We start from the raw sequence: 68318 nt of genomic DNA on the forward strand, positions 1-68318 counted from the left end.
CAGTATCTGGAGTATGGAATACGATGTCTGAAGAAATGGGGTATTGATAAATTTTTCATAGAGAGTAAAACCAGGAAAGAGCTATACTCCAGAGTGTGTAAGACCTTCTACAGTGTACAGCCTGTACTTAGAAACTGTCCAACTACCATCTTGCAGGACAGTCTGCGGCTTCTCAATGGTCCACGGCTCCCCCCTAAGTTCTGGGATATCTCCTGGCTGTCATTGCAGGGGAAGCTCTTTGTTAGGGGAAACCTGAAATTCCTCAGTGTGTCAGATCGCATGTGTCCCTTGGGTTGTCAGCAGGAGGAGACTATGGATCATTTCATTTCAGAGTGTTGGGGTGGGCGGAAAATCTGGCATGACATATCCACCAAGCTAAAGATCCCCACATTACAGTCCCTGAAATACCCAGAAATCATCTATGGGGTCACATCTAATGGGTATAATATCAACCGGGGGACCCTGTATCTGATCATCTCTGTGATAAAGTACTATCACTGGCACACAAGAACAAGAGTCTCCATACATAGTGAGCCATTCAATCATGCCAAAGCCATATCCCTCATCATGTCAGAGCTCAGGTGGATCCAGGCACTAGAGGTCCGAAAAAAAGGGGAGAACATCAGATTATGGAGGAACGTCCATCTGTAGTAATGTATTGTTTTGTTTATTGTAACGGAGGCTATTATTTATTTATTTACTACTTTTTATTTCCTTTAGTTAAAATGGATTTAAGTTACAATTAGTGTAATTTTATTTTATTATGCACAAGTATAAGTTATACTGTTTATGATTATTTATTTTTTCTGATGGAAAAGTATTTTTGTATTTATGTTTGTTTTATATCAATAAAAATTGCCTCCTATATACAAGAATATAACTACTATAATACTGCCCTTATATACAAGAATATAACTACTATAATACTGCTCCTATATACAAGAATATAACTACTATAATACTGCCCCCTACAAACAAGAATATAACTACTATAATGCGGTTCAGGGAAGAAAAAGAGTGCTGCACCTCACACCTATGGCTGATACTAGTGCCCATAGGCTAAATAAAAAACACATCAGAATTTTGTGTATGAATTGATCAAGCCATACTGCCCCATGTACCTCGTGCCGGTATCTGATACACATGGGTCCCTACACTAAGTCCACACCGTGCCAGTCAGTGGCCACCAACCCCGCAGGCGTGCACAGTCAGGGAACGGGGGCCATGGGACGGCCCTGCGACACCCATGCCACAGGACCAGACCCAAAAACACCACACCAGAACCCGGCCAGCACCGCCGGCGGAGAAGGTCGCCCCCAAACAGCACAAGTCTGGATGAGGTTCTGGGTTCTGGTGTGGTGTTTTTGGGTCTGGTCCTGTGGCATGGTGGTCGCAGGGCCGTCCCATGGCCCCCGTTCCCTGACTGTGCGTGCCTGCGGGGTTGGTGGCCACTGACTGGCACGGTGTGGACTTAGTGTAGGGACCCATGTGTATCAGATACCGGCACGAGGTACATGGGGCAGTATGGCTTGATTAATTCATACACAAAATTCTGATGTGTTTTTTATTTAGCCTAGGGGCATTAGTATCAGCCATAGGTGTGAGGTGCAGCACTCTTTTTCTTCCCTGAACCGCATAACTACTATAATACTGCCCCCATATACAAGAATATATCTACTATAATACTGCTCTTATAAACAAGAATATAACTACTATAATACTGTTCCTATATACAAGAATATAACTACTAAAGTGCACGCTTTGCGGGGTTGGCAGTCGCTGACCTACAAAGTGTGGAGTTAGCATAGGGACCCATGTGAACTAGGAGATCTGCACGTGGTACACGGGGCAGTATGGTTTGATCAAATTATATACCAACATCGTGGCGCTGGTTTTTAAAAATAGCCGAGCGGCATTAGTGTCATCCATAGGTGTGATGTGCAGTAGCTCCCTTTTCCCCATGTCGCATAACTACTATGATACTGCTCCTACTGTATATACAAGAATATAACTACTATAATACTGCTCTTATATACAAGAATATAACTACTATAATACTGCTCCTATATACAAGACTATAACTACTATAATACTGCTCCTATATACAAAAATATAACTACTATAATACTGTCTCTATTTACAAAAATATAACTACTATAATACTGCTGCTATATACAAGAATATAACTACTATAATACTGTCTCTATATACAAGAATATAACTACTATAATACTGCCTCAGATATACAAGAACTACTATAATACTGCCTCCTATGTACAAGAATATAACTACTATAATACTGCTCCTATATACAAGAATATAACCACTATAATACTGCTCCTATATACAAGAAAATAACTACTATAATACTGCTCCTATATACAAGAATATAACTAATATAATACTGCTCCTATATACAAGAATATAACTACTATAATACTGCTCCTATATACAAGACTATAACTACTATAATACTGCTCCTATATACAAGAATATAACTACTATAATACTGCTCCTATATACAGGAATATAACTACTATAATACTGCTCCCTATATACAAGAATATAACTACTTGTCTGTCCCATTCTATCTTTGATAGCTATGGTGAGTGCAATACCTTATCCAGACTTGTGCTGTTTGGGGGCAGCTTCCTCCGCCGGTGGTGCTGGCTGGGTTTTGGTGTGGCATTTTTGGGTCTGGTCCTGTGGCATGGGGGTTGCAGGGCCGTTCCATGGCCTCCCTTCCCTGACTGTGCACGCCTGCGGGGGTGGTGGTCGCTGACCGGCACAGTGTGGACTTAGTGTAGGGACCCATGTGTATCAGATACCTGCACGCGGTACATGGGGCAGTGTGGCTTGATCAATTCACATACAGAATTCTGATGTTGTTAATGCAGCCGAGAGGTACAAGTATCAGCCATAGGTGTGAGGTGCAGCACTCTTTTTCTTCCCTGAACCGTATTTTGTTTCTCTCTTTTCTCCGTGTTTTGCACTCCTCCTGGTGAGACCCACATGACCGCAATTAGCAGGAGACACCTGAGTGCTCATGGTTTTAATCCCTCCTGTCTGTCCCATTCTATCTTTGATAGCTATGGTGAGTGCAATACCTTATCCAGACTTGTGCTGTTTGGGGGCAGCTTCCTCCGCCGGTGGTGCTGGCTGGGTTTTGGTGTGGCATTTTTGGGTCTGGTCCTGTGGCATGGGGGTTGCAGGGCCGTTCCATGGCCTCCCTTCCCTGACTGTGCACGCCTGCGGGGGTGGTGGTCGCTGACCGGCACAGTGTGGACTTAGTGTAGGGACCCATGTGTATCAGATACCTGCACGCGGTACATGGGGCAGTGTGGCTTGATCAATTCACATACAGAATTCTGATGTTGTTAATGCAGCCGAGAGGTACAAGTATCAGCCATAGGTGTGAGGTGCAGCACTCTTTTTCTTCCCTGAACCGTATTTTGTTTCTCTCTTTTCTCCGTGTTTTGCACTCCTCCTGGTGAGACCCACATGACCGCAATTAGCAGGAGACACCTGAGTGCTCATGGTTTTAATCCCTCCTGTCTGTCCCATTCTATCTTTGATAGCTATGGTGAGTGCAATACCTTATCCAGACTTGTGCTGTTTGGGGGCAGCTTCCTCCGCCGGTGGTGCTGGCTGGGTTTTGGTGTGGCATTTTTGGGTCTGGTCCTGTGGCATGGGGGTTGCAGGGCCGTTCCATGGCCTCCCTTCCCTGACTGTGCACGCCTGCGGGGGTGGTGGTCGCTGACCGGCACAGTGTGGACTTAGTGTAGGGACCCATGTGTATCAGATACCTGCACGCGGTACATGGGGCAGTGTGGCTTGATCAATTCACATACAGAATTCTGATGTTGTTAATGCAGCCGAGAGGTACAAGTATCAGCCATAGGTGTGAGGTGCAGCACTCTTTTTCTTCCCTGAACCGTATTTTGTTTCTCTCTTTTCTCCGTGTTTTGCACTCCTCCTGGTGAGACCCACATGACCGCAATTAGCAGGAGACACCTGAGTGCTCATGGTTTTAATCCCTCCTGTCTGTCCCATTCTATCTTTGATAGCTATGGTGAGTGCAATACCTTATCCAGACTTGTGCTGTTTGGGGGCAGCTTCCTCCGCCGGTGGTGCTGGCTGGGTTTTGGTGTGGCATTTTTGGGTCTGGTCCTGTGGCATGGGGGTTGCAGGGCCGTTCCATGGCCTCCCTTCCCTGACTGTGCACGCCTGCGGGGGTGGTGGTCGCTGACCGGCACAGTGTGGACTTAGTGTAGGGACCCATGTGTATCAGATACCTGCACGCGGTACATGGGGCAGTGTGGCTTGATCAATTCACATACAGAATTCTGATGTTGTTAATGCAGCCGAGAGGTACAAGTATCAGCCATAGGTGTGAGGTGCAGCACTCTTTTTCTTCCCTGAACCGTATTTTGTTTCTCTCTTTTCTCCGTGTTTTGCACTCCTCCTGGTGAGACCCACATGACCGCAATTAGCAGGAGACACCTGAGTGCTCATGGTTTTATCCCTCCTGTCTGTCCCATTCTATCTTTGATAGCTATGGTGAGTGCAATACCTTATCCAGACTTGTGCTGTTTGGGGGCAGCTTCCTCCGCCGGTGGTGCTGGCTGGGTTTTGGTGTGGCATTTTTGGGTCTGGTCCTGTGGCATGGGGGTTGCAGGGCCGTTCCATGGCCTCCCTTCCCTGACTGTGCACGCCTGCGGGGGTGGTGGTCGCTGACCGGCACAGTGTGGACTTAGTGTAGGGACCCATGTGTATCAGATACCTGCACGCGGTACATGGGGCAGTGTGGCTTGATCAATTCACATACAGAATTCTGATGTTGTTAATGCAGCCGAGAGGTACAAGTATCAGCCATAGGTGTGAGGTGCAGCACTCTTTTTCTTCCCTGAACCGTATTTTGTTTCTCTCTTTTCTCCGTGTTTTGCACTCCTCCTGGTGAGACCCACATGACCGCAATTAGCAGGAGACACCTGAGTGCTCATGGTTTTAATCCCTCCTGTCTGTCCCATTCTATCTTTGATAGCTATGGTGAGTGCAATACCTTATCCAGACTTGTGCTGTTTGGGGGCAGCTTCCTCCGCCGGTGGTGCTGGCTGGGTTTTGGTGTGGCATTTTTGGGTCTGGTCCTGTGGCATGGGGGTTGCAGGGCCGTTCCATGGCCTCCCTTCCCTGACTGTGCACGCCTGCGGGGGTGGTGGTCGCTGACCGGCACAGTGTGGACTTAGTGTAGGGACCCATGTGTATCAGATACCTGCACGCGGTACATGGGGCAGTGTGGCTTGATCAATTCACATACAGAATTCTGATGTTGTTAATGCAGCCGAGAGGTACAAGTATCAGCCATAGGTGTGAGGTGCAGCACTCTTTTTCTTCCCTGAACCGTATTTTGTTTCTCTCTTTTCTCCGTGTTTTGCACTCCTCCTGGTGAGACCCACATGACCGCAATTAGCAGGAGACACCTGAGTGCTCATGGTTTTATCCCTCCTGTCTGTCCCATTCTATCTTTGATAGCTATGGTGAGTGCAATACCTTATCCAGACTTGTGCTGTTTGGGGGCAGCTTCCTCCGCCGGTGGTGCTGGCTGGGTTTTGGTGTGGCATTTTTGGGTCTGGTCCTGTGGCATGGGGGTTGCAGGGCCGTTCCATGGCCTCCCTTCCCTGACTGTGCACGCCTGCGGGGGTGGTGGTCGCTGACCGGCACAGTGTGGACTTAGTGTAGGGACCCATGTGTATCAGATACCTGCACGCGGTACATGGGGCAGTGTGGCTTGATCAATTCACATACAGAATTCTGATGTTGTTAATGCAGCCGAGAGGTACAAGTATCAGCCATAGGTGTGAGGTGCAGCACTCTTTTTCTTCCCTGAACCGTATTTTGTTTCTCTCTTTTCTCCGTGTTTTGCACTCCTCCTGGTGAGACCCACATGACCGCAATTAGCAGGAGACACCTGAGTGCTCATGGTTTTAATCCCTCCTGTCTGTCCCATTCTATCTTTGATAGCTATGGTGAGTGCAATACCTTATCCAGACTTGTGCTGTTTGGGGGCAGCTTCCTCCGCCGGTGGTGCTGGCTGGGTTTTGGTGTGGCATTTTTGGGTCTGGTCCTGTGGCATGGGGGTTGCAGGGCCGTTCCATGGCCTCCCTTCCCTGACTGTGCACGCCTGCGGGGGTGGTGGTCGCTGACCGGCACAGTGTGGACTTAGTGTAGGGACCCATGTGTATCAGATACCTGCACGCGGTACATGGGGCAGTGTGGCTTGATCAATTCACATACAGAATTCTGATGTTGTTAATGCAGCCGAGAGGTACAAGTATCAGCCATAGGTGTGAGGTGCAGCACTCTTTTTCTTCCCTGAACCGTATTTTGTTTCTCTCTTTTCTCCGTGTTTTGCACTCCTCCTGGTGAGACCCACATGACCGCAATTAGCAGGAGACACCTGAGTGCTCATGGTTTTAATCCCTCCTGTCTGTCCCATTCTATCTTTGATAGCTATGGTGAGTGCAATACCTTATCCAGACTTGTGCTGTTTGGGGGCAGCTTCCTCCGCCGGTGGTGCTGGCTGGGTTTTGGTGTGGCATTTTTGGGTCTGGTCCTGTGGCATGGGGGTTGCAGGGCCGTTCCATGGCCTCCCTTCCCTGACTGTGCACGCCTGCGGGGGTGGTGGTCGCTGACCGGCACAGTGTGGACTTAGTGTAGGGACCCATGTGTATCAGATACCTGCACGCGGTACATGGGGCAGTGTGGCTTGATCAATTCACATACAGAATTCTGATGTTGTTAATGCAGCCGAGAGGTACAAGTATCAGCCATAGGTGTGAGGTGCAGCACTCTTTTTCTTCCCTGAACCGTATTTTGTTTCTCTCTTTTCTCCGTGTTTTGCACTCCTCCTGGTGAGACCCACATGACCGCAATTAGCAGGAGACACCTGAGTGCTCATGGTTTTAATCCCTCCTGTCTGTCCCATTCTATCTTTGATAGCTATGGTGAGTGCAATACCTTATCCAGACTTGTGCTGTTTGGGGGCAGCTTCCTCCGCCGGTGGTGCTGGCTGGGTTTTGGTGTGGCATTTTTGGGTCTGGTCCTGTGGCATGGGGGTTGCAGGGCCGTTCCATGGCCTCCCTTCCCTGACTGTGCACGCCTGCGGGGGTGGTGGTCGCTGACCGGCACAGTGTGGACTTAGTGTAGGGACCCATGTGTATCAGATACCTGCACGCGGTACATGGGGCAGTGTGGCTTGATCAATTCACATACAGAATTCTGATGTTGTTAATGCAGCCGAGAGGTACAAGTATCAGCCATAGGTGTGAGGTGCAGCACTCTTTTTCTTCCCTGAACCATAACTACTATAATACTGCTCCCTATATACAAGAATATAACTTCTATAATACTGCCCCTATATACAAGTATATAACTACTATAATACTGCTCCTATATACAGGAATATAACTACTATAATACTGCTCCTAATATACAGGAATATAACTACTATAATACTGCTCCCTATATACAAGAATATAACTACTATAATACTGCCCCTATATACAAGAATATAACTACTATAATACTGCTCCTAAATACAAGAATATAACTACTATAATACTGCTCCTATATACAGGAATATAACTACTATAATACTGCTCCTAATATACAAGAATATAACTACTATAATACTGCTCCCTATATACAAGAATATAACTACTATAATACTGCCCCTATATACAAGAATATAACTACTATAATACTGCTCCTAAATACAAGAATATAACTACTATAATACTGCTCCTATATACAGGAATATAACTACTATAATACTGCCCCTATATACAAGAATATAACTTCTATAATACTGCTCCTAAATACAAGAATATAACTACTATAATACTGCCCCTATATACAAGAATATAACTACTATAATACTGCTCCTAAACACAAGAATATAACTACTATAATACTGCTCCTATATACAGGAATATAACTACTATAATACTGCCCCTATATACAAGAATATAGCTACTATAATACTGCTCCTATATACAAGAATATAACTACTATAATACTGCTCCTATATACAGGAATATAACTACTATAATACTGCTCCTAATATACAAGAATATAACTACTATAATACTGCTCCCTATATACAATATAACTACTATAATACTGCCCCTATATACAAGAATATAACTACTATAATACTGCTCCTAAATACAAGAATATAACTAGTATAATACTGACATTCCCTGATCCCTCATGCTGTACTTATCTCTCTCTCTCTATCTGTATATAGATGCCTGTGGTTTGCATAGTTTGTCTCAGTTATTAAGAGCAGGAAATGCAGCATTGGGAGGACATGGATCTTGTGCTGTGATGTCAGAGGTCATGTGATGTAATAGAGGATAACTGGGGCCGATGGGATAATCACATGGAGGAATCTACATAATTGTTCCCCTCCGTCCGGCGGTTATTATAGATGGCGGTGGCTGCGGATACTCTCACTTATACATCTCCATCCAGATACGGGAGAACTTGGCAGCAGATCCTAAAAAGGCCATCAATCCTCTGGACGACTTTCTCCCTCCATCCCTATATTACCCAGCATGCATCGCGGCTATATCCACAGTCTGTGTACTGATCAGCGTGCGCTTTCAATGCTTACATGTATTATTTATGTGCTTAGTATGTACTCAGATGTGTATGGGTTCCTTTTTTATCTTTAAATACCAACCTGTAGAATTTGTATCCCCATAAAACTGCTTGTGTATGCAAATGTGTATAAGCCCCGCCCCTTTGTTCCTCATTGTGTAGTACAGCCCCCGAGGAGCTGATTATTGGCAAGTATAGTGGTATACATTCCTGTTTATAGTATCTGACACAGCCATGGTATGTGACCACTTTACTATTGAGATATCAAGTCTTATGTTTTGCAGCAACAGTAAAGCGTGTTTCATCACAGTCATGGTAGAATGCAGACAACCATAATTTGTTTAGGCTACAGATCCCTTATGGTGTCACATGTAGTCCCTATTGTTCCATATTACACCCCATCTGCTGATATACGATACAATATACTTTAAGCGGACTGGGCTGTCCTGAGGGATGTGCAAGCTATATAGGGGACATCAGTCAACCCTACGGTAAATGGCACCACAAATGGCCTGGCACATAAGGCTAGTGACTAACACATATCTTAATATTCACTGTATATTAGTATTAATTAGCCAAGGTACAGTATTAGATAGCAGTATTTATGGGGCAGTTATTTAGTTACTGTGCAGTAGTATTATTTGAGCTCTGGGTAGCACTGCTACTTAGGTTTTATGCAGTATATTATAGTATGGTGGTGGCAGCATTGTATATTATTATATGGCGGTGGCAGCATTGTATATTATTATATGGTGGTGGTAGCATTGTATATTATGTGGTGGTGGTAGCATTGTATATTATTATATGGTGGTGGTAGCATTGTATATTATGTGGTGGTGGCAGCATTGTATATTATTATATGGTGGTGGTAGCATTGTATATTATGTGGTGGTGGTAGCATTGTATATTATTATATGGTGGTGGCAGCATTGTATATTATTATGTGGTGGTGGCAGCATTGTATATTATTATATGGCGGTGGCAGCATTGTATATTATTATATAGTGGTGGTAGCATTGTATATTATATGGTGGTGGTAGCATTGTATATTATTATATGGTGGTGGCAGCATTGTATATTATGTGGTGGTGGTAGCATTGTATATTATTATATGGTGGTGGTAGCATTGTATATTATATGGTGGTGGTAGCATTGTATATTATGTGGTGGTGGTAGCATTGTATATTATGTGGTGGTGGTAGCATTGTATATTATTATATGGTGGTGGTAGCATTGTATATTATTATATGGTGGTGGCAGCATTGTATATTATTATATGGTGGTGTATTGACAGTATCCTATATTATGAGAGGGACAGGCCAGTAGAGGATATCCCACAGGACACCATACATAGTACGGTCAGCATAATAGTGGAGAATACATCTATAGACCCCTGCATCTTATGGAGGTGAAGACCATCCATCCCCACAGCCGGATGTGTTATGGCTCCGGACGACTTGTATGGAGTCATATCATGGCTGTGTACTGTATATCAGTATGGTGCCAGGTCCATTGTATATATCTCAGCTGATTTACTCCTCGCTGGTAATTGCGGAGTCGCTGAGTGATGAGATTGTTTATAAACACGGTCGTTAATTATAGCAACAAGTTATAACGCTCCATTATAGCCTCCCATTGTGACGGGTTCATTACTGCAGTGACTGGGCAGCACACTCACACTCATTCACTTTGCATTGTCTCCTGGGGGGCAGATACCTTAGTGGCCCTGATGGGGTGTGTTACTGTAACACCTTCATTCACCTGTCAGAGATTCCCAGCAATAAGGGCGTCATTCTAGCTGTTTCCACACAATTGTGATTTAATTGCATAAATGCATCAGCAGCACAAATCTCTCCACTGCTCTGATGGTTTGCTACAATGTATCAGCCCAGGGTCCGGACTGGTTTAAAGAGGGCTGTAACCGATCCCTATGGGGGTCAGGTGTAGAGCAGCAGAAATTGTGTGTGTAACTTGAACATTATTGATAATTTCTTCTTCCCTGCTGATTTTTAGTTGTTTCAGCAAACTTTGTATAGATCAATACTACAAGTGAATATAAGAAACTTTGTAATATATCTTATCAGACAAACATGCTTTCTTCTAATGTTAATAAGCATGTTCCTTCTTCCCCCTTTGCTAAACTGTTATCCCCTCTGAAGAGACAACTCTGTAAGTAAGAGATCTCACCCCTCGGTTTTAGACACAGTTCTCACAGTGTAGTGCTCACTATACTTATAGCTTATAGCTTCCATGATGCTGCTGCTTCTCAGGCTGTTCACAAAGTCAGCGCAGGATCTCCTCCTCTGTGTGTACAGACACCAAAGACAGAGCAGACATCCAATGAAAAATGCCTTTTATAAGATATATGATGGGCAGATGTAGTGCTAATCCTCATGTTCACACAGGGCAGCTTATCCTGAAAAATCTTTTGGAAAAAAAACATGGCCGCCTTCTTTTAGAAGCATCATGACTCTTGTCTCCAACTTAGGTGTGATATTGCAGCTCAGTTCTATTGAAGTGAATGGGGCTGATATGTAATACCACACACAGCCTGGTGACAGGGGTTGCGCTGTTTTTACAAAAAGTAGCTGTGTTTTTTCTAATTTTGGATAACCCCTTTAAGTTATAGACTGTCCCTGGTGTGATGTTAGAATAGTGCTATAGGTAGGCACCTTGCTGCTCCTCTTCCTCCCCTCTCATACCATAACTGCAGGAAAGATACTGCAGCTGCATCCCCCTCCTCCCCCTTCTTCATTACTTCAGAATGATTATGTGGAGACTGAGTTGGTTTCTAAACAGTTACAGAAAGGGAAACTACAAATTACTACAGCAACTTTCCCCTAATGATAAGTGTCACCTAACCCCATGTACTGCTTTAGGCCAGCTATACACACCGCACGCAATACCGTATACAGCACTATACAGCAGACCGCTATGAGTTTGGTCAAAGGCAATGAAGGGGTTAATTTGTTCTTCTCCTGAACAATGGGGATACAGTGGCAGGTTTGCTCCTGCCCTCCCTGCAGCATGACACCCTTCATACATTTCATAACATATGAAACAATGGAAGTTGCCCTCGGCTGGTTATACTATATTTACAGTCAACATTCGCTCTCCGCCCCTGGGTCACTACAGGGGGACTGGTTGGGACTTTGGAAGGTTCTAGTGGAGCACCGAACGTTACTAAGAAATGTAACTATAAAAATTCCTTATTAGGGTGCAGTGACATCATGTAGATAGTGATGTCATGGTCTGTGGTCATGTGACATGTGTAGAGTGATGTAATCATGTCTTACAAGCAGGGCCGATTATATCTGAATAGATTTACATATACACTGGCTGCACAGAGTGTATCACAAGTGACAGGCTTGGATACATCAGCTCAGCAGGCAGTATCCCTCATGAGATGCTTAGATACAGTGGCTCATACATGCAGATAGGATGCAGCAATTCAGCAGACAGTATCATGCAAGATAAGCTTAGATACGCCGGATAAACTAACGTTATCACACATGGTAAGCTTAGATACGCCAGCTCTGCAGTACTATAATATAAGATATACCATATCAGATAACAGTATCACACATGGTAGGCTTAGATACGACAGCTCTGCAGTACTATAATATAAAATATACCATATCAGATAACAGTATCACACATGGTAGGCTTAGATACGCCAGCTCTTCAGTACTATAATACAAGATAAGATACACCATATCAGATAACAGTATCACACATGATAGGATTAGATTCATCGAGCTCACCAGGCAATATTATATGGGAGAGGCTTAGATGCAGTGGTTCAGGAGACAGTATCAAACATGATAGGCTTAGATACAGTGGCTTAGCATACGGTATCCTGCATGACAGGCTTAGATACAGCAGTTGGTCATATATGATAGGCTTAGATAAAGTGGTTCAGCAGCCGGTATCAAACAATAGGCTTAGATACAATTGCTTTGAATACAGTATCTCACATAACAGGTTTAGATACAGCTGCCTTATAGATGGTATTATACACAATAGGCTTAGCGCAGATAACAGGCTGTATCACATATGATGGTGTTAGATACACCAGCTCAGCAGACAGTATCACACATAATAGACTTAGATACAATGGCTCAGCAGACAGTATCACACATGATAGGCTTAGATACAATGGCTCAGCAGACAGTATCACACATGATAGGCTTAGATACAATGGCTCAGCAGACAGTATGACACATGATAGGCTTAGATACAGCACTAGCAGTCCATTTTACACAGATAAGCTTAGATACAGCAGATGGTACACAGTCCCTGACTATGAGGTAGACAATGACCGCCATGTTAGGGATGTGGAAATCTGAGCTGTCGGCTATGATATTTTTAGGATAAGAGATGCAATCGGGACAATGGAGGCGTCTGCTGGGCCTGTAGTCTTACTATACGGAAATGTCTGTCAGCGGACGCCATCATGAAGTCATTGAGGGGGATCTGTCCTAATTCATCTGACTGCAATGATGGAAGAGACGGGAAGTCATCAGATGGAGAGGAGGAGGGGCGACCATTCACTCTACATAGTCCAGAATGAGGTACCACAGTGAGTGTCACTTATAGAAGTGATGGCCGCCCATAGGAACCAGCTGTAGGAGACACATCTCAGATCTGGGGCTGGGGTGAGGGGAGGGGGGGGGGGTTAAGGTGGAGAATTATAAGTGGTCTGCAACAGATTTTACATTGGGACCCATGGGCTGGGATCAGTCATCAGCAGGGATCTCCCCTCTTTACAATATGGTTCTTCTTCAGGTGTATGGGATCAGTCATCAGCAGTAATATTGCCTCTTTACAATATGGCAGATCCCATGTTCCTAATCTCAGGATCCTGGTTCTTCTTCAGGTGCCTGGGATCAGTCATCAGCAGTGATCTCGCCTCTTTACCATGTGTTGAATTCCATGTTCCTGATCGCAGGATCCCGGTTCTTCTTCAGGTGCCTGGGATCAGTCAGCAGCAGGGATCTCAGTCATTACAATGTGTCGAATCCCATGTTCCTGATCTCAGGATCCTGGTCCTTCTTCAGGTGTCTGGGATCAGTCATCAGCAGTGATCTCGCCTCAATACCATGTGTTGAATTCCATGTTCCTGATCGCAGGATCCCGGTTCTTCTTCAGGTTTCTGGGATCAGTCATCAGCAGTGATCCCGTCTTTTTACAATGGGTCGGATCCCATGTTCCTGATCTCAGGATCCTGGTCCTTCTTCAGGTGTCTGGGATCAGTCATCAGCAGTGATCTCGCCTCTTTACAATATGGCAGATTCCATGTTCCTGATCGCAGGATCCCGGTTCTTCTTCAGGTGCCTGGGATCAGTCATCAGCAGGGATCTCACTCTTTACAATATGGCAGATCCCATGTTCCTGATCTCAGGATCCTGGTCCTTCTTCAGGTGTTTGGGATCAGTCATCAGCAGGGATCTCACTCTTTACAATGTGTCAGATCCAATGTTCCCGACCTTGGGCCGGGGTTGTCTATCAGGTTTGACAAGTTATGAAATACAATTAGAAGAAATGATTTTTATGAGACGCTGCCCGAGTGCCGAGCGCCTTGGGCCCCACACACATGAGCTGATGGGAAACTTTGTTATTAACCCATTGAGGACAATTGTTATTTTCAGGTCTTCCCTCTACAGACTCATATGAGGGCTTGTTTTTTGTGGGACCAATTGCATTTTGTAATCGCACCTCTCATTTTATCCAATATTAAAGTTCGGACAATCCCACACATAACAGCACCATATATGTTTTCTGCTTTAAAAATTGGGGGGCCCTAGGGGGGGCTTTCATAAGCAATCATTATGTGGATGTAATGTTATTGCATTGATCAGTTACATTGGTGCTCTGCTCTGTCAGTAGGCAGGCTGTATTAGCATGGTTAATATGGTGGGCACAGAGGCCTTCAGTTGCCATAGTAACTGATTGGCACCTGGCAACTGGGGTGCTGATTGGAGACCCAGCTGGTTTCAGAAATCTATATAGATTTGTAATTTACTTCTATTTAAAAGTCTTCAAGTTCCAGTACTTATCAGCTGATGTATGTCCTGCAGGAAGTGGTGTATTCTTAACAGTCTGGCACAGTGCTCTCTGCTGCCGCCTCTGTCCATGTCAGGAACTGTCAAGAGCAGGAGAGGTTTTCTATGGGGATTTTCTGCTGCTCTGGACAGTTCCTGACATGGACAGAGGTGGCAGCAGAAAGCAATGTGTCACACTGGAAAGAATACACCACTTCCTGCAGGACATACAGCAGCTGACTGGAGATTTTTAAATAATAGTAAATCAGAAATCTGTATAACTTTCTGACACCAGATGATTTGAAAGAAAAAAAAAAATCACCAGAGTACCCCTTTAAGCTGCTGCAGAACTTCTTGTACAGTAAACACGGCTATCTACTCTTAGGATTGCTAACCTAGAATTCATAAACCTTGCTTTCATGTTGTGTTTTTTCAGCAATTTAGTTTTTACAGGAATTTCGCTTACTTGCTGCAGAAACACAATAGACCACAGGCAAGGACAAAGCCTCCGTATAAAATTCTCATAAATCCATATGAGAGAGCTGTAGTTCAATGAATTAGATTAAAAAAGAGGTTCTGCAGCAGCTCAGGGGTTCCATCTCAGCCAGGGAAGGAAGTAATAGGGAGAACAATTAGGGGCGTTAGTATTATGGAGAATTTCTTGCCAAACTGTCTATGTATAAAGAGCGCCGTCTGTGGTCTGATGTTCCAATAATACTGCGTCATTGGGAATGACTCATTGACTTATATTACGTTGTTATACTTCTACGCAAGTGACTGTTAGAGAAATAATAATCTCTGGGAAGACAAGTGCGCCCCCTGCTGCTCACATTGAATAGTGCAAGCATCAGCTTCATGTAAGGACATGTTCATATGGGGTGAAAATGAGCCTGAAAGTGTCAAAGTTCATGAGGCACAAAACAAGGGGGGTAAAAGGGAATGTTTTTTTGTCAAGGTTTTCTTTTTCATACTGTCATTTTGGGGTATACATAATGTGATGAAAAAAAAGAAGAAGCATCAATTCACTATTTATAGTGTGTTTTTAGCTTTTACTACCTTTGCACAGTTAAACCCCTATTGGGCTCAACTACAGACCCATGGGGGTTCCTTATAGTTTGCAGCCTTGTGCTGAAGGGGGCGCCACATGTCTTTCGAATTTTTTTTTTAATCATGTAGCAGAGTTAGGTGCTGTGGTCACTGTATGGCAGTATTATCTCAGCACTGCATGGTGGTATTTTGCTAGAACACTAGTCAGGATCAGGGTAAGACTACAGAAGGTAGAGCATGGGGCGCCCCCCAGAGGCCATCCTGGATCTGTGCACCTAGCCTCCTACTATACATGCCTCCTTAGCCTTTACTTTTATACTCATGGAAAGTCTGATATAGAAACCATTATAAGAACCAACACAGATCTGTGCCAAAGAGATGGTGACCTAATGCTAGAGGCGGAGACTTATACTCCTGCCTGTACCTGAGAATTCTATAAGAAAGCAGAAGAGACGGCTACGGACTTTCTGTTCTTTATTGGAAACATATACAAACGGAAACATCAGAAAGACATTCAGGCAGACATTCAGCTTTTCCAGACTGCTGCATGGCAAGGTGTTTTGTGAGTAGAATGGACAGAAATAGCAGCAGCACAGCAAAGAACTGCTGCTGAGATGAGAGGGAAGCCTTGATGTACCTTTCAGGCACAGTTTTGATCTTTCATGAGAAGGCAGACAGGCTCATAGATTGAAGTATCTAAGCTCCCTAACAGTAAATATTGTCTAAGCACATAGCAGTATCAGTGCCTCTCCCCTACTTCTGTGTTTTATCTGGGCCTCTCTGTTACTAGATACAAATTTCCACTGACAACAGGCAATGGACAATGAATTGCAGAGAAGACACCAAGTGACCAAGACTTTACAGCTGTTTTTTGGAGTAATGAGTAGAAATGAGCGAATAGTGAAATATTGAATAATTCGAAATTCGATTCAAATAGCTCCCGATATTCGTATATTCGAATGAATATCGAATCCCATTTTAGTCTATGGGAGAAAAATTCTAGGGACCTGTAAATCAATATTCAAGCAATAGGAGGTCACCAAGTGCACAATGACACCTCAGGAAATGATGGCAACACCTCTGGGTGCATATGGGACAGCAGGGGAAGCATTCCTGGGTGCATCTAACACTCCAATTTTCAGTTCGGATCCCGAACACGAACAAAAAAAAATGTTTGTGATCGGTTCGTGTTTGTGTTCACCGAACATTCACTAACAAATTACGAACGTAAAGTAGAAGCATACGTTTCGGTCTATCAGTAAGCACTTGCGTATGTATCAGGTCAGGTGCAGTGTATGCGTAATAATGAAAATATAATTGTTTTTACAATAATAAAATGAAAGAGCCAGTCAACTCCATTACAGGATGCAGACTGCGCAAATCAGTAGTAGCAAGATTACAGGCATTATCCAGCAATCACAGTATACACCTGTATACACTGTCAGTAGATGTCTGAACACACTGCCAGTCTCACAACAGCTTCTAAATATATGGTTTTTATAGTTTTAGCCCTAACAAGGGCTTTTGGGGGTCCCTCCCTACTTAACTTCACCTAAAAGCTCTCTTTCCCTGGTATACAGTCTGTCCCTCTCTAGCTCCAACCAGCAAGTGACACAAATCTCAAATCACTATTCATATATTCAGGAGGTCACATGGTTTAGCCAGCCAATCACAGTTAGAGGTTTTTTTTAAGTCCTGCCTATTTCTAGTGCCTGTCTCTGTGCCTGTTTATTGGCTGGAAAAAAAGCTTTAGGGGATGTGGGAGGGCGAATCGAATTTTTACTGTGTGATTGTTCGAATATTCGAATGCAATCGAATAGCACGAATAGCGTACTATTCTATCGAATAGCTATTCAACCGAATACTATTCGCTCATCACTAGTAATTAGTGGTTTTTAGTTTAAAAAAAGGGATTTACAAATATGGAGGGAAGCCATTAGAAACTCTAGTTATCATTTAATGTAAGGTAAACGTCTGTGACATCACAATTAGTTCTAGTTATGATGTCATAAGAGTGTATATTTATGGCCGTCATTGATTGTCCTCATACATGTGACAATATGTCCACTTCAGCTGTTCAGAGCTGGCCCCTGGTGTGCAGGCTGTGATCTCAGCACCTTGTGGCGTGTCTACAATGTCTATTCAACCTCATATCAGTCATCTCAGTCCGTTCCCGGCCACGAACCCTCAGACTAATATGTCTAATCCACGTCAATAAATTCATAGCAATATATATTTTGGAAACGTTGAGCGCTATGCCTGCAACCACAACCCCCAACATCCTCACCTAGAGGCGGAACTACTAACAAAAGGGTAAGAAACAAGGAGAAAACCTTCAAAATGTTTAAAGATGTAAAATAATCCTAGCAATCAATTTAGTCAATGAGTTCTGTAGATTAAAGTACAGTCCATACTGGTACTCTGCACAAGTCATACTGACATGGGTCTAGGAAACTGAGATTTGGGGTGTTGTATATGCTGTACTAGGAAAGTATTAAGTAGAACATAAAATTACATGTGGTGTGCGTACCTTCATGTATGGAATGTGTCTCTACGTAACTCAGGATAATAATAATAATATTTATTTGTATAGCGCCAACAGATTCCGCAGCGCTTAAAGTAATGTAAAAAAAAATAAATAAAATATATATATATATATATATATATATATATATATATATATATATACATATATAAATGTTTTTGTGTTCGGTGTAGGGATCTATGTATGTATTCATTTATGTATTTATTTATTTGTGCATTTTTTTATTTATTTTTTTTGTGTGGAATGCAACCGGACCAGGGGGTTAGTGTAGAGCAGCGGTGGGGAACCTCCGGCCCGCATCCGGCCTCCCGATGCGGTGCGCGGCTCCCCTGTGATGTGCGCGCCGCTCTGGTGGGGCAGGGGCCGCCATTCAGAGCATCTTCCTGTGTCTGTGACGGCTGCCAGACACAGGAGGATGCTGTGAGTGCCCACCCCTTCCCCAGCAGAGCGGCGCACATCTTTCTTCTCCTTCAGGCCGCGCGCGATGACGTCATTTCATTGCGCAGCGCCTGCAGGAGAAGATGGGCACAGGCTAGAGGGAAGAGAAGACCTGGGCAGCATGGGAGCAGAGGAAAGGTGAGTGGGATGTTGTTTCTTTTTTTTATTTGGGAGAGGCACTGGGGGGGAAGGGTTAACTAGGCTACCAGGGACATGACTAGGGGGGTTAACTAGACTACCAGGGACATGACTGAGGGGGTTAACTAGACTACCAGGGACATGACTGGGGGAGTTAACTAGGCTACCAGGGGCATCACTGGGGGGGGGGGGTTAACTAGACTACCAGGGGCATCTTTGGGGGGATAACTAGACTACAAGGGGCATCACTGGGGGTTAACTACAATAGCAGGGGAACAATATTTTGCCTTGCCCTGCGTGCTGCAATCCCACGCTACTAGCTGCCACGCACAGTATGCGGCCCTCAAATGATTTTATTAATGCCCGACCGGCCCTCGACATGGAAAAGGTTCCAAACCCCTGGTGTAGGGTATAGTAATGTTAGTTATTGTTAGTTAAATTATGAGTTTTGATTGTTATTATTGTGGTGTTTTTAGGAAATCTAGTTTGCACGTGTGGGGGATAATACAGCGGTGCGTTCGGGGAGTGTGAGGCTGGGCCAGCCAATACTTTTATGGACTTTTACATATTGTACGGTTATGTTATTTATATTGTAGGTTTTGTTGTTATGTTTTATATTTCTAAATAAAAGATCTACAGGATGTAACTCAGGATCAGTACAGGATAAGTTATGTAATGTATGTACACAGTTTCCCCACCAGCAGAATAGTGAGTGCAGCTCTGGGGTATAATACAGGATGTAACTCAGGATCAGTACAGGATTAGTAATGTAATGTATGTACACAGTGACCCCACCAGCAGAATAGTGAGTGCAGCTCTGGAGTATAATACAGGATGTAACTCAGGATAAGTACATGATAAGTAATGTAATGTATGTGCACAGTGACCCCGCCAGCAGAATAGTGAGTGCAGCTCTGGAGTATAATACAGGATGTAACTCTGGATCAGTGCAGGGTAATACCCCCCCCTCTAAATGATCGCTGACATTATGAGTAAAGGTTCAGGACTGTCTCACATAGCAGCGGAAGGTTAAAAATAAAATTCTAGATCTGAAACCTGTAGACGTTTCCCTATTCTGTAAAATAATATTTTGCCGTCTGGTAGTGACACCTCTCCTTTCGCTGCCGTCGTCAGATGTTTCCTCTTTATTTTATTACGTACAGTTACAGGGGGGCTAAAAATAATATACGTTCAGTTACTGACGGCAGATAATAAAGTGGCAGCGCAGAGAACCAGCGACACCCTTGGGTGCTATTTTTGGTATTTGAGAACGTCAGCGGCAACCGAGCAAATTTATCATAACAGACAGGAAGCAGGGGACGGGTCTTATTGTAAGTGACAGTCCTTGAGTGAGACCCCAGTGCTGAGCCACCAGTGGCGGATACACTCACTGCAGCTCCCTCCACATCACTGGGCTTCTCTATGGACTTGTTTAAGTAACCAGGTAAGTGATTTCTTTAGAAAACTTTTAATAGGGTGTAAAAGTTCTGTTGTGTTTAGGGTCCAGGGAAATGGAGCAGGACCATTGAGATGATTGAAAGGTTTTCTTTAAAAGGTTTTAAAAAATAAAATTCTTGGGACTATAAAAAAAAATTTGTGCAAATAAATTTTAAGGAAAATATTTTGATAAAATTGTGAGATTTTTTTTTCGTAGCAATAATGTCACATGAACAAAAATATAGGATCTACAAGGATAGTGTCTATGCGGCTGTGTATAGGCAGGGGGTAGTGTTATTAAAGAGGTATGCCGACTTAAAGGGCAGGGGATAAGTGTGAGATTTTATGGGTCCGACACTCTATTTAAAATAATGGAGTCGACACTCAGTTCAGAAACGAGGATCCCTGCAATCTCACACTTATATCCCATCTTGTGGATAAGGAATGAGTTAATTTAAGTCAGAGTCCCCCTTTACAGTCCCCCTTTAGTTTTTTAGATTAATAAAATGTATGTTTTTTTTTATAATACAGATTTTTATTATTACTTTTGTTTTATATTATAATTATAATATTATATAATTATATTATATTATCCATGGAAGAGTGTTTGGTAATTTTTTTTTTTTTTTTCCCCATTTATTTGTTTTATCTTATCTGAAACACAGTGAAATACAATATAATTTAAAAGAAAATTCTAACCAAGCGCCTCTACCGTCGTGTCTGTGACAGGAGCGGCACCCCATTCTAAACAAGTGTGGGAATGGGTTTCCTGGGATCGCCCAAGGGAGATGTAGAATGTGTTCACATCCACCATTATTATAATCATCTTTGTTCTTAACATCGTTCATAGGACACATTGTCAATAAAGAAGTCCATACATTTTCATTAACTTGTCAGCTGACAATTATCTTCCCCGTCCTCCTCATTGATCGGCATGGCCAAACATTCATATATTCTCTATGGGGAGAGGGGAAGTTGCTGCCAGACTATCCTGGTACTAGTTTATCCCTTTAAGAACAATAGGGTCAAGGGTTAAAAACCCATCATGCCCGACCATGACCCATGTCCACCAACATCATCTGCCAGTGGAGAGTTGGGAGGCCACCATACAACTTAGACTATTTGGGCAAATTTTAGTATAAGGTGTATAGATGCCTTTAGTATAAGGTATATGGACAACTTCAGGTCTAAAAAGTTACTTCTGACCTCCCAAATAAAGAGAGGCCGCAGTGGCAAGTGATTAGTTTCAAATAGTGCTGAGCGGAGATGCCGAATTGTTTGTGTTCTGCAACATTCTCCGGACCCTAAAACTCGGCATTTGTCTTCCTGTGGCTGCATAAGTTGGATGCTGCCCTAGTGAGTCGTGGAATACATGGATATAGACATAGACCCTTTTTCATCATTCCCAAGGACGGCAGTTCAGCTTTTCTCCTCAATGCTAGTTCCAAAGTCAAAGGTCTTCTGTTGCCCAAAATGACCCAGTGGACCGTGACAATTTTCATTTTTATGTTTTTATAAACACTTGCACTTTCAGTTTTCTTTTCTTTTTTTTCAGGAATAGTTGTACTTTGTAATGGTGTCTTTCATTCTACCATAACATGTATGATGGAACCCCAAATATATTATTTATGAAAATATAAATAGGTGAAATTGGAAAAAAGAATGCAATATGGTAACGTTTGGGGGGTTCCTGTGTCTGTGTAATGCACTATATGGTAACAGCGACATGATACTATTACTCTATAGGTCAGTCCGAACACAACAATATGCAGGTTACACAGATTCTCTAATGTTCTATATATTTTTTTTATCAAATCCTTTTTTTTTGCAATTAATTATTAATAAAATGGGCCTATTGTGACTCTTATAACGGTTTTATTTTTTCACCTATGGGGCTGTATGGGGTGTCATTTTTTTCCGTCATGATCTTTAGTTTTTATTAATACCATCTTTGTGTAGATTGGATGTTTTGATCACTTTTTATTAATTTTTTTTATATATAATGTAACAAAAAATCTGTAATCCTGGAACTTTTTGCCCTCTTTTCTTTTACGCCGTTCACCGTGCAGGATGGCGATTGTTATATTTTATTAGGGCAATTACACACGCTACGGTATATTATATGTTTATTTATTTTTATATGTTTTATTTATATTATGGGATAGGGCGGTGATTTTAATTTTTATTGAGGGAGGGGCTTTGGGGTATTTTTTAAAAAAATTTTCCTTTTTTTTTTTACACACTTTAAGTCCCCTTGGGGGACCTTTACATGCAATCATCCGATTGCCTACACTGTACAATGCTATGCCATAGGCATAGCACTGATCAGTGTAATAGGCACTCTGCTCATTGAGCCTACCTGTGGCAGACTCAATGAGCAGATTGCAGATCGGACCACACGGAGGATGGTAAGAGACGGTCCGTTAAAACTATCAGGACCCCCGCAGTCACACTGCAGGGATCCCGATCGGTAAGTGACAGAAGCTGCTTCTGTCACTTACACTTAAACGCCTCGATTGCGCTGCGATTGCAGCATTTAAGGGGTTAATGACTGGCTGCATCGCGATTGGTGCAGCCTGTCATTATACTAATTATACTGTCAAATACTAATTGAAATACCCCTTTAATAGTGATCGCTGAGCTCAGGGAGACCAGTGACAAAAAATCTAATGGATTACTCACTGAAGAGTCTCCATTGATACATTACCCCCTATAAATTTAAATATGCAAAAGAGGGGTCTGTGGAGCCTCAGTTACAGGTCTCAAAACACAAGAATAGCCAGATATCTCTCCAGGGGAGGAAAGCCTATTGCTCCCAGTGGGGAGATCACCGAACCACCCTGATACATAGCCCCTTAATTGCCACTCTGTTGCGAGTATTGGAAAATAAATAGGGAAATACCAGGGTGGCCCCTTTTGCGTCAAAGTCTAACTCTGTGGCGAGTATTGCGACATGACAAGGGTTTACCAAGGCAGGCATCCATCCATCCACAGACAGCTGTTTCGGGGTAGTTTCCCCTCGTCAGTGTGGAGTAGGATTCTGGCTAACAGGGGCAATAAAAATAGACCAACAAAACATAGCAATCCCTGAGCTCAGGGAGACCAGCAACAAAAAAATCAAATGGAGTACTCACTGAATAGTCTCCTTTGATACATTGCCCCCTATAAATTTAAATATGCAAAAGAGGGGTCTGTGGAACCTCAGTTACGAGTCTCAAAACACAGGAATAGCCAGATATCTCTCCAGGGGAGAAAAGCCTATTGCCAAGGGGGTGACTCCCAGTGGGGAGAAACATATATTCTTTATTTGTTATAACTCATTATACACAAATATCAAAAAGAACAAACAAAAAAGCTGGACGAAAAACATCTAAAAACACTCAATAAAGCCCAAAAGGGGCACAATAAACACAGAAGTGGACAAAATAAGCTCACTTCCAAACCAGAGAGCTACTCCTATGCTGTTCTAGGGTCAAAATGCAGGTGACATGTGTTAAATAATTATTCAAGACATATATTACACATCCTCAAATGCCTTCTATAAAGTGCACATGCAAAAAAGATTTATACACCCATGATTCCTACAAAGTACAGAATACCATGCTTGAGTGCAAAAAAATCATATTTTGGTGGGTGCACCCATTTTTTGTTTACTCTATTCTTGAGTGTATATTGGTGACTTTTTAGTAAACAGAGGTGGCATCCCATGATTTGAATATTGCATAAGTTTAGCTCCCTGATTATGTGGTTTTCGTCCCAGTGGGGAGATCACCAAACCACCCTGATACGTAGCCCCTTAAGTCCCACTCGGTTGCGAGTTTTGGAACATAAATATGGAAATACCAGGAAGGCCCCTTTTGCATCAAAGTCTAACTCTGTGACGAGTATTGCGACATGACAAGGGTTTACCAAGGCAGGCATCCATCCACATACAGCTGTTTCGGGGTAGTGGCCCCTCGTCAGTGTGGAGTAGGATTCTGGCTAACAGGGGCAATGAAAAATAGAGCTATGTATGTTTTATGGTACTATTATGTTTACACTATAATATGTATGTTCATATGGTGATGGTGAGACTCTTTATAATATATGATATTTTGCCTATATGTTCATGAGCTATTCTCCATTTTCCTTCATACCCAAAACAAGTCTAAAAATGTGATCATTGTGCAGGATTAGATAGTTGTCCCTTCCTCTTCCCAAATTGTCAATGTTTTGCCCCAAATAGCATTCCTTGTCATTTTAAAATTTGGAAATTTCCTTTAGTTTTATTAATGTGGTCTATTTTTGGGTAGGTGGGTTGGTTTCCGATGCGCATGAGAAAATGAAATGTCAAAACTGAGGTTATTCCATGGGGCGTATTATTTTCTGTAATGTGAAAATATGATAATATCTATCATACCGAGAAACAAATCACGTATGCCACTCGTCTTACGCAACATATGTAAGTGATGTACATCCTACCGGTGTGGGAGGCGATTATTAGGTGTGCTCCCCACCATTATAGATAGAATAGTTGTACTAGAACTTTGTATGGCCACACAGTTCTCTCTATGACCATAGAGATGAGTGCAGGGAAGGGATAGATCGGACTGTGCAGCTGTAACTGTATGACTCCACGGTTCTCTCTATGATCATAGAGATGAGTGCGGGAAGGGGATAGAGAGGACTGTGCAGCTGTAACTGTATGACCAAATATTTCTCTCTATGATCATAGAGATGAGTGCGGGAAGGGGATAGAGAGGACTGTGCAGCTGTAACTGTATGACCAAAAATTTCTCTCTATAATCATAGAGATGAGTGCAGGGAGGGGATAGAGAAGACTGTGCAGCTGCAATTGTGATTGAGATATATGCTCAGCTCTTCCTGCTCTATAATATGATGCTGATAAATTACATGGCATTTTCATGATGACAGGTTCTCATTAAAAGTACTTTCCATGACCTTAGGATAGGTGATCAGGATCAGATGGGTGGTATCAGCTGGAGTGAATCAGAGTTAAGCTGCAGTAACACAGTGTGGCCACTACAAAATGTACAAAGCTACACATTCATGGTGCTGACACTGATGAAACTGACGAGATTGGAGCAATTTCTGAGGTCAATGTGTGGTTCTCAGCCAGTAGTGTTGATGTTTGTCGTGACACCAGCATTGTAACAGTACACAGGTGTGATGTTGGTACCTGTTTTGTTCCCAGTTTATGTCCCCAAATGGTCGTTAATCTCTGGGCTTGTTGCATGTTCCTTGGGCACTTGTCACGGCAAACTGGGGTGGTAGTAGACCCACCAGGGATGTCGGTAGCGCCACCCACAGAGAAGGGGAAAAAAATAACCCAAGGTAAACAGTGGTGTGTGTGGGTGCAGGTGCGGATATAAGAGACAGAGTCCTGTGCGTCTAGTACAAAAATAGAACATAAAACATACAACATAAATATAGAACATTTACTGAACGGAATTGCCAGGGAACAGTACCCTCAATACAGATACTCGTACTCAAGTATAAACTGACCGTCCTTTGCCCCCTAGTAGCATAGAACCCGTCCTAGACAGGTAGCACGAGCCCCAGTCATCAGTTTTCTGGGTGTAGCAGACTTCCAATGTCTTGCGCTGCACAGTAGGATACCTAGACCTTTACTTATGGTAGCTTTGTCCTACTGGGGTCAATTCCTCTTGCTTTAAGGAGAATGCCCTGAACTCTTTAGAGTGGTTCCTGGGGAGGGCTAGGAGGGCTAGAGTGATCCTAAGTGGCTTCTCTCCCCTTAAGATAGGTTAGCATTGCATAGCTGTAGTAACTGCTTGTACAAAAAAAGTCTTTCTAGGAGCTAGCCTCTCACACATCTATCCCCTCTGGAAACTAGACTGAGACTCCTTTCTGGTCTTTGTCAGGGGTCCTGGCCAGAGCCAGGCCCTGGCTTAACTTCAGCAGGAACTGGTTTTATGTGTCCTCTATCACTGGAAACTAGTCTAAGACTGCACTCACTTCCTCCACCAGGTTAACTCCTCCTACAGGGGCTATATCTAAACCCTCCTGTGAGTGGTAGGGCTAAGTGTGTGTGAGAGTGTGTGTGGCATCTATATGTCAAACGGTCCAAAAAAAAAAAAAAAAAAAAAACGATCTGGGAACATAGCCCTACAGTTTCTTAAAGAGGATGTACCATCAGGTACATCCTCTGTAATCTTACCCATGGAAGCCGGTGTCACCGTCACGGGGAAGCCGGTGCCGCGGTCCGTTTTTTTGAACCACAGCCTGGTTCCTGTGTACGACGCCATTCAATGCTGGTGCTGAAGCACAGGAGGCGGGCCGGCCCGCCCCCAGTGGGAGGGAATTCCCTTCCCTCTATGACGCAGCTCCATTGATTCTAAGGGAGCTACGTCATAGAAGGGAGGGAATTCCCGATCTATCCGTGGGTCAAATTAAAGAGGATGTACCTGATGGTACATCCTCTTTAAAGAGACATACACAGAATTTATTGGTTTAATTTTATGGCTGTGAAAATCTGAAAACAGTTATTTTTTAGGCTGCAGATTTAACTGTAGACCCTCCCCACCATGCAAAAAATATAGCCAAAAGCACTAAATAAAACTGTGCATATAAGATTTTTAAAAATGCCTGTAAAGTAACTACTCTCAAAAATGGTAAAGTGATGCAGGAACTTACAACTAAAACTTATCACTAGTGTTTATTCATCTCTTAACTTTCCTTGCTTGCATGTCCTAAAAACTGATCTCTAGTTTTATTTTAGCTGTCAAAGAGGTGATTAAAAAAAGGCAAGAAAACATCCTATCTGATGCAGAAGACTGACTGACTAATGAGCTCTCCTCAGGGTCCATTTACACATTTTGATATTTAAAATAACGTCCGTTTTTGCCGCAATTTAACTGACTGCAACGGCAATGCACTTAAGTCAATGGGAAGACGGACATCCAATGGACACAATGTATTGAATAACGGACGTTTTTACCCTGGAGTCAAAATAATGAACATGAGCATTTTTATTAGTTGTGCACACACAGTTTTTCTTTTTCCACCGTTCTTTCTTCATTTTTACTATTAAATTCAATGGACTTTTCAGTTAAGCTGCACCCAAAGGCCAATTAGTAATTCCAAACTAGAATAATGTACAGCCAGGCTATGCCTCAAAATAAAAGACGTGTGAACATAGCCTTTAAATGACTGACATCAGTGTGATTACTGTCGGTCATTAGCGGTGAGTGCTAGATTAACCCCCTCCCACATCAGTCAGTACATTGATGCGGGAGGGGGGTGACCCCGCTCTGAACCACCCTGATCCCTGGTGCTGTGTGTAGCCCGGGAATGCAGCTATTAGCGGGCGCAGTCCAATCGCCGTGCCCGCTAATTATACATTTAAATGCAGCTGCCAAGGCTATGTTCACACAACGTCAAAAATGGAGAAAAAAAACGTCCGATTTCGCTATTTAAAAAAACGTCAGTTTTTGCAGCAATTTAACTGACTTCAATGCAATTGCATTGAAGTCAATGGGAAGACAGACGTCCTATGCACACAATGCATTGAAAAACGGATGTTTTTGCTGCGGACGTCAAAATAATGAACATGAACATTATTTTCGGACGTTTTTTGCAAATAGCAGACGTTTTGTATTAGTTGTTCACACACAGTTCTTCTTTTGTCACCGTTCTTTCTCCGTTTTTACTATTAAATTTACTATTAAATTCAATGGATTTTTCAATTAAGCCACAACCAAAGGCCAATTAGTAATCCCAAACTAAAATAATGTGAAAACACCCGTCATTGCATTAAGGGGATGCCAGGCTTCAAAAAACGTCCGTTATTTTAGACTCAAAATAACGGACGTAATTTTAAATGGAGCTGAAAAAAAACGTTGTGTGAACATAGCCTAAAACAGCAATGATCTGATCTCTATGGGAGATCACTGCAGTAATACTGAAAGTCCCCCAGGGGTACTAAAAGTTAAGGTATATTGTTAAAAAAAAACAAGTGTTTTTATTAATAAAAAAATCCCCTTTTCCCATTTTATAAATAAAATAAAATAAATAAATAAACAAATATATTTGGTATTGCCGCTTGCGTAATTGCCCGAACTATTAAATTATTACATTCCGGATCTTGCACGGTAAACAGTGTAAGCGCAAAAACCTGCCAAAGTGCTAAATTGTGCATTTTGTCACATCAAATCCAGAAAAATTGTAAAAAAGGGATCAAAAAGTAGCATTAACGCAAGTAAGGTACCGATAGAAAGTACACATGGCGCAAAAAATGACACCTCACACAGCCCACTTTTCGAAAGGTTTTCATTTTAAAAAAAGCTGTCAGATAAAATAAAAAAGTCACATAAATTACATATCGTTGTAATCGTACCGACTTGAGGAACATATAAAACATGTAAGTTTTACTATAGAAAGACTGGCGTAAATACTAAACCCCCCCAAAATGAAAACAAATTCCTTTTTTTTTTTTTTATTTCACTGCACAAATATTTTTTTCTGGTTTGGCACCGTACTCTATGAAAAATTAAGTCTACCATTGTAAAGTACAATTAGTGGCGCAAAAAATAAAGGCTCATGTGGGTCTGTAGGTGAAAAAATTCAAACCACAAAAACAAAAATTAGCCCAGTCCTAAAGGGAATAAGATAGCAGCTGAAAGTCTCAGGGTACATTACATGCTTGGTAATGATACATGTAAAGTGCCACCTCCCATTCCCATCATCCTTGGCACATTATGCAGAGGCACCATATGGCGGCACATGGTGTGCCACTCTCTGTGCTTCCATACCGGCTCCATATGCTTGGACAGCCATTGCTGGAAGGCCGGATCCCCGACCTCCATTGAGTCCTCAATGTTTGATTTGCCTCTTGTTATTATCCGCTATTTGCATATCTAGAGCATCGGCAGAACCTGCGGCCACTTGAAAGCGTAACCAGCGCAGCAAAAATAGATTGGCTTCCTGTCCACAACGTTTATCAGGAAATGTGACATGAAATGGCTGTAAATAGAGCAGCCTGATGTGTGTGACTGGGCTCCATGCCTTACATGCTATAGGCTTCTGGGTATATCACATGTTATCTTTAGCAATGTTGCTGAGATATTCATCGCCATGAAAACCTTATAATAATGATAGCAAATATAACATCCAGATATCAGGCATGGCCTCCTAGATTTCAGGTGGGAGAGAGCCGTTATGGTGCCCACTATGGTGTCTAAGCTCTAAATCTTCATGGAGCATCCTATGTATCAGCTGGATGCTCCTGGTATTATATAGCTCCCCACCAGAAGAGCATTCATGTACAAGGAAGATCAGGATGAACACAGTTAAAGGGGTTGGCCACTTTATAGTGAAATTATTTTGTGTACAGTATTAGGCTATGTTTACACAGCGTAAAAGTACGGCCGTACGCATAGCTACACTGCATGTTCTTCTATAGGATGGCCGACATGGAGGAGCATGTGACCATGCCCCGCCCCCAGTGTCAAGCTCAGTGGTGGACACTGGGGGCGGGGCATGGTCACATGCTCCTCCATGTGAATGGAGAGAGTTGTAATACCACACACAACCTGAGGACAGGGGTGGTGCTGTTTTTGGAAGAAAGCTGTGCTTTTTCTAAACAATTTTAGCTGCCATCTTCTTTTAACATTTTAAATTATGTTACTAACTATTATGCCCTACTGATCCACATGCATGTAAACAGTTTCAGTATAGTGATGAAGGTGATGAATCACATTTTCATTGTCTGTACAGTGTGGTGCCATACAAAGAACTGTACAGGTAATAGCTTTATGCTGCCACCTCATCATCACAGCAACTAATAAAAGAGAAAGAGAGATATTGTGCAGCTACATCCCCCTCCTCTCCCCCAAGTCCGTGCCTCTTTAATGTATAATTTGTATTGGGGGGACTGTGTTGGCTATAGCAGAGGGAGCAGACCCTGTTTACACATATTACAAGGCTCAATAAAATTTTACAGACTGAAAGTACACATATAGCATTTAGTTAGGAGATTAGGGAACGAGCCCCTACAGGATGACAATAAAGATGATGAAGAGCTCTGTGGTCAGACCGTTCTCATGCTGATCTTATAGATAAATAGCTTAAATATAGTCACATAGCAAGTACAACCACATAAACCGTGTAGAGAAGTGTAAAGCGTCATGTTGAAGCTTCCAGAGAGAACTGGAATTAACCCCTTCCTAGGCAGATAAGCCATAGATAAATGTGGTATCCCACCACGGGTGTTTTTGTCTCCTGTGCACCTCTCAAAAAGCTTCTTGATGGGTTAATGTTTTATATATACCATGTGTTCTGTGCCAACCTATAGGAGGGGCTTTCTCTTCTTCTACCTATCCCTGCTCTCAACACACATTCACCCCTGTAGGTGGAGTTAGTTAGCTCCGTGTTGAGGGAAGTGAGCAGTGCAGTCTAGTCTAAGACAAGACTATGTTCAGATGCAGCTAGAGACAACCAGTTCTTTTACTACTATACTACTTTATCTACTATGCAGTGCTAAACACTAAAAAGTGAGAGGAGTGCAGGACCACCCTAACCCACGCTGTGAACCAGTATAAAAGGTGCAGGGCAGTATCCTGAAACACAAGAGGAACTAGCCTGGATAGGACAAAGCTACCAAGGAAGGTCTACGTATCCTATATCGCAGTGCAGGTAACTGGGACACACCCAGGAACTTAGCTTCACCCAGAAAACACGACTGGGGCTTGTATCACCCTAATAGGAAGGGTAACTCGACACTGTAGGGCAGAAGGTGGTCAGACTAAAGTCTAAACACAGGTACAAGTAAACATCTTACTCAACAGTACCTCTTACAGTACATTGCTACATTGGATCAGGGCTCCTTTAACCAACTCTTCTCATCTCCTCTACTCTCAACTCTTCAAGCACCGCTACAACTACCTCTCTACTACTCTATTTCTTTAACCCCTTAGCGACCCATGACGTATCTGATACGTCATGGTGCCGCGGGGGGTGTTCAGAGCGGGGTCTCGCCGGGACCCCGCTCTGAACGGTGCTGATCCCGGCTGACACGTGCAGCCGGGCAGTGCCTCTGTTAGCCGACGCGGGTCCCGTTGCCACGCCGGCTAATTAAGCACTTCAATGCAGCTGTCAAACCTGACAGCTGCATTGAAGTGCTTTATGCACACTATCCCTGGTGTCTAGTGGGTCGGATCTCCGGGAGATCCGTTCTTCTGCCCGTGCCGGGCCTCAGCGTCGGAATGACGCTGATCCCGGCTCAGCAATAGATTGCTATGGCCTGCAGCAGGCCATAGCAATCTATGACCGATCTCATGGATCTTTTCTGTGTATATACACAGCATTGGTCTCTATGAGAGATCAGTGCTATGTATATACAAGTCCCCCAGGGGGGCTTCTAGTCCATGTAAAAAAAAAAGTAAAAAAGTGTTTTTATTAATAAAAAATCCCCTCCCCTAATAAAAGTCCAAATCACCCCCCTTTTCCCATTTTATAAATATAAACAAATAAATAAACAAATAAATAAACATATTTAGTATCGCCGCACACGTAATCGCCTGAACTATTAATTAATCACATTCCTGATCTTGCACGGTAAACGGCGTCAGCGCAAAAAAATTCCAAAGTGCAAAATTGCGCATTTTTGGTCGCATCAAATCCAGAAAAAATGTAATAAAAAGTGATCAAAAAGTCATATATGCGCAATCAAGGTACCGATAGAAAGAACGCATCATGGCGCAAAAACTGACACCTCACACAGCCCCATAGACCAAAGGATAAAAGCGCTATAAGCCTGGGAATGGAGCGATTTTAAGGAACGTATATTTGTTAACAACGGTTTGAATTTTTTACAGGCCATCAGATACAATATAAGTTATACATGTTATATATCATAGTAATCGTAACGACTTGAGGAACATGCATAACAAGTCAGTTTTACCATGGGACGAACGGCGTAAATGCAAAACTCCCCGAAATCAAAACAAATTAGTTTTTTTTTCAATTTGACAGCGCAAATGATTTTTTTCCAGTTTCGCAGCATATGTTATGGAAAAATAATGCCTGTCATTACAAAGTACAATTGGTTTCGCAAAAAATAAGTGCTCATATACGTCTCTAGGTGAAAAAATGCAAGCGCTGTTGACTTTTAAACTTAAAATGGAATAAGCAAAAGCGCAAAAACGAAAATTGGCTTTGACCTTAAGGGGTTAAGCACCTCCTCAAGCACAAACGAGTTAAGCACTAACGTTATGTGAAGATTTGTCTATCCTGCTGAAGTGTGTTGTACTACTAAAAGACTTTACAGTAAAGTTGTTCTATAACCGTACACCTTGGGTTATTTTTCCCCGTTCTGTGGGTGGCGGTACTGATAGTCCGGGTGGATCAATTTCCACTCAGGACTACCGTGACAAGAACCTAAGGGACCCAAACAAGCCTGGCAGGTCACCGACCATTTGGGGATCACAGCCAGCCACAACACAAAGCAGGTATGAACATCACACCTGTGGACTGGACAAGTACTGGCGTCACAACAATACCATCTTTGGCTGAGCTGTCACAACAACACCTATACCTGTACCTCACCACATAAACAGTGCTGGTTGTTAAAGGGGTTTAAAGAAAAGGGATTTGCATAGTAGCTCTCCTACACCCCTATATCAAGGTAGAGAGGAAAATATTAACCATTTGGTGACTAGATGATCGACCTCTCTGCATGTAGCCAGCTCCCTGCTCTGTATAATGAGGGTCAATAACCCTAAAACAGCTGTATACAAATGGGTAACCTCTCCTTCTGGGGGAGGGAGGGGGGGGGGCTCTGGCTTGGCTTGTATCCCCAGTCATGTTCTTCTTCTTCCCAGAATTCCCAGTGGAAATGGCCTGCAGGCCTCCACCTTTATAACGTTCTCCTCAAGGGGAATTAATATAGCTTTTGTCCGTGTGTGTGTATACATATATATATATTATGTATATACAGTATATATATATATATATATATATATATATATTTATTTTTTTTTATATTGAGTGACAGCAGTAAGGGATGACATCGGCTCCTCCGCTCCGCTGCTGGTCTTGGGAACTACAGGGGTGCTTATATCTCTAGTATTGCTGCACGCAGATACTCAGCCTCCCCTTATGGCTCCCCTTATGGCTTCCCTTATAATGCATGTTAGTATAAAATTAGGGACATTAGGGAAGCTGTCTGTGACTGTAGTTGTGTCCTACCACGGGTGTTACTATTGGTTACACCCTTCGGTTGTCAGCAGGGAACCCTCAGCATTCCGCTCATCCCAGGTAACAAGGTCTGGGCCTTGTGTCACCCTCTAGTACGGGTCCCCCAAATCTAGTGGTCATAAGGTGGTGTGAAGACTAACAAGTCAATACACGGGCACAAGTATTCTCTTCTTCTTCTAAGTATTCTTTTATCTCATCCTCCAACCTCCCAGCAGAGGACAGTACTACTTGGGTTGGGACTCTCACGACATCCTCCTTTCTGCTACTCTGCTTCTTTGTTTCACTTTACACGCTACTGAATCAGCAGGACTGTACTCTATACTACATTCCTATCGCAGATTTGGTTGCTGTATTGTCAAGTATTTGTCTACAAGTATTAGCAAGTGTATTATCAAGTGCTTTATCAAGAGAAACATCTACTGTCAAGGCACAACCGTATAACCTGCTGCACGCACATACTTTCCTAGTAAAAACAGGCTTATTTATGATAAAGACATAGTATACACTGCAACCTTGGGACATTTCCCCTTTCGGTGGGTGGCAGTCCCGACAGTCCGGGAGGGTCACTACACCACTCTGGCCATCTGTGATTACACTAACCCAAGGGACCCCATAGCAGCCCGGCAGGACACTGTCCACAGGGGAAAAGGGTACAACTGGCCTTCTAATATAAAAACAGGTGTGCCACCACATCTGTGTGCCCCACTGGCACTGGGGTCACGAAGTGACATTTTAAGGTCCAGCTGTATCTCGGCCAACCACCACCAAATTGGCGTCACACAGTGCCATCTAGCAAGTGACCGGCCAATCCTCCGACACAACATCACGGGTGCATACACCACAGTTGCAGAGTGTAGCAGAGCAAGCAGCGATTGACAGTTAACCTAACTCTCTCTTCTAGTTTGTGCGCCTGCAATGCTACTGACAGCTCCCCCCCCCCCCCCCCGGTAGTAATTTCTAGTCTAATACTAACATATAATGTATAGACATCAGGGGAGTCTGCAACGTAAGTGACACAAACAGCTCCCCCCAGTGTAGTGTCTAGTCTAATACTAACATGTAATATATACACATCGGGGGAGGCTGCAGCGCTAGTTACCCAGACAGATCCACCCAGAGTAATGTCTAGTCTAATACTAACGTGTACTGTATAGATAGCCAGGGAGGCTGCAGCGCTAGTGACACACAGCTCCTCCAGTGTAATGTCTATTTTAACACTTACATGTAATATATAGACATCAGGGGAGTCTGCAGTGCTAGTGACACAGACAGCTCCCCCCAGTGTAATGTCTAGTCTAATACTAACATGTAATATGTAGATATCGGGGGAGACTGCAGCACTAGTGACACAAAAAGCTCCCCCCAGTGTAATGTCTATTCTAAAACTAACATATAATATATAGACATTAGTCGAGGCTGCAGCGCTAGTGACACAGACAGCTCCTCCAATGTAATATCTATTCTAGTACTAACATGTAATATAAAGACATCAGGGAGGCTGCAGCGCTAGTGACACAGACAGCTCCTCCAATGTAATATCTGTTTTAATACTAACATGTAATATAAAGACATCAGGGAGGCTGCAGCGCTAGTGACACAGACAGCTCCCCCCAGTGTAATGTCTATTCTGATACAAACATGTAATATATAGACATCAGGGGTAGCATGCAGCGCTAGTGACACAGACAGCATCCCCAATGTAATGTCTATTCTAATGGTAACATGTAATATACTAACTATAAAATACTAACATTTATTATATAGACATCAGGGGAGGCTCAGGCCCTACTGACTTCAGTAAGGAATACTCCAAACAGAATAAAATATGCATAAAACATGCATTTTTTTCATATTTGTGCACATCCACCCTATAGACAGAAAAATAAAAAGTTATAGATGTCAGGATATGATGTCAAAAAGCAGATAAAACTGTACACTAAATCTGGTTTCACCATAATCACAATACAGAATACAGCTAGTATATAATAGTGAAAAAAACAACCCCAGAGATAAATACTGCAATGACCTTCATCACCCCCCATACTGAAAGGAACTTGATGAAAAGTTTTCACTTTGACCGCTAAGCTTTATAATAGACTAACACTTCCTGTTGTGTCGAGATGACTTCTCACTTGGCTGTCTCACTAGCATCACAGCCAGGATTACAATGACAGGTGACACCTATAAATAGATAACACAGGATACGCCACTCACTATAGGTGATAGTCCTGAAAGAAGTGGTGTAATCTTTCCAGTCTCTCTGCTGCCACCTCTGTCCATGTCAGGAACTGTCCAGAGCAGGAGAGGTTTTCTATGGGAATTTGCTCCTGCTGTGGACAGTTCCTGACATGGACAGAGGTGGCAGCAGAGAGCACTGTGTCAGACTCAATGACTTTCTGACACCAGTTGATTAGAAATCTATTTCTTTTCTTCATTTATAGCCTAACATGATGGTTTGTTTCTGTTGCTTCTAGGATGGGGGTGATTGGCAGTAAGAAGCTTCCTTGGAAGAAGGATGAGCATTATAACCTGAATTCTCCTGCTGGTCAGTTTTTCAAGCCCTCTCATCCACCAATAGTAAGTCATATATGTAGATGTTCTGGGTATTTATGCAGTGTCCCACTGGGATTTCTGTGGGGCATGTGGTTGGGTGTCCAGCCAGTGCCTCATTTTATATGTTTGTATATAATATACTGTAAGTGCATTTTATCGAGCGTGGCTGTGAGCGGAAGGATTAACATACATGCACAAATTTAGCTGAGAACCATCTTAAACCATCTTTGAACCAGACTCTCTACTGAGAGGAAGTTAGCAGTGGTCTGGTATACAGTATGGAGGTGAGAGGAGCACACTAGTCTATCTCCCTGTGAGATTAAGGGCCCTATTGCATGGGGGGAGTATCATGTGAATTATCGTTTTATCGTTCAAATTTAAACGATAATAGTTTTGTGTAAATGCAGGCGACGATCAAAAGACCAATGAGAAATCGTTGATCATTTGTCTGGTGCTGATACCAAAATCATTGTTAATCGATCACTAATCGTTCAGTGTCATTCCACATCGTTCCATCATTTGCTGGGATCAGATGGAGTAAGCGATCGTAGTTACGATCATAACTAGCTATGATCATTCTGTGTAATATGGAGAACGATTTCAGGTTAACGGGATAAACCATCTTGTTTGCGATCGTCTATCGTTAATTGTTCAAAATCACTTAATCTAATATGACACTAAAGGTCCTATTACAAGAATTGATTATCGACCATACTTACCCCTTTACTGACCATTCCGGCCAATAATCGCTTGCTGTAATAGGGCTTGATAAGGTCACGATTAGCTGTCTTGCACAATGTCGGCTGATCGTGATCTTTCAACATGCTGAAACAAAATGATCAGTGCAGCGACGGTCTCCATGTAATAGGAGCGTTGGCAGCAGACCGCCGCTCTCCTCTCTCCAAAGATCGTCCAGACAGCCCCTCCGCAGCAGCACCCCCTCTGCCCCCACCCCCACACACGCTCGCTGTTGATGCATGAAATAGCACAAAAAGCAAGCAGGGAACATCTGCCCATGTAATAGGGCCTTAAGTCAAGTATCCAGAATAGCTTGGGGCAATACTAGCTTATTGTCCTGCCCTGGGGTCGCACCTGAGAGCAGAGAAAAGTGAAGGAGAAATCAGGCTTCACAAGGGCCCCATAGCAAGACACCATGGCAAGGATCCCATAGCAAGACACTACAGCAAGGATCCCATAGAAAGACACTACAGCAAGGATCCCATAGCAAGACACTATAGCAAGGGTCCCATAGCAAGACACTACAGCAAGGATCCCATAGCAAGACACTACAGCAAGGATCCCATAGCAAGACACTACAGCAAAGATCCCATAGCAAGACACTACAGCAAGGATCCCATAGCAAGACACTACAGCAAGGATCCCATAGCAAGACACTACAGCAAAGATCCCATAGAAAGACACTACAGCAAAGATCCCATAGAAAGACACTACAGCAAAGATCCCATAGAAAGACACTACAGCAAGGATCCCATAGAAAGACACTACAGCAAGGATCCCATAGCAAGACACTATAGCAAGGGTCCCATAGCAAGACACTACAGCAAAGATCCCATAGCAAGACACTACAGCAAGGATCCCATAGCAAGACACTACAGCTAAGATCCCATAGCAAGACACTACAGCAAGGATCCCATAGAAAGACACTACAGCTAAGATCCCATAGCAAGACACTACAGCAAGGATCCCATAGAAAGACACTACAGCTAAGATCCCATAGCAAGACACTACAGCAAGGATCCCATAGCAAGACACTACAGCTAGGGTCCCATAGAAAGACACTACAGCAAGACACTATAGCGAGGATCCCATAGCAAGGTACTGTGACGTCAGCCCAAACTACAAACTCTCTAGACCTGAAGCCCATTGTTGGGAACTGCAGCTCAGACAGAACTAGGCACCTAGAATCTAACAGGAATAGTGTTCACCAGGTTTATACATGACGCTCAGATTATCTTATCCTGATTCCAGGTTCCAGCTACACGACCGCAGGATATTACCAGACAATACAAAATATCTGGGAAAGGTGAGAAGAGCTTCATATACTCATAGGGATTCTAGTTATATATCTATATAGTGGAAATGTTTATGCTGTTTCTTTGAGCACATAGGGAGAGTATCAAAGGGGTGTAAAGTAGACCTGGCTCAGTTACCCCTAGCAACCAATCAGATTCCACATTATACATTCCTCACTGATTCCTTGGAAAATAAAAGGTGGAATCTGGTTGCTAGGGGTAACTGGGCCAATTCTTCTTTACACCAGTTTAATAAATCTCCCCCATACTTCACATATTAAGAACACGGTAAGCTTCCCCCTTGACAGAGAATATTGAATTGCTCGGCTGACATCTTTCTTTTGTGCACAGAAAAGAAATTTGTTGCTGCGTTATATGATTACACTGCTATAAATAATGGAGATCTGGAACTACAGAAGGGAGAGAGGCTGGAGCTCCTGTGCGAGTAAGTAATGGCTATCTGTACTACCCTCACACCATTGAAGGGTCAGCTGTCGGTATAGGGTGAATGGGGGTCTCCTCAGACTCCACAGATGATGTCGGAGGGGATAGGGATTGATCATGATGGCTTTTCACTGCCCGACCCTTATGTTCCAGCTGACCCTTCTCCACAGGGAACCTATAAATGTTTGGTTATGCCGAACATTCACGTGTATGAGGAGACTGTTATTGAAGGGTTATAGAGACCTTTAGACCTGTATAAGTATCCAATGTACTAAAAATATCTTCAAGAGTCCAGGGGCGGATTAACTTTACCATAGGCCCCGGGCTGTTCACCAAGCCTGGGCCCCCCTCCCCACTGTAACTATGGCGGCACTAGCCTGGTGTTCATAGTACAGTATAGATAATGTCATGATGTCCTGATTTGTACAAAATTGCCATAAAAAAACTGTGATTTTTTGCAAATCATGGCGGAAGTGTAGAGAGAAAGTACACCACTGAAAGTATAAGTCTTTTTGGGTGGTCATGGGCCCCCCAGGAGCTCAGGGCCCCGGGCTGCCACCCAAAACGCCCCTATTATAATCCACTACTGTTCAAGACTTTATTCCATAAACAGTACATTGAGCGACGTTACGACCCACAAGGGGTCTTCTTTAGAGACTGGCACAAAAAAGGCTACAGTACTGAGCCCCAAGTTACTGTACTGTTATAAAGGTTCCCGTATTCTCCATATTATCTACCCGACTGGTTTCCTTTAAGTGTAAGGCTATGTGCACACTACGTAAAAGTACTTTGAACGGGGTGGAACACTGCCTATTCTTCTATGGGATCCCGGCCAGAGCCATATGGCGCGGCAAAGAACTGTAAATTGCGGCCGCAGAAAGGCCTGTCAGTTCACACAATGAAGCAAGCAGCTCCAGCCGCTTGCTTCATTGTGGGCTGTGTGAAGTTCTGATGCGGGCGCGCTGATGCACCCGCATCAGAACACTGCGGCCGGAAAGATCATCCGGCCAGTACTTAAAGGGACACTGTCACCCCCTATTTGCATTGTGACTGCTCTCCACAGGTGTAAAGGGTAAATGTAACAGATTTCATTACTTATTTTATATTATACCTCATGGTGCTTGGATTGGTATATGTGGGCGGGGCCTTGCGCCCTATGTGCCACATCGCTCAGCCCTTAGCACCACTTAGCCCCACCCCAACCGTGCCAATCTATGGGGTGGGGCCTAGAGCTTTAGGCTGGCCCTTCCAATGGCTGTTAAGGGGGTGGGGCCTAGTCTGTGATGACGTCATAGATGGGGTGGGGCTAAGTTGCACTAGGGGCGGAGCGATGTGGCACGTAGGGCCTGAGGCCCCCGCCCACATATACCAATCCACAGGTGATAAAAATGACTTTTTACCAGAACAAGCACCATGAGGTATAATATAAAATAAGTAAAGAAAGCTGTAACATTTACCCTTTACACCTGTGGAGAGCAGTCAAAATGCAAATAGGGGGTGACAGTGTCACTTTAAGTACCGGCCAGAATGATCTTTGCAGAGACCGACCGTTCTGTAACCCAGCCGGGTCGGTCTCTCACATAGTGTGCACATAGCCTAAGAATGTATCACCCTCGATTATTTTTACTGGTCAGATACTGGAGCGTGTGTTTTTTTTAATTATTTATTTTTTTTACTGGTCAGAAACTGGAACGTGTGTTTTTTTTCCTATTTTTTATTTTTATCACTGATCAAATACTGGAGCGTGTGTTTTTTTAATTTTTTTTTTATTACTGATCAGATACTGGAACGTGTGGTTTTTTTCTAATCTTTTTTATTTTCAGATTATAATTTTTTTATGATCACGTTTGGTACATCATTTAGGCACAGCCATCTTGCCTTTGCTATTTTAACAGCATTCAGTGATATGCTTTACAGGAAACCCCATGAACCCTAGGCTACGATAGACAGGACCTGTCCCAAACATCACTAAAAGTTCTTAAAAACTATTTTCACTATAAAAACAATAGGTCATTTTCCAGTTACACGTTCCCTTTAAATGTACTTATTTAAAATTCTAAATAAAGTAAGCATTTTTTTTTCATTTTTTTATTTTTACAAATGCATTGACAACTGTATATAGAGTGTATAGGGTAAATTAAAGTAACGTGTGAGATAAATGCATTTTCTTAAATATATTTGCGGCCCAGATCTAGTGGAGATTGGTGGTTGGCAAAGTCTGAACGGACCGGCAAAGAAGGCTACGTCCCCAGCAACTTTGTGACACCTGTACAAACCTTAGAAATGGAAAAGTGAGTAAAAATATCAATTTGATGTATTTGTGTGTGTGTGTGTGTTTATTTATATATATTTATTTCTTTTTTAATAAAATTTTATTCAATTTTAATTTGATGTAATTTTTTGAATTCTGAAATTCCATTATATGAAACTGTAACATAATAGATAATAACTTAGTGGAGTGGAGAGCGGTTAAAAGATACAAGAGAGTCTCTAGCTCTGGAGGGCCTGTCCTGTCCTCCATTACATAGATAATCTATTGAAGTGAATGTGCACTGTGTAATTCTTCATTTCCCCAGCGGTGGCACTGTTGGGAAACCATTTACTGTCAGTTTACAAATTACGGCTGATCACTGGGGGGCATATGGTGATAAGTAGGGATTGTGGTACATGGTCTGTGCCTTAGGAATTTTGTGGTAATTTGTTGAACTTTTTTTTTTAAGGTTCTTTTTCAATAACATCACTCGTAAAGATGCAGAAAGGCAGCTCTTAGCTCCAGAAAACATCCCCGGGACCTTCCTTATCCGTGAGAGCGAAACAAGTCTAGGTATGGTCACATGACTTCCACAACTATTATTATTATTTAAAATGATGGTGATTTTATTATTATTATTATTATTATTATTTACCTTATTACTATTGTTACTTTTTTACAGGATTATGATTATTGTTGTTTTTAGTATAACAATACTGGTTTATTATAATTAAAGATTAGCAAACCTCGAGCATGCTTGGGCTCGTCGGATTACCGGTGGCTGAATCGGGTGCAGCCCTATGGCTGTATCCATGCTTTTCCTGACTCCCTAGGGCTACTTCCAACTGTTCCAGCCACCAGTAATCAAATGCTGAATGCTCAGGTTCCAACGAACCCAAGCATGCTCAAGGGTTGCTCAACTTTTGTTAGAATATAACAATATTGTTATGCTAAAAACAACAACAATGATAATAAGCCTGTAAAAAAGTAACAGGAATAATAAAATGGTAATAAATCATAATAATATTAATAATAATAATCACAATCATTTTAAATAATAACAGTAAAATTAGATAATAAACTAAAATATAGAAATGTAAATTATTAATAATTAAATAATTACATAATAATAGGAGTAATAATATACAATGATGATCATTTCTGTTATTGGAATTATTATCACATTATTTGTGTTATGTTAAAGGGCTATTCTGGTAAAAAAATATATATATAATTTTTTTTTTTTAAATAAAAATACATTTATGTCTGATTTTTTTTTTTATTTTCTAATCACAGCTGTAAGTGCTATACGATGTTATTTCCTGAGGAAAGGCATGCCTCGGCCTTGTATCATTAGTAACAATCTGTGGCCGACACCACACGAGGTGCAGAGCTACAGTAGAGACTCTAGTTACCCACCCATGCCACACGCTCCCCACCCAAATATCACAGCACTGCTGGGTTTCGGTTTAGTAAAGTTTTGAGCAAAAACTTACAGAGTTAAACTAATAATTTGGTCTCAGAACCCCCATTTTTAATACCCTAAGTGGACTTAATAGAGGGCATCCCTTATTATGGACATCTATTAGTCAGACAGAGAAAGGTTATAAAAACCATCTGTGGCTCTGGAGGACCATGAATTACTTGACAGTCCATTGATTTTGATTTGGAAATGTGTAATTCTTTGTTTTTCCTGTGGGGGCACTGCAGGGAGATGGAACTCTTACTGCCAGTTTTCCACAGCTAATCGATGGTAGTTCCAGCAGTGGATAAACCAGGGTCGTAGCTAGGATTCATGGGACCCCATAGCAAAAAACTGTATGGAGCCCCATGAATCCTGTACACTCTACCAACCCACCAGCAGCTTTGCCGGGTTGGGGAGGGTGCTGGTGTGGGCTGGAAGCTGTCCGGTGTGCTGGTGTGAGCAGTCCTATAGCTGCAGACCACGCTTCGCCATGTCGGGCCCCCCTGCTGCACGGGCTAGTTTTAATGCCTAGGTGGGAATTTTTCTACCTACTGGGAACTTCTACCTAATGGGAGGAATATCTATCTACAGGGGGCAATCTACCTAATGGGAAGGACTCTCTATCTACAGGGGGCAATCTACCTAATGGGAAGGACTATCTACCTACAGGGGGGAAGCTACCTAATGGGGAGGACTATCTACCTACAGGGGGAAGTTACCTAATGGGAAGGACTATCTACCTAATGGGGAGGACTATCTACCTACTGGGGGGAAGCTACTAAAGGGGAGGACTATCTACCTAAAGGGGGAAGCTACCTAATGGGGAGGACTATCTACATACAGGGGGAAGCTACCTAATGGGGAGAGCTATGTACCTACAGGGGGAAATTACCTAATGGGAAGGACTATCTACCTAATGGGGAGGACTATCAACCTACTGGGGGGAAGCTACCTAAAGGGGAGGACTACCTACCTACAGGGTGAAGCTACCTAATGGGGAGGACTATCTACCTACAGGGGGAAGCTACCTAATGGGGAGGACTATCTACCTACAGGGGGAAGCTACGTAAAGGGGAGGATTATCTACCTACAGGGGGAAGCTACCTACTGGGAAGGAATGTCCACCAACAGGGGAAGGCTAGCTAATGGGAGGGGGCTTATCTATCTACTGAAGCTATTACCTTATGGAGGATAATTTCCTTTCACTGGGGACCTACCTCACATGGATCACCACCTCCCCCATGCTGTATTCATTTTCACTGCATGGTGTGGGTTTTAATCCATGTGAGACTCTGAACCCCCTATCATGTATACATTTTATGTGCTGCAAATCATGTTATACTTATCCAGACAGCACCATGTCTACCATTTAATGAGATACGTTTGCACTGTTTTCCACCAGGCACCTATTCACTTTCTGTTCGCGACAAAGATCCAACAAGAGGAGATCTAATCAAACACTATAAGATCAGGATGCTGGACAATGGCGGATATTACATCTCTCCGGCCCTCACATTCTCCTCACTACAGGAACTTGTCAAACATTACTCCAGTGAGTGCACATAATATCATATGGATATGTACATAATGTGTATTGCACATTATATATAATTTTATAAATCTATTAAACGTTTGTTCACATTGAATTCAATTGAATTGAAAATCTAAAGTTTAGATGCTAGGCTGATACATTTACCCGCACTGAAACATGGGGCGAGATGTAGAGAGATTTGATTGGATGGGATCTTGCTGTACTGTTCATTTGCCACACACAAGGTGATTCCCCCCCCCCCTCTTACTGGGGATCATGGGATTCATAACATCTAGACCACCACCAATCAAACTTTTGTCTTTGTACCATACACTTAAAGGGAAACTATCAGCAGGTTAGACAAAGCTAACCTGTTGATAGCTGCCTTCCTCCTTCGGTGCTTTTCCCGTGTAGATAGTAGTTGAATTCATGGCCCGAAGCACCGTTAGGAGCACTGCCCCACCCCTATCGTGCTAAATCCATTGATTATCATTAGAATTAGCTTGCGTGATGGGGTGGGGCAGTGCTCCTAACGGTGCACCGGATTCAACTACTAACTGCACAAGAACAGCGCCAAAGAGGAAGGTAGGTCACATACCTTCCTCCTCGCCACCCCGTGCGCATTAGGGGGCTTTGAGTAGGTTAGATTCCTCTAACCTGCTGCTTGTTCCCCTTTAAGCATTTTTAAGAAAGACTTTGGATATGTCACAGGAGTATATCAGAAGTTTTGATCAGTGAGTATTTCAAGAGCATGAGCAGGTAGAAGCGCCCAGTGGTTCACTTCACTTCCCGACTGCCATAAATCTGTCTCCAGCAGACTTATAATGGAGCGAGTTGGATGGATATCACTACAAGCTAGGGAGTGAAATGTGCTACTGGATGCTTCTCCTTCCCCAACATCCCCACTGTAGAGGTTTCCTATAAATAGAATCCATCACTTAGGTTTGAACAAAGTCCGGGACAATGTAATATGACACAACTGCGTTTAGAGATTGCTTTCTACCTCCCCCTAGATACTTCCATTGACCCCTGTAACCTCACAATTTTTTTTTTATTATTTCTGTAACTTCTGCAGGCAGGGCAGATGGCTTATGCCGCAAACTGGAAAAGCCGTGCCCAGCGTTGATCCGAAACAAGTGGGAAACTGATGTCTGGGAGATCCCCCGGGAGTCTGTTAGGCTTGTGAAGAAACTAGGAGCTGGACAGTTTGGAGAAGTGTGGATGGGTAGGTATGAGTTGTATGTCAATGGAGCTGGTTCTGATTGAGGAGATCCAGATAATATATAGAGTCATGGGAAACGGTATACAAATAAATGCTGAACTCTGTGGTGCCACCTATAGGTAGCTAGTCTGTATGTCAATGTCCAGCCCATAATGAAGCATTGAAACACATCTAGGGCTACTGTGCATTTCTGTTTTATGCTTCTTTTATAGTTTTTATTATGAGGAGGTAAGTGGACCTTGGCATTCTCTCCCCCCAGTATTGACTTGAGGAGTTGGTCCATATGACTTCCCCAATAGTTGGGGCATGTAAGAGCCAAAGACTGGAGATAACTGGTGACCAGAGGATTCATGTATTATTATTATTATGATTAATAGATCTTTGTTTCTTCATCCTTAGGTTTTTATAATAACAATGTAACAGTGGCCATAAAGACATTGAAGGAGGGCAGCATGTCACCCCTGGCCTTTCTGGAAGAAGCAAACTTGATGAAAATGCTGCGCCATAACAAGCTGGTCCAGCTCTTCGCAGTGGTCACCAAAGAGCCCATATACATTGTGACGGAATATATGAGTAAAGGTAAGTCTGGTGCGGTGATACAATGTATCAATTCTTAAATCATGCTCCAAAGATGTGGCATTGCGGCCCTATTATTAAATGTTATGGGGTCTATGGGCAAGTGTAAGGATCTGAGTGGCTTTGATGAGGGACTCATAGTGACGTGTAGACACCAGGGTCAGATCATCTCCAGAGCGTCCGGTTTTGTGGAGAGTTCCCAGTATTTAGTGGTTAGTACTGACCAAAAGTTTCCAAAGAAGCGACCAGACAGAGGGTCATGGAGCCCAAGGCTCATTGACATGTATGGGAGGTGGAGGCTATCACCTCTATCTCTTCTGTGGATGTCATTTTGGAAAAAAGTGTGACCGATCCTGTTATTTCCATGTGACCAAAGCCAAAATGCTCCCGAAAATATAATAAAAGTAAGATTTGTGTGATCATTTCAGGAAGTCTGTTGGATTTTTTTAAGACAGATGAAGGATCAAAGCTGCGCTTCCCAAAACTGGTGGACATGTCGGCCCAGGTAAGTGACGGGACAGCACCGATGGTTGTATTATTTATGGGGGAAGTAATGGTCATCCCTATCTATGATGGTGGCGCTGAATGTTTCTGGAAAAAGCAGCTATGTTTATTCTAATCCTGCATAACTCCCTTTAAAGGGATTATCTTGGGAAAACAAACATTTTCTCCATAGTTGGGTGAGGTGCAAAAATAATAAAGAAGTTATTATCCAAATTTTTAACAAGTCTTGAAACATGACCTAGGCTATTAGCCAAACCTGGAAGTAGAAGTTTTTAAAAACTCGTCTGTACAGAGTAGAATAGAGACAATATGGACATCTCCAGATAAAAACAGAGGGCACACTGCTCCTTGCTCCTCTGTTTTAGGGATCAGTGGAAGAATTTATTCTGAATATGCCCTGTCACATGATGCCCCTTGATTCCTTAAAGGAGTTGTCCAAGACTAGACAGCGCCACCCTTGTTGACAGGCTATGCCTGGCATTGCAGCTCAGTCTGATCCAAAAGTATACAGCTATACCAGACACAGCCCTTAGACTAGAGCAGTGTTGCTTCCTGAAAAGTTGGGGGGCGACGACAGACCTTTTAACTAACGTCATTAACCCCTTTAACTCCAGCTTTAAGGAGTTACGGTCTAATAACTTAATATACCGTGATAATAAAAAGCAGCAGCATTTCATGAGGTTAAATTTAGACGATCCGGACGACATAAATTTAGCTTGTGGTCGATCTGAGGCAGGAAGATGACGCTCATTTTATTTTCCATTGCACAATGTGAAATTTGAGTGTAAGTTTTTCTTTACCGACACTTCTGAAAGATACCAAAAGCCACAACTTCATGTTATGGCAGATACAGATCTCCTATTCCCTGAGCCCTGTGATGGAGATCGCAGCTAATAAGCAGATGTGTGTCTGTAATAACATCATAATGACGTATACATGTTATTGCTGCTGAACCCCAAGCACCATGATGTTTTGTGTCCATCTCGGTCTACTGAGCAGACGACCACAGACGTCAAAAACAATTCAAAAACCTCACGTAAAACTGTTTTTGTGGCTCCAACACTGTGCAAGAAAACATCCTCCTAAATAACGGTGACTAACAGCCCAGGGGCTAGGCCTGCAGACTTAGGTGCTACATTGTTTTTTGTGGTGATCATTGATCATTCCCATTAGATTGGAAATGTTAAGTCCTGTATTTCTAGACTACGTCTGCATTCTGATTTACACTATGGTTCTACTCTGTGCAGAGTAACAAAAAGTCTCCCATTGGTTCTGGAAACTATCAACAAGTAGGCTTGTTACTTAAAGGAGAAGTCTGGCCAGATCCATTTTTTATCAAGTGCTGGGGAGGATAATAGAAATAACATGCTCTTACCTCCCACGCTCAAGCGCTGATGGCGCCGCTCCGGTCCCTGGCTGCTTCCTGGTCTGAGCAGGGAGTGGGGTTGTGACATGTGAGGTCACTACGGCCACTATGGCCACTGACTGGCTCAGCGGACCTTACACATCAAGACCCGGTCCCCCAGAAGCAGCCGGGGACTGGAGCGGCAGCGACCCCTGGAGCAGGGAAGGTAAGATCATGTTATTTCTTTTATCCTCCCCAACAATTGCTAAAAAAAAATGGGTCATGCCGGACTGTTCACTCAAGCTCTTAAATGCTCGAGTGCTCATTTCTCAAGTCTGGCATTTTTCAATGCTCGAGTACACGAGTGCACATTTAACCAGGTGGTTTGGCGGAGCAAAGGTTAATATATTACATTTTTGTATATTTTGTTCGTTGGAAGGATGTGTAAACAAGATATACTAAAATTAGAACTAAAAAATGTAATAGGTTTCTGCAAGACACATTAAAACTCCAGCGGTATGCCTGCAATTGCCCGGATCACACTGGAGTTGAAATGTGTCTTGCAGAAACCCATTAAATTTTTTTCCCTCTAATTTTTGTATATTTCTTTTAAACATACTTTAGAGGAATTAAATATACAAAAATCTGAACGAAAAAAATGCAGTAGGTAACCATACTTACCTGCCTGTGCACCTTCCGATGCCCTCCTGCTCCAGTCCCCAGCTCACTGAAAGCCTGCTCAGCCAATCACTGTGCTCTCCCACCACAGCCAGTGATTGGCTGAGCGGGCTGTCACTGGGGCCTGAGGGCATCGGAAGGAGTGCAGACAGGTAAGTATGGCTGTTTTTATTGTTTTTTTACTGCATTGTAAAACTGGATTTAAAAGGAGCTCCCACTACCATGTCTATGGCTGCTCCTTCAGTATCTTCATATTCTGGTAAAAGGTGTTCTAATGCCATGCGCAATGAAGGGAGAGGGCCAGGAACTAGTCATCTTGGCTGTGACTAGTCACAGCTCTCTGTCCTGTCATTGTGCTCTGCAGGGTGACTGACAGACAAGGAGGCCCATTAGCGTGGCATTAAAACAAATTTTACCGAGATATGAAGATACTGAAGGAGCAACCACAGACATGGTAGGGGGGCTTCTTACAATATCGATTAGGTGCTCCTGGGAACTCAATAGGCCAAATTATGCTGATTGGTTTCCCTTAACTGTTTCAGAGATGATGCCAGGTGCTTCAAAACTGTATAAATATTCGTGCTACTGTACTGACATGCTGTGTCAGTACAGGAGCATGAACATTTAAAAAGCAACTTGAGTTGCTGGATTGAACATACTTGCTAAAGACCTTTAGTAATAAATTGTTACGTCTGGGGGAATGTGACAGAGTAGAGTTCTCATTGGTAGTGTTGCTCCTCATTAGAACAGAATAGGGTTCCTATCGGTCTTGGTGCTTTCTGTTAGTACAGCGTAGAGTTTCCAACGGTCTTGTGGTTCCTGGTCAATAGAGTAGGGTTCCAATTGGTCTTTATGCTTCTGGTCACTACAGAGTAGGGTTCCCATTGGTCTTGGTGCTCTTGGCCAGTACAGAGTAGGGTTTCCATTGGTTCTGTTGCTCCTGGTCACTACAGAGTAGGGTTCCCATTGGTCTTGGTGCTCTTGGCCAGTACAGAGTAGGGTTTCCATTGGTTCTGTTGCTCCTGGTCACTACAGAGTAGGGTTCCCATTGGTCTTGGTGCTCTTGGCCAGTACAGAGTAGGGTTTCCATTGGTTCTGTTGCTCCTGGTCACTACAGAGTAGGGTTCCCATTGGTCTTGGAGCTCTTGGCCAGTACAGAGTAGGGTTTCCATTGGTTCTGTTGCTCCTGGTCACTACAGAGTAGGATTCCCACTGATCTTGTTTCTTCTGGTTAGTAAAGAGTAGAGTTTTCAACTATCTTGTTGTTCCTGGTTGTACAGAGCAGGTTTTTTTTTTTTTTTTGAGAGAAGAAAACATGAAGGCAACATAGAAATGTGGAGAACTCTAAGGACCTTTACCACCCTACTCAGCAGGATTCCTAGCATGGGCTAACTATTGGTCTCTGTTACTTAAAAGGAACATTTAATCAGAAAATTACCTATTGTTTAAGTCAAGTTTTCAAGTTGGAAAATTCTCAAGGGTGCCTTCACACATACCGTATCGCTGCGCATTTATTGCACGAAACTCGCACGAAAGTAGCTGCGTTTTTTGTGGTGTTAAACCATCCTGTGAAAATCATGTGAAAATCAAAACTCGCATGTAAAAATCGCACCAAACACGCAGTGAGAATACACATACATTGACATTATAGCAATCAGTATCACTGTGGAAACTCACACCGAAAAATATTCAGCGATACGGTACGTGTGATGGCACCCTTAAGAAAATATTTTTAGTCTGATATCTGTATTTTAAAATAATCCTAAAATCTGGAAGTTTTTAATTCGACCACTAAGGCTAATAGGCTGACACTTCCTGTTCTGTGGAAGGACTCATCATCCCAGCCAGGGTTACAGTCAAAGATGACATCAGTATATAGATATTATAGGATCAGGTTATGCACAACAAGTGATAGTTAGAGCTCAGTGTTCCCCTCCCCACACAATGACCTCTGCACAGGTCACAGAACATGACTGATGAGAGCTCTCCCACAGAAGTAAATATGCACCCCACTTCAGTCTATTGTATTTGTGTCCATGGGGCTTGCCATATAAATGATGTTACAAGAAGCACAGGCATTATGGCTGCCCCTGTAATAATGTTCGAAAATGAAACTTAAATACTAAAAAAAAAATCTTTAAAATCAACTGGTGTCAAAAATTTATACAGATTTATAATTTACTTCCATTTAAAAATCTCATGCCTTCCAATACTTAGCAGCTGCTGTATGTCCTACAGAAAGTGGTGTATTATTTCTAATTTGACACAGTGCTTCCTGCTGCCACCTCTGTCCATGTCAGAAACTGCCCTGAGCAGGAGAGGTTTTCTATGGGGATTGGCTGATACTTTGGACAGTTCCTGTCCTGGACAGAGACTGGAAAGAATACACCACTTCCTGTGTCACAACCGGAGTTGTGGATCCGCTGTACCACCGCTAGCGATGGGGGTGGAGTTTAAGGGGCCGCTGGTCTTTACCAGCGTCCACCGCATGGACTTGCTGTGGCAGGCAACCCCCTCCACCCCCCAGGGATTTATAAGAGAGTGTTTGCTGCAATTAACCAATCAATGGCGTACTGCCCCTTTAAATCTGTGCCAGCTGGTGCACACGTGCCCTAGGAGGCGCCCCAGGGGGCTGAAGATGAGGCGGCACCAGACCTGGGAACATGGGACCATGGCCGCAGACGAAGTGGAGCAGGGAGAGAGGGTGCACATCCTGCAGGACATACAGCAGCTGATAAGTACTAGGAGAATGGAGATTTTTAGATAAAAGTAAATTACAAATTTATGTAACTTTTTGACGCCTGCTAATTTATTTTTAAAACAATTGCTGTAAAACCATTTTAAGATTGGACTTGAGCTGATGAAGATCGATGCAAATAATTATTAAGGAATGAAGGAATGCCACAATTAACCAATTCACACTCATCATTTCTCTCTGGTTTCAGGTGGCGGAGGGCATGGCGTACATTGAAAAGAAGAATTACATCCACAGAGACCTGAGAGCCGCCAACGTCCTGGTGAATGATACACTGTGCTGTAAAATAGGAGATTTTGGACTGGCAAGAATCATTGATAGTGAATACATAGCCAAAGAGGGTGAGCGAGAGACTTTACTGACAGAGCATGTAATAATATATAACAGTCGTATAATAACGTGAATACTCGTAAAACGTAAATGTTCACTGTCGTCTCAAACAATTTCTCTCTCCGTAATTGCTAACATATTTGTGAATCACTTCATTTACCATAAAATGACTCTTTAGCCCAGAAAAAGTTGGTATCTCACTTTCCTGCAATCTGTTGTTAGGGGAACATCTCCATCTCTAACAGCCGAGAGACTTAACTGGAACACAGGGAGTGTGGGTGGGGCTTAGATAGTGTCATACACAGGAAAGTACCTGGACTGTTTGCAGACACATTGAGCCTGTCAACCCCCCCTAGTTCCGATGCAGTACTCCAGATATTCCATACAATGCATGAAATATAATTCAACGCTTCCCTCACATATGTGGACATCTGTCTATAAATATATACACCTATTTTCTTACTATGTACACTATGCTGCCTCCTGAATACAATCCTCTGTTCCCCCTACATTAAGTCATCATCATCAGTAATAGTTCCCTGCATAAACCAGAGCTGCAATGCAAAAAAGTCAATCTTGGCATCAGTTACTATATACTTAGGCATTTGTTCAATTTCCCTTTAATTACCGCCAATCCGGTATTGAAGCATGTACACTATAGAAAGACCAGCTTCTGCTGCCCCCCCCCCCCCTCCTTTTTTTCTCTCTACCTGCAAGGCACAATGTCACCCTTTAAGTATAGTCCTTCCTCTTTGGACATGCTTGAAAGAAATATGATTAATTGATCCATATGACCAATATAATCCATTGATTGCCAGATATTAACTAAATACTGCCCGAACTTGCCTATTTCTCATCAAACATGTTATATTACTGGGCAGTGCCATGGTGGAAACCTCCTTTCTGATGCACCGGCTTTGCTGTAAGCAGAAATAATTGAAAAAGCAGCAGCCTACTAGGAAGGGGTTAGACTAAAACTGTTGCTGCTTTTGACTTGAGATGGGAGGCCTTAATTTCCCTATTAGGGGCAGTGCAGATCCTCTGAAGATCAGACACAGCCTGAAAGTAGAACATAGAACATGCTTAGCCCCTCCACCTTATTTTCTAGTTGTGACGGTTACTAGAGACAGATTTCCTCTAGCAACAGACAGTGGACAGCAAATTGCAGAGAAGTTAGACACCCAGAGGACAAGACTTTAGAGCAGAGGTAGCAGACACTCTCACAGTCTAAAGAGACAGTCTTGATAGTTCCTTTGTTATATATAAAGTCAAGAGTCTTAGAAATGATAAAGATAAAGATTTTACATTAGGTCCTAGGATCTGCAAGGTATGCCTCTGCTATAGAAACATGGGATCTCACCCCCCCCCTTAATTAGATTGTAAGCTCTTGAGCCTTATGCATTATCAGAGCCTGATAATTACATCGATTGGCTAATAACAAGTGACAGATCTTCTTCTTTCCACCTCTTATAGGGAACATAGAGGGCTGAGGATGTTTGTTTGGTGTTTGTGAGGATAAAAGCAGAAGTAGGAGATTCACCTTGTCATACTGATACTGGCCGTTTGCTGATCGCTTCTACTTTCACATGTGCTGAGCTGTAGACACGCCGAAATCACAAAGCACGGCAGCACCACATCTGGGAAAGTGTTCAGTCACCGATACACAAAAATTAGATGCTAAAGCATTATTTAAGTAAATCCATTCGTGATAGATTTATCCCAATTGGGAAATTTTTGAAAAATTTGGGAAATATTTCATGTAAAAAAAAACCCCCTGCAGTCATGGTTTTCCCTAGCAAGTACTAGAGATCAGGACCGACAATTTAAGGGTGCCCATAAAAGCTGCTATACCTGCAACATAAATAGTGGCACTCTATAGATGTGTTTGTTATAGTCTTCAGTGCAGAGAGCACTCTGTTGAGCAGTCTAGCATTTTATTTTATAGGGGCTTAAAGGGGTTTTCTGGGATTTGCATAGGTTTAAATCAGGAACATTGACAACAATGAAATACATGTCCTCTCTGTATCCTCACTGTTCAGTATGATCTAGGCTATGTTCGCACTACGTATATTTCAGTCAGTATTGCAACCAAAACCAGGAGTGGATTAAAAACACAGAAAGGATCTGTTCATACAATGGTGAAATTGAGTGGATGGCCGCCATATAACAGTAAATAACGGCCATTATTTCAATATAACAGCCGTTCTAAAATAACAGCAAATATTTGCCATTATATGGCGGCCATCCACTCAATTTCAACATTGTGTGAACAGAGCCTTTCTGTGTTTTTAATCCACTCCTGGTTTTGGTTGCAATATGAGGACCACAATACTGACTGAAATATACATATACTGACTGAAATATACGTAGTGTGAAGGCAGCCCTAAGCAGCAATACCTGACATGTATGGACATCACTGTGTGGAGTACTGCTTAACATGAAGGTCTAGGGGGTGGGAAGAAAACTTCTTTAAAGTGTCATTGTCGTTTAATTATTTATTTATTTTTTTGCAGAAATAGTACAGGCGATTTTAAGAAACTTTGTAATGGGTTTATTAGCCAGTTTGAAGCCTTCCCCCCTGTCTTTTTCTATAGAGAGGACAGGGATGGAGGGAGATGAGGCACCAAAACAGGACAACAAAGAGTTAATTTACAGCTACATCACTGGGCTATCTCCTCTGACAGTCAGCACTGACCTCTCTGACCTCTGAATTCTGGCTTTCACACAGTTCCCACTGTGTAATCCTTTATTTTCTGATGTTGACTAATCTCCCCCCCCCCTCCCCTCTCCATAGATTACACAGGGCTCGACTTATGTAAGAGAGTCGAGATTTGCTGATAATGAGTAGTGAATGAGAAAGAGGAAGGAGGGGGGGACCTGGGGAAAAGGCTTTTTGAATGCAGATAATGGCATATTTGCCTAATAAACCCAATTACAAAGTTTCTTAAAATTGCCTGGACTATTGATTTCTGCAAAAAAAATGAAACGACCTTGACACTTTAACTATAAGAACTGCAGATAGTACAGTTACCACTTGTACCCCCTGACCATATGGCAGCTGAGATACTATAAAGTACACATCCTAATTCGAGGGTCCTACAAGACATTTTCCATGGAGGGCCCAGAAGCTGGATATTTAGAGAGGAGCAAAACTCCTGAAGTTTAAGGTCGTTCGTTACAATCAAATTTATTTTTATCCAAAAAGATTTGGTCCAAATCAAAAAGCCCTGGACTGCCCATTACAGTGGTGCATGGTATCCTGAAGTCTCTGGGGTTTCAGGGTTCCCGGGAGCAGGAGTTCAGTATAGAACACAATGTACAATACAGCTGCAGTCGCCATTTTGTGAAATTTGTCCAAAATAAATATCAAAAGTTTTAGATTCACTGAATCTCAGAAATCAGAAAACAAATTAGATTCATAACATATCAGTTTGTTTGTCTGTATCCATGTTCAAACTGCTTAAAGGGGTTGTCCAACGAAAAAATAAATTCTTTTATACCAACTGGTGTCAGAAAGTTATATAGATTTGTAATTTATATCTATTTAAAAATCTCAAGTCTTCCCATACTTATGAGCTTCTATATGTCCTGCAGGAAGTGTTGATAATTAACATACAAAAACAGTGCTCTCTGCTGACATCTCTGGCCGAGTCAGGAACTGTCCAGAGCAATAGCAAAATTCCATAGAAAACATCTCCTGCTCTGGACAGTTCCTGACTCAGCCATAGATGTCAGCAGAGAGCACTGTTTTTGTATGTAAATAAACAACACTTCCTGCAGGACATACAGCAGCTTATAAGTATTGGAAGACTTGAGATTTTTAAATAGAAGTAAATTACAAATCTGTACAACTTTCTGACACCAAATCTTTTTTGCTGGACAACCCCTTTAAGGGTGCGTTCACACTTACAGGATCCGCAGCAGATTTGATGGCCTAGATTTGAAGCTGCAGTTTGCTTTGAATCTACAACTTCAAATCTGCGCCATTAAATCTGCTGCGGATCCTGTACGTGTGAAAGCAGTCTAAAAAAACAAAGAACATTCTGGTGACTACAACCACAATTAGTATTACAGTAGGCATTTTGCGTGATAAAAGTGAACAGCAGACATCTTATTGCAGACATTAAGGACGGGGAGGTTCTGCTGCAGTCAGTGAGGGGGATTCCTGCTGCAGTCAGTGAGGAAGGGGACGTTCCTAATGCAGTCAGTGAGCAGGTTCCTGTTGCAGTCAGTGAAAAGGAGGAGGTTCCTGCTGCAGTCAGTGTGGAAGGGGAGATTCCTGACGCAGTCAGTGAGAAGGCTCCTACTGCAGTCAGTGAGGAGGGTTTTTTTTCTGCAGTCAGTGGGAATTGTGGAGGTTCCTTCTGGTGTCAGTAAGGAGGAGGAGATTCTTGCTGCAGTCAGTGAGGGAGGGGAGAGGTTCCTTCTGTAGTCAGTGAGGAGGGGAGACTCCTGCTGCAGGCAGTTATGGGGGGGTTCCTACAGAGGTCATTGGGGGCTCCTGCTGCATTCAGTGAGGGTAGAGGTTCGTACTGCAGTCAGTGAGGAAGGGAGAAGTTCTTGTTATAGTCAGTGTGTGTGTGCGGGGGGGGGGGGAGGGGCATTCCTGTTGCAGTTAGTGAGTAGGGGAGAGATTCCTACCTCACTCAGTGAGGATGGGGAGGTTCCTGATGCATGCAATGAAGGGGGGGGGGTGTTCTGCTGTAGTCAGTAGGAGGTTGCTGCTGCAGTTAGTGAGGAGGGCAGAGATTCTGCTGCAGTCAGTGGGAATAGTGGAGGTTCCTAATATAGTCAGTGAGGAAGGGGGGGGGTATTCCTGCTTTTCTACTGCAGTCAGTGAGGAGGGGGGAGGTTTCTGCTGCAGTCATTGAGGGAAGGGGAGATTTGTGGTCCAGTCAGTGAGGAGGGGAGAGGTTCATGCTGCTGTCAGTGAGGAGGGGGGAGGTTTCTGTTGTAGTCAGCGAGGGAGGGTAGATTCTTGCTGCAGCCAATGAGGAGAGGGAAGATTCTTGCTACAGTCAGTGAGGAGAGGGGAGGTTCTTGCTGCAGTCAGTGAGGAGAGGGGAGGTTCTTGGTACAGTCAATGAGGAGAGGGGAGGTTCTTGCTGCAGTCAGTGAGGAGAGAGGAGGTTCTTGCTGCAGTCAGTGAGGAGAGGGGAGGTTCTTGGTACTGTCAGTGAGGAGAGGGGAGGTTCCTGGTACAGTCAATGAGGAGAGGGGAGGTTCTTGCTGCAGTCAGTGAGGAGAGGGGAGGTTCTTGCTGCAGTCAGTGAGGAGAGGGGAGGTTCTTGCTGCAGTCAGTGAGGAGAGGGGAGGTTCTTGGTACTGTCAGTGAGGAGAGGGGAGGTTCTTGGTACAGTCAATGAGGAGAGGAGAGGTTCTTGCTGCAGTCAGTGAGGAGAGGGGAGGTTCTTGCTGCAGTCAGTGAGGAGAGGGGAGGTTCATGCTGCAGTCAGTGAGGAGAGGGGAGGTTCTTGGTACTGTCAGTGAGGAGAGGGGAGGTTCTTGGTACAGTCAATGAGGAGAGGAGAGGTTCTTGCTGCAGTCAGTGAGGAGAGGGGAGGTTCTTGCTGCAGTCAGTGAGGAGAGGGGAGGTTCTTGCTGCAGTCAGTGAGGAGAGGGGAGGTTCTTGGTACTGTCAGTGAGGAGAGGGGAGGTTCTTGGTACAGTCAATGAGGAGAGGAGAGGTTCCTGCTGCAGTCAGTGGGGAGAGGGGAGGTTCTTGCTGCAGTCAGTGAGGAGAGGGGAGGTTCTTGCTGCAGTCAGTGAGGAGGGGAGAGGTTCATGCTGCCGTCATTGAGGGGGGAGGAGGTTTCTGCTGCTGACAGTAAGGAGGGGGAAAGTCTTGCTGCAGCCAATGAGGAGATGGGTGGTTCCCTATGCAGCCAATAAGGAGGTTTCTGATGGAGTAACATTGTCCATATTCATTGTCAGAGACTCTAGATTTGTCTTTATCCAGAACAAACCATTTCAAACCTATTCTAACGTATACATTTTTATTGTAAAAATGATTTCATCTCCACCCACAGGAACAAAATTTCCCATCAAATGGACGGCCCCTGAAGCCATCAACTTCGGAGTCTTCACCATTAAGTCAGACGTATGGTCCTTTGGCATTCTTCTCACTGAAATTGTGACATATGGTCGGATTCCGTACGCAGGTAATGCGTCTGGTCGCCTGTAGACCTCAAAAAACTTTAAAAAAGTTAGTATGTACTTTATTGGGGAAGGGTTGGCCCGGCCTACCGGAGTATTAGAAGATCCTTTACTGAACCACAGCCATAATAGGAGAACCCAAAGGCCTATTAGGGGACACCCTCTGATCTATTATTACACTTGCTGTAATAATTTAGAGTTGACTAATTACTAGAATTAGAAATAAAGGTGTACAGTACGGGGTCGTCTCAGGGCATGTGCACACAATGCAGAGGATGAAGCCCTCAGTCATGCACTTTCGTTTCGTCGAGGTCTGATTACTTATCCCCCCCTCCCGATCAAAACCTTTAACGTGCCTATTGATGATGGTGATATATCCCTTCTCTCCTTCAGGTATGACGAACCCTGAGGTGATCCAGCTACTGGATGAAGGCTACCGCATGCCCTGCCCGGAGTACTGTGCACCAGAACTGTATGAGATCATGATGAAGTGCTGGAGGGAACGGCCGGAAGACAGGCCAACGTTTGAGTATCTACAGTCAGTTTTAGAAGATTTTGGGACAGCGACTGAGAAACAGTATGAGGATGAACCCTGAGACTAAGTCATAGACACGGACTGGACGTTGCCACTGACTTAGTGGAAATGAGTCATGTGATCCAGGAGAAGAATAATGACTTCCTATTCCTATTTTTACATCTGATCTTTAAATGATTGGAGACCAATGTCAACCAATCTAATGTTTGCTTTAATTTTTATTAATTCTACAAGTGGGTGTGGCCACCATTAAGTTGGGCAGTGCTGATGGTCCAACAAGACAGAGACTTCCATGAAGAACCAGTCTTGGGCGTCCACCTGAAGATGTTGGGTGCACACAGTACTTTACATTCCCCCAATCGGAAAGTTGTCGGTGATGTCACTATTCTCCATCCACTGGACTAGAGACATGACGGAGACCAAATCCTCACCAGAAGGGCTTCATTCTTAATACATATCTGGACACACACAGGGTGTATGTATATATATATATATATATATATATATATATATATATATATATGCTATATACAACACTGCACCATCTATGGTTTCCATTTCTGCAGAGCTGCAGTGATTTGTGTGATTTCCATCCTTGGTTTTGTGCTCTGTCTCTGTGGTCTTTGTGGTCGTTACTCCCATCAGTAATGTTTCTGCTGTATTATTTTTGATGCATCAAAATAACAAACCGCAAAGTCATTTACATTGTGATTTTTTTTATTGGTTTTGTAATACAGCAGCTAATACATTCCTTATCCCTCTGTGATCAATGCAGGGTGGAGTATAATACAGGATGTAACTCAGGATCAGTACAGGATAAGTAATGTAATGTATGTACACAGTGACCCCACCAGCAGAATAGTGAGTGCAGCTCTGGAGTATAATACAGGATGTAACTCAGGATCAGTACAGGATAAGTAATGTAATGTATGTAGACAGTGACCCCACCAGCAGAATAGTGAGTGCAGCTCTGGGGTATAATACAGGATGTAACTCAGGATCAGTACAGGATAAGTAATGTAATGTATGTACACAGTGCCCCCACCAGCAGAATAGTGAGTGCAGCTCTGGAGTATAATGCAGGATGTAACTTAGGATCAGTACAGGATAAGTAAAGTAATGTATGTACACAGTGACCCCACCAGAATAGTGAGTGCAGCTCTGGAGTATAATACAGGATGTAACTCAGGATCAGTACAGGATAAGTAATGTAATGTATGTACACAGTGACCCCACCAGCAGAATAGTGAGTGCAGCTCTGGAGTATAATACAGGATGTAACTCAGGATCAGTACAGGATAAGTAATGTAATGTATGTACACAGTGACCCCACCAGCAGAATAGTGAGTGCAGCTCTGGGGTATAATACAGGATGTAACTCAGGATCAGTAAAGAATAAGTCATGTAACGTATGTACACAGTGACTCCACCAGCAGAATAGAGAGTGCAGCTCTGGGGTATAATACAGGATGTAACTCAGGATCAGTACAGAATAAGTCATGTAACGTATGTAATATTCACATTATGAGGGATTTATATGTAGATTTATTCTGTTCATACAATTGTTTTAAAGATAGCAAATTACTAAAATGATGAGATTGGGATGAAATGAAGGTGACGGTGATTGATTTGTTGGTTGCTATTATTAATTTATTATGTTTTATAATATCGAAAACTGGAAGAATACAGACGGGAAGTTGTTGTGTAGTTTAGTCAATTTGCTTTTCTATTTTTTTTTTTACAATCCTATATGTTGTATAGAGATTTTAGAGTTTAGATTTCCTTTATTTTATAATCATGGAGTAAAATGTTATTCTAAAGAGTTTGCGGACGAGAGTTTCTTTTCACTGCTCATCTTCTTTTCTAGATCTGATCCAGAGAAGCAGCTAGGTGTCTGACAGCAGAACCCTGTGTACACAATGTTTACCCTGATAACCACCGTCTCTCTGAGTTGTTTTGGTGTGCAATGCATTGTGGGATTTACATCTAAACACTTCATCTCATGCAACGCAATGCAACAAAGTTTTCCCTGTCCAGGCACTGATACAGAAAGTCAGAGAGAGCTAGCAGTCTGGCAGAATTATGAATGTAGCTCCGGAGGTGACAGTGAATTTTGCACATTTGAGTCTGATTTAAACTAAAAGATAAAGTTGAAAATATCAGTAATAACCGAAATGGAGACGCTGTGTGACATGACTAATAATATGGTGAAAAAGAAGGAAGCGTGAAATAAAAGGGGATGTGAGATGAAGGAGAGGAAGGATGAGGTGGAACAACAGGTACTGTGATGTGGGAAGCTGAGGGGGAGAACATAGGAGAAGAGATGACTACATGTCACTGTGATTTGGTTTAGGATGGACAGCAGTGCGGTTCTGTTATTGCTATGTATATATACAGTGGTGCCTTGGATTACGAGCATAATTCGTGCCGAGACCGCACTTATAATCCAAATCCACTCTTAAACCGAAGCAAATTTTCCCATAAGAAATCATAGAAATGCAGACAATTGGTTCCACACCCCAAAAATAATGATTTATTATTCTGAATAACATGTAAAACAGATGAAACAAACATTCAGAAACAGCAGAATATGTGATATTATACGTTATTGTACAGTAATGCAGAGGATGGGAAACACAAGGGCTAATAGATACTGCAGGGAGCATGAAGGAATGAGCGGGGCAGATGTGGGCACATACATGCAGCACTCTCTGTCCGGGGAGAGAGGGGTTACAGCTATGGAGAGATTACCTCCACAGTCCTGTCCCCTGATGTGAGCCCCAGCCTGAAGTGGATCTGCTATGATTTGGAAGGTGAGGGAGACTTCCTGGGTCAGAGTAGGATGCTGTAGACCCCGCTATGCAGGCCATGCCCCTCCTCCACTCCTGCTCCCACCCAGTATAGGGAGCTCTGAAACCAAAGCAATGCTCTTACACCAAGTCACAATTCTGTAAAACTGTGAGCTCTTAAACCAAAACGCTCTTAAACAAAGTACCACTGTATGTTCAAACGTGAATTTATTCCATATAAAAGGGTGCAACGTTTCAACCGCCTCTCGTGGTCTTTTTCAAGCATGTTTGAAAAAGACAGCGAAAGGCGGTTGAAACGTCGCACCCTTTTATATGGAATAAATTCACGTTTGAACTTCATTGAACCGAGTGCTGCTGGTGTATCCATTTATATATATACTGGTTTGCTGGGACTGGTGTAAACTAGTGTTGCTGAAAGTCCTGGCAACATCGCATGACCATGAGAGAACACAAGGGGGCTGGTTTTGAATCCATGTGTTTGCATATGTGTGAGAACATAGCCTTAGGGTGGGTTTACACATATCGGATCGGCAAAGCATTTTACACACAAAGGGAGATTTATCAAACATGGTGTAAAGTGAAACTGGCCCAGTTGCCCCTAGCAACCAATCAGATTCCAGTTTTCATTTTCCAAAGTGTCTGAGAGGAATGAAAGGTGGAATCTGATTGGTTGCTAGGGGCGACTGAGCCAGTTTCACTTTACACCATGTTTGATAAATCTCCACCCTAAAATCCGCAGCAAACTCGCATGAATGTTCCAGCAATGTTTCTGATGTTGAAATCGCTGTTTGGTGCGTATTACGTGTTAGTACAGCGATTTTCTCACGGCTTGTTTTCTCCCTCTTTTGTGACTATCAGTTAAATAAAGAGACTTGAATTGTTCAAAAAAAAAAAAAAAAAAAGGACATGAAATTGATGGATCCTGACAGGAATCAATCATTCTGTGGTACCTGCTTTATCGGCAAGATTGGAGTTAGCACCAAAAATGTCCCCAATTCCTCCCCTGTGTGTGAGGAGGCCAGATCTGAGGCTTTTACTCAAATTTACAATAAGCATGGGCAAGCGTCGATGTGAGGTAATTTTGTCATTTTTAATTTGTCCTAATTTTGTTGTGTTAAATGGTCATTTTGACCAAGGATAATAATGTGAAATATCATTCTACACAGGTTAATGTACATTTGAGAACATATCCATTGCCTTTACAGGACTGTGATGGCCGGCGCCTCTGGGTGCACCCCCTATTTACAGTACACGACAGATTTGCGGCGGTAATTTTGTTAGCATTATGTCAGTGATTGTAATATTAATTGCTTGCCAAACCTGTGTCTGGACCATTTTTTACCTCACGTCCTGTTACCTTCAAATGTTCTTGCTCTTTCAACAAGGGTGCTTCATCATGTGGGCTGTGTCAAGCTTGTTTGTCTCCCTTTGAGGCACTTAAACGTTTATTTTTTTTGTTTGTTTTTTTGTGCTGGAAAATTCATGTACATTTTTTGGGGTTGTATCTTACAGTTTACCAGAGAAGTACTGACTTGAGGAACATTTATAACATGTCAGTTTTACTATAGGACGAATGGCCTAAACACGAAACTCCCCCAAAATTAAAACTTTTTTTTTTTTAATTTTTACTGCACAAATCATTTTTTTGTCCAGTTCCACAGCAAAATTTATGGAAAAGTTAAGTACAATTGGTGTTGCAAAAACAAAAAGGGCTCGTGTGGAATTGTAGGAGAAAAAATACAAGTGCTATGGTTTTATAAACACGAAAAGGAAAAAAACAAAAGCACAAAAATGAAAATTAGCTTGGTCCTGAAGGGGTTAATAAAAGCCTATGGGGAAAGTTATCACCTGCACAATTTTTTGGAGCAGGAGGAGCTTGTTATGGGCTGATCAAAATGTTACGGTTGTTGTGCAAAAATCATCCTAAGGGCCCTCTTACACAGACAGATTATCTGCCAAAGATTTAAAGCCAAAACCAGGAACAGACTATAAACAGAGATCAGGGCATACAGGAAAGCCTGAGATTTCTCCTCTTTTCAAATCCAGTCCTGGCTTTGGCTTCAAATCTTTGGTAGATAATCTGTCAGATAATCTTTCTGTGTAAAAGGGCCCTTAGATGCAAGTGCCTTGATAAATCTTGCACAATTTATTGCACAATACATGGCTAAAACAGCTTGGCTGAAAAGCTACGCTAGGGCAGGATTTTATGCAAAAAAAACTGAAAATTCGCACATGATAAATGTAATGATAAAACTAGTTAATAGAATACCCCGCCCCCTTCCAATTTAAAAAAAGGCACTCACTTATCTCAGCAGACAAAGCTGAATCCCCAATAAAATGTTGAAAACTTAAAGCGTAACTGTCATTTCAGGGTAATTTTTCTGAAAACATTAAATATCAATAGTACAAGCGTTTTAAGAAACTCTGTAATAGGTTTTATGTACTAAAAGAGTTTCCTTCTGTACTGAAAAAGCAATCTCCCAGCCTCCCCCCTCACATCAGATGAAGCAGGATTTCTGTCTCCATTATGTGGCTATGGAGAGGGGAGGGGCTGTTAGGAGTGACTGAGCACGGAGGATTTCTGCAAAGCACAACACCCTGCAATCTTCTCTCAGTAAGTTCATAGATAAGCACTGACCTTTCTGACCCCTGAATCCTGCAGTTTAGGTGCCCAGAGAGTCTACAAACAGCTGACCTTCATGTCACCTCTTCCTGCTCCCTCATCTCCCTCGGCCCCTCCCCCCTCCATAAGGATAGAATGGAGAGAGCAGAGCCTGTCTTCACTGGCTTCTCTGTAATGAAGACGTGTTTGCCTGATAATGCACAGATAAGAAGTCAGGGGGGGAGGCTGGGAGATTGCTTCTTGAGTACAGAAGGAGGCTTTTTTGGCTGATGAAACCTATTACAGAGTTTCTTAAAATCGCTTATACTACTGATTTCTGCAATTAAAAAAAAAAACATGACAGTTACGCTTTAAGTAACTCTTGTATATATCACTCAATGCTACTGATATCATGGGGGTATAATATGGCCTGAGGGGGTATGAATTGGCCTAGGCCAAAATATACCCGGGATATAATCCAGCCTAGGCCACTTTAACCCCGGGTATAGTCTGGACTGGGTGTATATTTTGGCCTGTTACACCTGTCTAGTAGCAGGCCAAATTAATCCAGATCTGATTTGTTCTCTATATCAACTCAGGCCCCCTTCACATGTCCGGAAAAACCACCCAGATTTCCTATCAGGAAATCCGGACGGATTTCCGGACGCATAGACATTCATTGGACACGGACACCCTTCCGGAATTTTCCGGAAGGGTGTCCGTTCCGGAAAATAGGACCGGAATTTTTAGAACCGGTCCTATTTTCGTCCGGAAATCCGGCCCGGACGCCCCCATAGAGGTCTATGGGAGCGTCCGGGCCCTGGACGCTTTCCTGATGCACATCAGGAAAGCGTCCGGAGTTCCACTGCCCCTGGTCTGCCCCGGCCTCCTGCTGCCTCTTCCTCCACTCCCTGGACCTCTCTGGACGTCTCCCCCACCCCACCCCCCTGCGGCAGCCACGGGCACTCGCGGCAACCACCACCCCCAGCGGCCACTCGCGGCATCCACACCCCCCTCCCCCCACCCCGCGGCCACTCGCAGCAACCAACCCCCAATCACACCAAGACCACCACCCCACCCCCCTGCGGCCACTCGCGGCACCAACCAGCCCCCCCGCGGCACACCCGACCATCCCCCCACCCCCGGCCACTCACGGCACCCCGTCCTCCTGCCGGCCACACGCGGCACCGCTGCGGTCACAGCAGATCTGGACACCAGGACAGGTGAGATCCCCCCTCTCCCCCAAGAATTAAAACTCTCACCATACCCCTGCTGACAGGCCATGATGGGAGTTGTACTTCTGCAGCCTGTGGTCATCCAGGTTGCAGAAGTACAACTCCCATCATGTCCTGCAACCTGGGTGACCACAGACTGCAGAAGTACAACTTCCATCATGACCTGTCAGCCGGGCATGATGGGAGTTGTACTTCTGCAAGCTGTGACCATCTAGTTTGCAGAAATACATCTCTGATCGTGTCCTATTTTTCTTCCGATCAGGAAATCCTGAAGGTTTTTCCTGATGGTTTCCTGATGGTTTCCTGAAGGTAAAAACGGATTACTGTCAGGAAATCCTGATACTTTCCTGATGACATTTAAGGCCTCCTGATCAGGATTTCCTGACAGTAAAAACTGACACGGACGTGTGAATGGGGCCTCAAAGGGCTAAGAAAACATGATGCAGATATTGTTCAACTATGCAGAAATATGGCAAATGTTGAAGGGTTCACAAACTTTCAAACACTACTGCATGGGTCTCGTTTTCCTTTTTCTTTTTACTTGTCATACCACAATGTGCCAGGTGGGGGCAATAGAGCCACAGCTATCATTTGGAAATACTTCAAATGCACAGCTCTGCACAAGATGACTAAAATTATAAAGAGTTTTGTGATACATGGGAGACTTTTATAGCGCTACTGTCTATGGGTAGCCTACTGCTATAACGTAAAAACTGTAAACTTCATAATACACCTCAGCTGCTGCAGAACCTCATAATATACGTCAGCTGCTTCAGCCCCTCATAATACACCTCAGCTGCCGCAGCACCCATAGTGCCCCTCCGCTGCTGCAGAACCTCATAATAAACCTCAGCTGCTTCAGCCCCTCATATTACACCTCAGCTGCCGCAGCACCCATAGTGCCCCTCCGCTGCTGCAGAACCTCATAATAAACCTCAGCTGCAGCAGCCCCTCATAATACACCTCAGCTGCCGCAGCACCCATAGTACCCCTCCGCTGCTGCAGAACCTCATAATAAACCTCAGCTGCCGCAGCACCTATAGCATACCTCCCAACTTTAGCAAAGAGCAAAGAGGGACATGTGCGCCGTGGTCCCCATAGCCACGCCCCCATAGCGACCCTCCATAGTCACGCCCCTATAGCGTCCCTCCATAGCCACGCCCCCATACCAACCCTCCATAGCCATTCACCTACAGTCACCACATGCTGCTGACTGAATAGTGCCCTATACAGTATCCAATCCCCCCAAAAATGCCCTATATAGTATCCAATCCCCCCAATAGTGCCACACATAGTATCCAATGCTACCATATAGTGCCCCACATACTATCCAATGCCCCCATATAGTGCCCCACATAGTAGCCTATGCCCCCATATAGTGCCCCACATAGTAGCCAATGCCCCCATATAGTGCCCCACATAGTAGCCTATGCCCCCATATAGTGCCACACATAGTAGCCAATCCCCCATATAGTGCCCACATAGTAGCCAATGCCCCCATATATGCCCCACATAGTATCCAATCCCCCATATAGTGCCCCACATAGTAGCCAATCCCCCATATAGGGCCCCACATAGTAGCCAATACCCCCATATAGTGCCCCACATAGTAGCCAATACCCCATATAGTGCCCACATAGTAGCCAATGCCCCCATATATGTCCCACATAGTAGCCACTGCCCCCCATATAGTGCCCCACATAGTAGCCAATCCCCCATATAGTGCCCACATAGTAGCCAATCCCCCATATAGTGCCCCACATAGTAGCCAATGCCCCCATATAGTGCCCCACATAGTAGCCAATACCCCATATAGTGCCCACATAGTAGCCAATGCCCCCATATATGTCCCACATAGTAGCCACTGCCCCCCATATAGTGCCCCACATAGTAGCCAATGCCCCCATATAGTGCCCACATAGTAGCCAATGCCCCCATATATGCCCCACATAGTAGCCAATGCCCCCCATATAGTGCCCACATAGTAGCCAATCCCCCATATAGTGCCCACATAGTAGCCAATCCCCCATATAGTGCCCCACATAGTAGCCAATCCCCCATATAGTGCCCCACATAGTAGTCAATCCCCCATATAGTGCCCCACATAGTAGCCAATGCCCCCATATATGTCCCACATAGTAGCCAATGCCCCCCATATAGTGCCCCACATAGTAGCCAATCCCCCATATAGTGCCCCACATAGTAGCCAATGCCCCATATAGTGCCCCACATAGTAGCCAATGCCCCCATATAGTGCCCCACATAGTAGCCAATGCCCCCATATAGTGCCCACATAGTAGCCAATGCCCCCATATATGCCCCACATAGTAGCCAATGCCCCCCATATAGTGCCCCACATAGTAGCCAATCCCCCATATAGTGCCCACATAGTAGCCAATCCCCCATATAGTGCCCCACATAGTAGCCAATCCCCCCATATAGTAGCCAATCCCCCATATAGCGCCCCACATAGTAGCCAATCCTCCCCTTTATGTGGCCCGACCAGAAAAACAATAAACCAGTAACTCACCTGTCCGCTGGTCCCAGCAGCTCCTCTCCCGGCAGAGCGCGCACTCCCGTCATCCTCCGGAGCGGGCAGCGGGGTACAGAGTCACTGACTGTACCGGAAGTGATTCATGATGGAGGCTGCAGGTCACTTCCGGCACAGTCAGTGTCTGTATACCCCGCTGCCCGCCCCGGAGGATGAAGGCAGTGCGCGCTTTGCCAGGAGAGGATCTGCAGGGACCGGCAGATAGGTGAGTTACTGGTTTGTTTTTTTCGATGGGGCCACATATAATGCGGGAAACTGGGTGCCGTTCCGGGACCGCGGGACAGCACCCCGAAAACGGGACTGTCCGCGGAATCCGGGACAGTGGGGAGGTATGCCTATAGTACCCCTCCGCTGATGCTGAACCTCATAATAAACCTAAGCTGCTGCAACACCTCATAATACACCTCAGCTGCCGCAGCACTTATAGTACCCCTCCACTGCTGCAGAACCTGATAATAAACCTCAGCTGCTGCAGCACCTCAAAATACACCTCAGCTGCTGCAGAACCTCGTAATACACTTTAGCTGCTGCAGAACATGATAGATAGTAACTATACAGAACAATAGAGATGAGCGAATAGTGAAATATTCGATAATTCAAAATTCGATTCAAATAGCTCCCGATATTCGTATATTATACATACGAATATCGAATCCCATTATCGTCTATGGGAGAAAAATACTTGGGACCTGGAAATCAATATTCGACTACTAGGAGGTCACCAAGTGCCCAATGACACCTTAGGAAATGATGCCAACAGCTCTGGATGCATATGGGACAGCAGGGGAAGCATGCCTGGGTGCATCTAACACTAGTGATGAGCCAACGTCCCAATTTTCATTAACCCAAGTGTACGCCGAAGATTCACGAACAAATTATGAACGTAAAGTAGAATCGTACGTTTTGGTCTAGCAGTACACACTTGGGTACATATCAGGTGCAGTGCAGAATACGTAATAATAAAAATTTAACGATAACTACAAATCAGTAGTAGCAAGATAACAGGTATTATCCCACACTCACAGTATACCGGATATAAAATAGTTTTTACAACAATAAAATTAAAGGGCTCTTCAACTTCTTTACAGGATGCAGACTGCGCAAATCAGTAGCAGCAAGATAACAACTATTATCCAACACTCACAGTATACAGCTGTATGCAGTAGATGTCTGAACACTGCCTGTCTCACAACACCTTCTAAATATATGTTTTT

The 68318-nt window shown here is 43.4% G+C and overlaps 1 protein-coding gene across 1 annotated transcript; it reads left to right on the forward strand.

Annotated features, from left to right (window-relative positions):
* Positions 1–20236: 20236 nt before the first annotated feature.
* Positions 20237–59700, forward strand: BLK (BLK proto-oncogene, Src family tyrosine kinase). Its single transcript, XM_069973991.1, has 13 exons — positions 20237–20320; positions 36003–36105; positions 38071–38125; positions 38466–38559; positions 40748–40849; positions 41279–41382; positions 43677–43826; positions 44881–45030; positions 45427–45606; positions 46032–46108; positions 51076–51226; positions 57245–57376; positions 57765–59700. The coding sequence occupies exons 2-13, from the start codon at positions 36004–36006 to the stop codon at positions 57965–57967; spliced, it is 1500 nt and encodes a 499-aa protein (XP_069830092.1). The 5' UTR covers positions 20237–20320; position 36003; the 3' UTR covers positions 57968–59700.
* Positions 59701–68318: the final 8618 nt, after the last annotated feature.

Source organism: Dendropsophus ebraccatus, chromosome 6 (genome assembly GCF_027789765.1).
Source record: "Dendropsophus ebraccatus isolate aDenEbr1 chromosome 6, aDenEbr1.pat, whole genome shotgun sequence".
In the NCBI taxonomy this organism is placed as follows: domain Eukaryota; kingdom Metazoa; phylum Chordata; class Amphibia; order Anura; family Hylidae; genus Dendropsophus; species Dendropsophus ebraccatus.

What these genes read in the sequence shown, in the direction of transcription:
- BLK (XM_069973991.1), top strand. Translation starts at nt 36,004, where the DNA reads ATGGGGGTGATTGGCAGTAAGAAGCTTCCTTGGAAGAAGGATGAGCAT. An exon ending in ATACAAAATATCTGGGAAAG is followed by an intron (nt 38,126 to 38,465) that starts GTGAGAAGAGCT and finishes TTTTGTGCACAG; the next exon opens with AAAAGAAATTTGTTGCTGCG. An exon ending in CAAACCTTAGAAATGGAAAA is followed by an intron (nt 40,850 to 41,278) that starts GTGAGTAAAAAT and finishes TTTTTTTTTAAG; the next exon opens with GTTCTTTTTCAATAACATCA.